Raw genomic sequence first — 72089 nt, forward strand, 5'->3', positions numbered from 1 at the left:
ATTTGTATGACTTAGATGATTGGATAAGCTATTGTTGTTGATTGATCTATGAGGTAACTGTATTGTTTGTGTTTGGCTATCCGGTGTGCGTTCCTACACCGTGAGCCAGAGTGAGATGTTTCTCACTCCTTTCTTTTGTATTGTTTCCCTTGTTTGATATACAGGAGACCATCAACAGCATGAGGCTGAGGATGTGGACGATGGAGCTGAGGCTTCTATGTGGGATTTTGCTCTGATAGGACATGTGACATCGGGACATAGATAGAATTAGAATATGACATTGTTTATGATTTATTAAAGTATATATTTTGGAAAATTCAATTTTTATTCTTTGTAATTTTATTTGCTATTTGGATTAAGGACATGAATGTGAATTCTCTACTCACATGATTATTGGAATTGTCGTTTCAATTTTAAATATTTTTTTTATCCAATAAGATATTTCTTTTTATTATTATATATATATATATGTTGGGGTAGAGGGTGTCACGTGTCCTATATTCAAGTCCTCCGGGTCAAACAAAATTTGAGGCTCTAATGATCACTAAATACCTCCAACTTAGAATCATATAGATAGTGTCTCCAAATCTTAGTGTAAATATCACGATTGCTTACTCAATGTCATGGGTAAGGTAATTCCTTTCATAAATTTTCAATTGCTTAGAAACATAAGTTATTACCCTTCCTCCTTGCATCTACACTACCTCCAAATTCATCTTAGAAGCATCACGGTATACCACATAAGACTTACTAAAATCCGGTAACATTATCCAATCTTTCCTTAAAGGTTTGAAACATACTCTCACATTTATTATCCCATACAAAGGCAAGTCTTTCCTAGTCAATCTAGTCAAATAGTAAGCAACCTAGAGAAGTAAGCGACGAAATGCTTTGGGGAGTTGAAAATAAGCATAGGTTCGGGGATCCTCGATATAGGTTAACCTTTTGAACTACTATTGAATTCATGGGTAGGCAAAAGACAACTTAGTGAACTGAAACATCTTAGTAGCTAGAAGAAAAGAAAGCAAAAGCAATTCCTATAGTGGCGACGAGAGAAACGAGAGCAGCCTAAACCGTGAACGGCTATCTTAAAAATTTACTCAATAAATTTCCTATAAACTATCTCAATAAAACTTCTAACCTCACAAATTGACTTTTGATATCTCCCACTTAAGCACAACTTCTACCATAGGTAGATCTATGTTATATCCGCGCAAGAAATTACAAGGCCTAAATCTATCTTGGATATATCTTCAAAATTAACTCTAATATGATGATCTCACATCTTAAGGTCAATCTCACTAAACACACAACCATTCACTAATTAATCCATAAGGTCATCTATCCTCATATCCACATACATGGATATCATATTAGAATACCTATTTAAACCTTCATATATACATCCTTCCCAATCATATATATAAATCTATCACTATTTCACACCATATAACATGTGCATGAACTTAACTTTACGACATAGCATCATAAAACCTTGAATAACCTTACAATCCACATGACAACACCTCAGAACATCATAACAAAATCATTTTTATCCTTGCATTGCCTAGTAACTCAAAAACATCATGATAGCATACATATCTCATCAATAACTGTCAAGGAAAATGATACCTAGAGAGTTACACTTGTCCAACGATCTCAATCCTATCTTAAAAGAAAGATAAAAGAATAAGCTATAACTCTTAGGAAGACATGAGATTCTGAATAGATCCTCTTCTCAGCTAACAATTCAAAATCACAACAGATATATTTAACGCTTATAACTAGCCTCTGATTACCAAAACAACTATAACTGGAGTTCTAAACCTTTATTTTACCTCATTCCAGTGCCATTGAAAAGATCACATCCAAGACTACAACTTCCATGAAGACCACAAAATCCAAATCTATCAATACGGTACTCCTACTAGCATAACAAAACTACAGTGAAAACATCTCCTACACTAGACAACAATAGTGCACTAACATCCCACAGAATACCTCAACCCTTCCAAACTTACTTCTTTCTACCTTAAACTCATATCCAAGCTTCCAACTACAATCCCTAAACGAAAATAATTCACCTATTCCACAAAAGACTTAGAGCTGAAATCAAATCCTCATGCAACCTAACCCCTAACAAGATTAATATGCAAGCATCAAAACTTAAGGAAATCACCAACACTTTGACCTTTCATCAAGAACACTCAAAGTTCTAATGCTCGACACATAACCTCTTGGATTCAATCATTACCACTATAACTTTCAGAAACGCCACCAATCGTAAACTCTTAATATATTCGATAAGTCAATTTCTTACCCACATCCAAGCTTCCACTAGTTCTAGTTGGTTAGCAAGATACTTCGTCTACTACCACTACTTGCACCTATGCTCGCAACACGAGCGATGCCACCCAACCACTACTTCTTACATAAGCAAGAAGTATCAAAATAATTAAGCAATCATGAGATTAAGAAAGAGCAATCAAAAATAGCATCATCAAGTTATATCATGTCTAACAGACAAATCCTGAGAACACAATGCACACAAACAAATAACAATAACATAATCAATCATCACATTAGCACATCAATAAGCTTCACACTCAATGCATTCCATCATTCATCTATCGAACAAGCCTAGTAGACTCACAACTCACGGCCGATTGGATCGACCTGCTCTGATACCACTAAATGTGACACCCTTACTACCCCAACACATATATTGTAATAATGAAAACTTAACAAAAACAATTTTCAATTTCGGTAAAAGGGTTCACATGAGAATCTTCAAAATTGTTCTTCAATAACCACAAAGATAAAATTGAAACGTGAGAGTTTACAAATGATTTTCAAAAATAATATTTACAATTCTAATTCCATATAACAATCTATGTCCTAAAGAAAATCCTCTGCCCCGATGTCACAATATCAGAGCATAACCACAACTCAACCGTTAGCATTCTAGATGTCACTCGTAGCCGGATCTTCCTCACCTAAAATATCCACAAATCGCACGGTGAGAAAAGAAAACATCTATGAATATAGCACATAAGAAAACACAACATATTATCTCATTATAACTTAATATTCATAAATATTTCAACATATCCTATTTCAATCAATCATACATCGTCATCACGTCATAATTCTCAATCACACCAATCATCACAAATCTTGCACTTCACACTATGCCAAGGTCACGCTACCCATTTAACAATCTCAGGCCGTGCTCACCCCTGATATAACACTGTGCCAAGGTCACGTTATCCCTTATCCCAGGGCCGTGCTCACCCTTGACATGTTAACCAAGGTCACGATACCCACGTAACAATCCAGAGCCGTGCTCACCCCTGATATAACACTGTGCCAAGGTCACGTTATCCCTATTCTAGGGTCGTGCTCACCCCTGACATGTTAACCAAGGTCAAGATACTCATGTAACAATCCAGAGCCGTGCTCACCCCTGATATAACACTATGCCAAGGTCACGTTATCCCTAACCTAGGGCCGTGCTCACCCCTGACATGTTAACCAAGGTCATGATACTCATGTAACAATCTCGGGCCGTGCTCACCCCTGGTCATAGGTGTGAAGAACCACAATCACATCTCATTCACATTCACATCCACATCCACATCCACATCCACATCCACATCCACATCCACATCCACATCTCAATTCCACAATACACACACAATCCACACAAAATGGTGATTCACACACCCCTCAAGTAATTCATCATTTATATCATCAAATAATATAACAATAACATTCATAAACTAATATAACAAACAACAGAATTATCAATTTAATATAATTTTAACGTAAACAGTAAAATCCCCAATTGTTCCAAAACCTAACTCACAGGCACTTTTCTACAATTTTGTTCTCTCTCTTAGATCATCATTCTTACAAATTATTAGCATATCTATAATCCTCAACACATATAGAATCTAATGGGATCCTCAATTTCTCAAACAGAAATCATCCAATTTTTCACAACCTAACTTACAGGCACTTTTCTATAATTTCGTTCTCTCTCCCAGAGCATCATTTTTACAAGTTAAACATATATTCGTAATCCTAAATATATATAGAATCACATAAGATAATTAATTCTCCAAACAGAAATAATTATAAAATTATTCATAACCCTAAGGGATCTTCCTCTACCCAATTCCCTCATATAACTCTACATATAAATAATCTCCTTTTCCCCCGTACCTGGATAAATAGGAACTCGGGCAGAACTTCCTCCTCTTTTTCCTTAAACAAGGATCGGAACTAAATCTGGGACAGAACCTCATCCTCTGAGTTCCTCTTGGTCTTCAGAGAGAAGAAGAGGAACGAAAGAGAGAACAGAAGAGAAGAGAGAGTGAGAATGAGATGTGTGTAGAAATGAGAGGATTTGAAGCCTATTTATAGGATTTTTCGCCCACCTACCACTACGGCCCGTTCCAAAATCGGAACGGCCCGTTCTGGGCCCTTAAACCTACGCAAAATTTTGAACTGGAACGGCCCGTTCCAAAACCAGAACGGCCCGTTCCCAATCCCAGCAGAACGGCCCGTTCTCCCTCCGGAACGACCCGTTCTCCAAACCAGAACGGCCCGTTCTCCCTCTGGAACGGCCCGTTCTCCAAACCGGAATGGCCCGTTCTCCCTCTAGAACGGCCCGTTCTGATTCTCAAATTTTGGGCCTTTAACTTATTCCAGAACGGCCCATTTCACTTTTGAAACGCCCCGTTCTCCCTCCAGAACGGCCCGTTCTGATTCTCAAATTTTGGGCCTTTAACTTATTCCAGAACGGCCCATTTCACTTTTGAAACGCCCCGTTCTGGGCAACGAATTGGGCCTACGGCCCATTGAAAATTGGGCTGTTACAGATCACATTAATGAGTTGTATTCCAATGAATATGAGTTTAATGATTCTTATACCCAATGGTTTTCTGAGGGGTACTTGTATAAAGAAGGAAGAATATGTATACCCCAAGGTTCTATTAGAAAACTCCTTGTAAAGGAAAGTCATGAGGGTGGTCTCATGGGGCACTTTGGAGTTGAAAACACTCTAAGTTTTCTAAAAGAAAAATTCTTTTGGCCCCACATGAGAAGGGATGTTGAGAGGTTTTTCTCTAGATGTATAACTTGCTTGCAAGCAAAGTCTAAAGTAATGCCTCATGGATCCTATACACCCTTTCCTGTTGCTAACTCTCCATGGGTTGAGATATCAGTATGGATTTTATATTGGGCTTGCCCAAGACCTAGAGAGGCATGGATTCTATCTTTGTGATAGTGGACAGATTTAGTAAAATGACTCATTTGATACCCTGTCACAAGATAGATGATGCAAGCAACATAGCAAGACTCTTCTTTAAGGAAGTGGTTAGACTTCATGTTCTACCCAAGATAATTGTGTCAGATAAGGACAATAAGTTCCTTAGCCATTTTTGGAAAACTCTTTGGAGTAGGCTAGGAACTAAACTAATTTTCTCAACTACTTGCCATCCTCAAACTAATGGCCAAACAGAAGTAGTTAATAGATCCCTATCTACCATGTTAAGGGCAGTCCTTAAGGGTAACCACAAGTCTTGGGATGAGTACTTGCCCCACAATGAATTTGACTATAATAGGGTAGTCCATAAGACTACCAAAATCTCACCTTTTGAGGTTGTTTATGGTTTTAACCCTCACACTCCTTTGGACCTAAAACCCCTACCTGATTCTTCTCATTATTTTCATAAAGAAGGGGTATCTAAGGCTGATTTTATGAAGAAATTACATGAGAAGGTTAAAACTCATATTCAACAACAAAATGAGAGAACTGCTTTAGAAAGAAGCAAGGGCAAAAAAGACCTCATTTTTTAGGAAAGAGATTGGGTTTGGCTTCATTTGAGAAAGGAAAGGTTTCCTTCTCAAAGAAAGTCTAAACTCAATCCAAGAGGAGATGGTCCTTTTCAAGTCCTTCAGAGGATAAATGATAATGCTTATAGGTTAGATCTCCCTAGTGATTATGAAGTAAGTAACACTTTTAATGTTAGTGATCTTATTCCCTTTGCAGGTTATGATGATGAGGAGGTCGAACCTACAGATTTGAGGACAAATCCTTCTTAAGAGGGAGGAGATGATGGACCATGGGCCAAAGGCCCAATCACTAGAGCTATTGCTAGGAGAATACAAGAAGGATTGGACAACTTGAAGACCAATGGGCTTTCCAAGCCCAATGTATTATTTATATGGACCAACCTATCATGAAGAGAAGCCATGGCTCTATTGTATATAAACTTGTACATAGTTTCCTTGTATAGGCTTATTTTTTGCCTTTGTATTTGTGAGACACTTTATTTCATTTTATAGATCATTGTATATTATTTCTAGGGTAGGTTACTTGGAGACTTTGACTCCATTTAACCTAATTTTGAAGTACACTCTTATTTTTTTATTTTTTCAATAGTAGAAGTGGGGTGGCAATTAACAATGTTTGAGGGTGTAACTAGTAATTAGGCCAGAATTGGGCCTAGGAAAAAATTTACATATTGGACTCATTTTGCTCCTAATTTTTCATGGATTTGATTTAGCTAGGTCTCATCAATTTTGGATGGACCTAACTAAACCAAACCAAACATTTTTGAAATAATCAAAGTGAGCAAAATGGACCCAAGGCCGCCTAGCTTGCCTAGTTCTTCTTCCTTGGCCGAATTACTTCTCATGTCTTGAAGCCTTGAGAAGCTTGTTCTACAAGCTTCTCCTTAGCTGGCTTCCCAAGCAAGCTAAGTGAGAAGCTTGCTCCACAAGCCTCTTAACTAGCTTGGACGGTCAAGCAACCCAACTATGGTTCCTAGTGAACCATGGTTAAGGTTAGCTTGCTCCCTAAGCTACCTACTTCTATAAAATCTTAAAACCTTCCATTATAATCACTTTTGAACATTTATGAGATTAATTTCAGAAATTTCTCTCTTCCTCAAGAGTCAAAATCGTAGAGAATTCTCTTTCTGTCTAGGAACTTCACAAAGGAATTTCTCCTTTTTGCTTGGTTCCTCAAGTTTCTCTCCTTCTAGAGAAATCGAACCTCTTTAGGTTGCATCTTCAAGCTTTTGAAGCTTGAATCTCCTTCAATCCTCCATGGACGTGAAGAACCTCAAGAGAAGAAGGGACTTGGATGGTTCAACTTGAAGAAACAACAATCATCTTCAAGAGGTTCCATCATTTAGACTTCCAGTTTGAAAATCTCATCAATTAAGGAATGCCCGAAAACTAGACTAATCTCTAATTAACAGTTTTGAAAAGAGTTCGATGGAGTCACCATTGATGTTTTACTCAAAGCATTGAAAAAAAAGAAAATATATTTAAAAATACCCTAAAATAGCCTTCACAACCAAAATTGGGTTCGGGATTAGTTACGTGTAGGGAAGGTATTAGGCACCCTACAACGCCCTAAATCGGTATCCTATAATGAAACTAGCGCGATATAAAATAATAGTTTAGATATTTGTTTTCCTTTATGAATGGTTATTTACATATTTAAATTTAAATTATGCGATTGACCCTAAGACGTCTACATGGTTACTTTTATTATAGCAATATTTATAATAAAAGAAGTAGGAGAAGGAGAAGCAAATTGATGTGAATACCTTTAGAGTGAGCTTTTATAAATAATTCAAATGTAGGGATCTTGAGGCACTTTTTGGCTACCTTTCACACTACAGAATACCTAACTGATCTCAAGAAATACAAAGAGAGGGAGAAAGAGAAAATCTCAAGCTTAGTGAAACTTTTCAAGGCTATTTTTCGGTCCCCCTAAGCAGTGTTCGGCTTTGGTATTTATAGACGTCATACCTGACCAAAATGGCCCGTTTTGGTTTTGGAACGGCCTGTTCTAGATCAGTTTGTTAAGGCAAAAATTTGAATCTAGAATGACCCGTTCTAGAATCAAAATGGCTTGTTCTAGATTTGAATTTTACCTTTAACGACTTGTGTCGAAATGCCCCGTTCCGGACTAGGAATGGCCCGTTTCAACCTAGGGTTTCTAGGCTTTTTTAGGAGTTTGGAACAACCCATTCTAGATTGGGAACGGCTCGTTCCGGGCTCCTACTTCACCCTTATTGGACTTTGGGCCTGTTGATGTCATATCATTTTGTTCTAATGTCATACTCGGGCCTTCGGGGACTCCTTTGTCTCATGCTAAAGTCCATTTCTTTGTTTGTGGGTCCTGGATGAAATTAGGTGTCTATAATTCTCAAAACAATTCCAAAGTTCCTTTAATCCCTAATGTTATGGGACATCATGATTTTTCACTTTATGGCTTGTAATGAGCTAAAAATCAAGGAAAGGTTTTAAAGGCTCAAAGGGGGAAACAAGGGAAAAATATGTAAGGTAGGTGATGAGTCATTATTTTCCCTTATTTATTTATCTTTCTATACTTATTTTAATTGTTGATTTGGGCTTAATCGCTTATTAATTGTACAATTTTACTATTTGGGCTTCATTGGGCCAGTAATTTGAATTTTAATTAATTCCGATTCAATTGGTTTAAATTTTGTTTATCAATTATTTTTAGGTTAATTGTGGAGCATTTTTGGGCTTTGATATTATTTTTGGACTTCAAGAGATAAATGTCACGTCAGCACCACTTCACCACATCAGCACCTCATCAACATTTTGTTTTATTTTATTTTTCATTTATTTCATTGTAAATTCAGGTCAGACTTGGATTGGAGGGCCGTTTTGACTTTTCTAGGGTTTGTAGGACCTAGAGTAGGGACCATGTAGCCACCATCTGATGTGACCATGTTTTGAGAGCTGATTCCCTGTATTTTTACGTTTTGCTTCTTCTCCATTTACGTTTTTCTTCCACTTCTTCATGGTTGTATCTGAACTGCATATTTTACATTTGAATGAAGACAGACATTTCATTTTCTTCTCTTCTACCTTGTTGTATCTGCATTTTCGTTTTAATGGAAGGCTAAAACCCTTGGGGTTGGCTCCTCGAGCAAATTGTAATCTCCATTTAAGGTCTTATTCGTATATGCATTTCTGTTACGCTTTCTTCTTCTTCATTGAACCTCTGCATTGAAACGCTTTCAGCACCTGTTCATGCTTAATGAATCTGGGTTACTGCATATATAAGGTCACAGTTTGCTTAATCTTGTAGGGAGGTTTAATATTGTATACGTTTGCTTAATTCGTGTAGGGAAATCTTGAGTTAATGTTCGCTTAGTTGGTTAACTCGGATGGAACAAGGATTAATTTGTGAATAGAGAAATCTTTTGAGAACCAGGGATAAGAGAGTTACAATCTTAACAAGAATCTAATCTATTTTTCTTGTTGTGCTACTTTGCATTTTATTATGTTTCAACCATGATTTTGAACAAAACTCCCCCCTTCATGTTTGAACCTTTGACAGAGACAAATGGTCCTTGGGAGACGACCTAGGAAAGCTTCCTAGTATTACATTTAACTAATTTTATTTGACCGGGTACGGCCTCGATCAGTATGCTATTTGGCTAGTAGCTTAAGAAAAAAGGCATAAATCATATCAATAATGCATGTGAACAAGAAGCTTCAAAAAGAGTCAAGGTAAAATGTAGAGTAATCTAACAACATGAGTGAAATCACACAAGAAAGAAAATGGGATGGAATAAGATGTTCCAACCAAAATAGACTCAAAAATCTCACAAGGTTAATATTTTATCATCAAAGAATCAAGCTCTAATTTTTCAAGCAACTTACATACTAAAAATGTAAAAATGACTCGTCAAATATTGCAACCTATCAACTAAAAAGGATGAAACAACTTTCACTACTCATACATGTAGAAATCAAAAAGAAAGTAAGAAATTTATGTAAGTACAAACTTTTTATTTATCAAACAAAATCAAATAACAATTAAAACAACAAAATCAGTAAAACAAAAATAGAAACATAATGAAAAAATCATAAACGAAAAAATATAGTAGAAATAGTGAACAGAAAACATACAATATACAAATACAAAAAAAAATAAAACAATAAAGGAAAAGTAGAAACATAAAATAGAAACAACAAACAAAAATAAAAACTCCAAAGAAGAATAGTAAAAATAGAAAATCAAAATACAAAAAATAATAGTTTCTTTTTAACTTCTTGCAAACACCCCCTCCACACATTTAAATGTCACATTGTCCTCAATGAAACAAATAATGCAAACAATAAAGACAATTGCAAAGAATACAAAAGGGGTATAACTCCCTCAAGGTCCAAGAGTTGGTTCTTCTAATGAAATGTCCTCCACATCTTTCTCCTCCAACTTTGGACTTTGTTGGAATTCCTTGAGTTGATGCCCATTCACTTTGAAGGTTATGTTGGTAACTTCTTTTTTAATTTCAACTACACCATGGGTAAACACATTAGTAATAACAAAGAGACCATCCCATCTAGATCTAAGTTTACCGACTATGAGCTTAAAGCGAGAATTGAACAAAAGCACTTGTTCGCCCACTTTGAACTCCTTCCTCAAAATATGATTATTATGAAAGCATTTGACTTTTTCCTTGTAGATATTGGAGTTCTCATAGGCCTCCAAGCGAAGCTCTCCAAGTTGTTGCAATTGAAGCTTCCTTTGCATGCCCACTTGGTCAAATGCTAAGTTACAATTCTTCACCACTCAATATGCTCATGCTCAACCTCAACAAGCAGATGACATGCTTTACCAAACACAATCCTATAAGGAGACATCTCAATTAGTGTCTGGTAAGCTGTCCTATGCGCCCAAAAAGCATCCTCCAAAAGCTTACTCCAATCCTTCCTGTTAGGGTGCACTATCTTCTGCAAAATTTGCTTGATCTCTCAATTAAAAACTTTGGCTTGCCCATTAGTTTGGGGATGATAAGCTATAGACACTTTATGCACAACCCCATACTTATGAAGCAAAGCCTACATGCTTCTATTGTAGAAATGGCTCCCCTTATCATTGATGATGGCTTTAGGCACACCAAACCTGCGAAAACTATCTGATCTAATAAAATCCAAAACAACTTTAGAATCATTAGTTTCGGTGGCCTTAGCCTCCACCCACTTTGAAACATAATCAACAACTAGTAAAATGTATGTGTAACCAAAAGATGCAAGAAATGAACCCATAACATCATCAATACCCCAAACATAAAAACCTCACAAAAAATGATAGGATGTTGGGGCATCTCATGCTTATGTGTAATGGCCATCCTATTTTCTCACACTACTCACAGGTGCTAAGATATGATATACATCTCTAAAAATGGTGGGCTAGTAAAACCCACTCTCCAACACCTTCCTAGTTGTCCTGTAAGAACCATAGTGTCCTTCAACTAGTGAAGCATGGCAAAACTGAAGCACATACTAGATCTCATGATCTTGAATACACTTGTGGATCACCTGGTCATTACAAAATCTCCACAAATAAGGGTCATCCCAAACATAATATTTAGCCTTTCTTTTTAGTTTGGTTATCTGTGATCTAGATGCATTTGGAGGGAAAACATTTGCAACCAAATAATTAGCAATGTCAACAAACCAAGGAACAATATCATGTAACTACATCAACTACTCCTCAAGAAAATCATCTCTAATAGGAAGGGGATAAACGTTCCCCCTCAATCCTACTCAAGTGGTTTGCTACCAACTTCACTGCACCACTCCTGTCTTTGATCTCAATATCAAACTCCTGAAGGAGAAACATTCACCTGATAGTTAGGGTTTAGCATCGGGTTTCTTCAATAGGAATCTCAAAGTTGTATGGTCAGAAAATACAATAATCCTATAGCCAGCAAATATGAACAAAATTTATCTAAAGCAAATACAATAGCTAGAAGTTATTTCTCAATGGTAGTGTAATTAACTTGAGTTGCATCCAATGTGTGAAAGGCATAAGCTATAATATGAGAAAGCCTCCCAACCCACACTAAGCTAAAACAACTCCAAGAGAAAAGTTGGATGCGTCACACATGAGCTCAAAAGGAAACTCCCAATCAGGCGACTGTATAATAGGAGTGGTGGTAAGCCACCTCTTCAGCTCCAGAAAGGCTAGTTGACTAGGTTGATCAAATACAAACCCCACATCTTTTTGTATAAGCTTGGACAATGGCAGTGTAATCTTGCTAAAGTCATGGATGAACCTCCTATAAAAACCTGCATGTCCAAGAAAAGAATGTACTTCCCGCATAGAAATGGGGTAAGGTAGAGAAGCAATGATATCAATCTTAGCCTTATCAACCTCAATGCCCTAACTCGAGACTAGGTGACCCAAAACTATACCATGTTTAACCATAAAAGGACATTTCTCAAAATTCAACACAAGGTTAGTTTGGATGCACCTATCTAACACTCTAGATAGATTCTTTAGGCATGCATCAAATGAAGAACCATAAATAGTAAAATCATCCATCAACACCTCCATGCAATTCTCCAACAGATCGAAAAATATACTCACCATACGCCTTTGAAAGGTGCTTGGAGCGTTGCATAAATCAAATGGCATCCTAGTGTAAGCAAATATGCCAAATGGATAGGTGAATGTGGTCTTATGCTGGTCCTCTAGTGCAATATGAATCTGCATGTACCCAAAAAATCCCCAGCAACGGTGCCATTTTAACAGCATTGTCGAGTCACTATCAAACAAAATTAGGTTTCTCAAAAAATTTGTAATATAGAGAACTAACCTAGGTCATCTCTCAAGGACACAAGTTCATTCTATTTTTTATTTTTATCATGCAATTGAGTTAGGTTTGGGGGAATTTTGTTTCAAACAAATTGTAAACAACAATATAGAAAAGAGAAGATAGAATCTCAACACTAAATTTCAGTATTATCAAATACCAGTTTAAGGTTTCAATTCCTATGGTGTAATTTTCATGGTTCACAATAAATAAGAATTCCCAATCAACCTAATTCAATTCAAAATTAATCAATACAGAAATCTAAATCTAGATTATGAATTCCATTAAAACCATAACTGCAATCGCACATTCAAAGTTCTAACAAAATTCAAGAACAATAATCGATTGAATTAGGAGATTTAGGTTATTTCTAACCCAAAATTACATAATCTCATTTTTTATTAGGATTCTAAAAAAAATTCAATATCATGAAAAACAAAATTATCCTAAATAGAAAAGAGAAGAGGAAGTGAGATTTCGTTCGGTAAAAATTAGGAACTCAAATTTACCATAGTTCTTGAAATCCTAAACCAATTGATGGATTAGCATTGCCTCATAATCATGTTACTTCAGTCAATTAAATTAGAAAAAAGAGAAAATCTTGTGAGAGAGAAGAGAAGATAAATTTTGTGAGAAAGAAGGGAAGAGAGTTGAGAGAAAATGAGAGAAACGTTTTGAGTAAGAAATCTCAAATCTGAAAAATGAGGGAAAAAACTAAATATAAAGAGTCATTACATGTACTTAAAGACAAAGTAATGGGCCTAATTAAGGGTCCAGCCCTCTAATTACACTCCTAAAGCCTAATTAAGTACAACTAAATAGTTTCAAGACAAGCTGAAAATTTTAGTGCAGCGCTGCAAGCTTAAGGCGTGATTTTGGGCTTGAAAATGTCCGAACTGGGTTTTTCTCCCAATAAAGAAGTTGTAGATCTCCCTCTTATCTTTCTAGGGACACTAAGTTTGCCTAATTCTGAGTTGTATGGCTCCAGATATGGCCTACACAAGAAACAATGTCAAAATAGGAAATTATTACCAGAATTTAGTAAAATTTACAGCTAAATCCTAAATGACTCACTAACACAAATCTAAACTAATACATGAATATATGACACTAAAAGAAGTCAAACAAAAAAGCATATAAAGAAAGATGTATTAAAATATGACTATCAAATACCTCTACACTTAATCCATTGCACACCGAAGCAAACTCAAAAACTTACATACAACTCAAAAGGAAAAACAAAAAAAAAAGTCTTTACAAAAATTTTAAAACTTTCTAATGAATTTCCAATGCATAGAAAAGAGAAAGACAACAAACATTCCTAGAATCAAGGCAACAAACAATCTATGAGACATAAATGATATTAAAATTTCAATAAGGTTGATTGGGGACTAGAAGTAGGTCATAAGTGGATGTGACTAGACAAATATAAATTGATTATGCATTTTTTTCCTCTCTCTCTATACTTGATTTTACATTCTTGCAATTAAGTTTCTATGTTTGTTGTTATATGTTGTGAGACATAAACATTGCATGCAAAATTGAGTGATTTTGCATTGAATTTGAACTTAATATCCTATATACATCTATAAATCAAAGTACTTCTTTGGAAGGATTAATAAAAGTTTTTCAAAATCAAGAAAGCTGTGCAACAATTTTTTAAGCTACCAATTCACCCCACTTTTGGTTAGGTCATCTTTTCTAACAATAGTATCGTGAAAGAAGAGTGAAAAGAACCCCTATCGTGGAACTCGACTACATCTTATGCCATGAATCAAAGTAAGATGTTTCTCACTTCCTTTATTTGTGTTTGTTCTTATTATATGTTGTTGTAGGTGATTTAAATCATGAGGTTGATAATGTTGGGAATGAGGCATAATCCTTGCAATTGAGTTTATGTTTTATAGGATGTGACATCATAACTTAGTTAGGAGTTATCTTTTTTTTTTTTCATGTTTTGAGACAATTGTTAATTTTCTTGAAATAGATTTCGTTGAGATTTCAGTTGGTTTTATTTTATTAAAAAAGTGATACCTTCTATATTAAACACATTATACTTTATTTATGAAAGACTTTTCTATTCAATTTTATTTATTCGTATATTATGATAAAGAGATAAAGAGTGACACAAATATAAATATAAATTTGTAAAAATCAACCCCTTTATATAAAAAAACGAACAACTATAATAATTTTTAGGACTTCTTATTCTGATAGATGATTTTCAATGATTCTTTTAATTTCATATCTAATTTGATTTTTATTTATTATAATTATTTATAAATTAAATATTAATATTTTAAAAATAAATAAAAATATTATATTACATTATTAATTATTTATCATAAATTTAAAAATAATTTTATATGTAAAAAATGTACTTATTCAAATTTAAAATATAATTTATATATTTAAATATAAAATTTATTTATAAACATAATTTATTTTATATTTTAATTATATATAATAAATATTTAATCTGTAATTTTCTAAAACTAAAATATAATATTTTAACTTATTGATCAAAGTTTTTGCAACTCTCAATCTCATTTTTCTTCATTGATTTGAATAGGCAGACTTATTGTGAAAAATACTTGTGGTTTAGTGTTTTTTTTATTAATATTGTTTTTTTTTTTGGTGATTTTAAGATTTGTACCACATAATATATACAATGCTGTTCCTTCTCTATATTAAGAAACATAATTAATTAATATATATATTTTTTCTTTCTATTTCTTGTTATCATAATATGTTATTATTTTTTAAGATTTATAAAATTAATTAATATGTTTATAAAATTGAAACCTAATTTTGTTTATGGATCATGCTTAGATTCATCATAGAATTGTAATTACATTCACATTATTGAATAGACATATGTTTAGAGACATGTTTGCATTCATATTGTAATTACATTTAGGATCATTATGAATCATGCTTAGATTCATCATAGAATTGTATTTAAGATCATGAAAAATTCGGGCACACTAGAATTTAGAGTCACCATTCACATTGTACATACATTATGGCCACATTAAAAGGACTATGCTCAAATTCATTGTGCAATTGTAATTAGCATCATCAAAAACTCGAGCACTGTTACATTTAGAATCACGAAAGCAAAGTCGGACAGTGCATTCCGTCCCACTTTTACAATATGAAATGCTTTAAGGGTCAACCATTAAAGCACATGCTTAGATTCATTATTACATTCATATTATAATTGCTTTTAAGGCAATCAAGGCCTATATTAGCATTCATAATACATTATATAAATAATAATTGATTACAAAAGCAATACGATAATTTTAATAGAATACACAAAATAGAAAAATAAAAATCAACAAACACCAAATTTTAACGTGGGAAAACCCTCAATATGAGGTAAAAACCCACGGGACCTAGTCCAGTAAAAAATTTCACTAATAATAATCAATAAGTACACAAGTCTTCCTAGACCCTAAACCCTAAACCAGGGATAACAAAAAATAGCTTCTCACCAATATGGTGGATAACAATACAAGAAATGTGTATCTAGCCAAACAATAGAGACTAAAATAAACAAAAATTGGTAGCAAATATTTCTTCTCCAAATTGGTTGCTTTACTTCTTTCTTCTCACAAAGTTCTTCTTCTCTCTGCAGACGCTTTGATTTTTCCTTCTTCTAAAAGGTTGATATCACATTACAAAGACTAATCACACCTAATACTAATACAATTAACATACAACCAACATATTGAACTGTATTTATTTATTTATTATTATTATAAGTCATCGAGTCCAAATAAATTGGTGAACAATTTCACAATCATAATGAATCAAAAGGTGCAATTAGAATCTTGAAGAGCCACGCATTCCATCGGGATTAAAATTATGAAATGAAGTACTGATCTTGCAACCAAATTCACTTCAGAGTCACAACGTTAGGCTAGGGTCACCAAAGGTCATGCTGAGTGCATAAAGAAAAAGTAGCAAGCAAAGGCCAACCATCGGCTTCAATCATGGGCCTTAATGATGGCCTCAGTTTCAGACTTGGCATCTCTGGATGACACTCTTTTTGGGGGTGCTAGGTACAAGGTGTCCTTCTTCACCCTCTTGCTTGAGTCTGCTGCTTTTTCCAATTAAAGATGCACCATCTTTTATTTTAACCTCCTCTTTGACAATAGAATCATAGATTTAATCTTTGAAGCAGAGTGATGCGCTTCATTGGCAGCTCCAAGACCCACTCTTGCTACTCATAACATCCAGCACAAGAGAGTCAAGAATCAAGAATAACAATCAGTACAAAATCTTTAAGACCCAAAACTCACAGTGCAATCAATCGGACATAAAAATGCAAACAAAGAGAGGGAAGGTTCTATAAAACACTTTTACAGCAATCGTATGTGGTGGCCATCTTTTTCAGCAAACAACAACTCTCCTTTCCCCTTTCTTGTTCTCGTGCCATTTCTTCCCAGCGTGTTAGAGTGTCACATTACTCCATTCCCTTGCTCTTTATTTATAATTCTTGGATAGGGCCGGCCTGGGCCTTCTTTCCAGGTGCAAGGGTCCATCACCAGGCCCATTTTTCTTAAAACTATATAATTATAATTTTTATATTATTATTTTTATTATTAATTTTTTAGTATTACATTTGTAAAAAGCTAAAAATATGTTTTTATCTTTCTAAAAATTTATAAGTTTGGTTCTAAATTTATAGTTTTTTATTTATTTTTGTTTTTTTTAATTTGAACATATATTACTTTTGACCTTTAAAATTATTTTATAATACATTATAATAAATGATTGTAAAACAAAATTAAATAAAAAATGTAACATGTCTATTTTAGATTTGTTAACATTATTATTTATTTATATAATAAAATATGTTATTTCTTATTAAAGGTCTCGTACATTGATTTATGAATTTTTTTGAAAATTTTAATTAAGTCCCTAAAGTTAAAAAAATTATATTCTCTCTCTATCTCTCTCTTTTTATAACTTAATTCTTAAGGTTTTAATTCTTAAGGTTAGAGATTTGTTGACATTTCATGAAATATGACATTTTTACTTACACAATCATCTTAAATTATTATTTTATGTATAATTATACATGTCAAGTAGATTTTTAATCTATTTATAAAAAATTTCATAATCTCCTTAATTATAAGAATTTTAAAGTAGTAGAAAATTTTCATTAATAAAAATTAAAAACTAATACACATGAGTAATGACATTAAATAATAATATAATATTATATCAAAATAAATATTAGAATCATAAACGAATCTCTAATTGTGTGAGACCCCATTCCGCTCTTTTTCCCCAACTCTTTTCTCCCTCACTCAAGAACTCTCATTTCCTTTTCTCTCTTTTCCTTGTGGTTGATTTCTCTCCTTGTGGTGGTTGTGGTGAACTTAGTTGCTGAGTAGGTGTTGAGAAGCTTGCGGACGCACGGATTTCTTCTTCCTTCTCTGTTCACCATCTCTTTCAAGCTTCTTCTTCCTTGTCTCTTCCCGGAGCTCGGATTTCTTGCACCAAGGTAAGGGAAGCTAGGTTTTTCGCTGTTTTTGGATGAAAATGAGTTCTAGAAGCTCATTAGTGTTAGAAAAGAATGGCCCAATCCAAGAGGGGGGGTGAATTGGATTCAATGACCCTTTAAAAATTTATCAGAGTTTTTGGATCGTAAATTCAATCAAAACTTTTCTATGACAGAATTTTCAAATGAAGCACTCTTAAAGACTTGTTACAATGATATGAATGCAATGTGCAACTTGATTACAAGACAATGAGGTTCAAATATAATATCCAATTATAGATTTAAACCATCAAAATTCACATACACATGTTAATCAAGTTTTATCTTCTTTAAAGCACAAACAAGAAATTACAAAATAAGAGATAAGGTTGAAGAAGATTGCACAAGTCTTTTATACTGGTTCAGCCACTCCACATGTGACCTACATTCAGTCCTTAATCACCACCTGATTAAGATTTGATCCACTATCTTTTAGCAAGAAGGTTTACAAGCACACACACATGCATATACTTCACTACAAAAAGATAACCACTTTCTTGACCCCAAGAAAGTAACCCTTGTAGAACCCACTACAAGAAACTTCACCACTTGAAAAACCCTTCTCAAGATTTTTCACAAAGATTCACAAAGAATAAAATGAAACGAATTCACCTGGAATTCTTGAACAAATCTTTGTCTTTCTCTTTCAAGAGTATGATGATGATGATGATTTCCTCACAAGCTTTTCACAAACGTTTTTCTCTTGGATTTCACAAAGAAAACTCTCCAAGATGTCACACAGACTCTCTAAAACGTTTTTACCAGTTGATTATCAGTTTTTACTCAATGTTCTTAAGTTTCAAAAGAGTTCAAACTATTTATAAAAATTCAAACCCAGATAATCGATTATTTTAAAGAATAATCGATTATTTTGTTCTTCAGATTTCTGGAAATCAATCAAGAACAATTTAATCGATTATTTAGCTGGATAATCGATTATTCCAGAGAGTTGTTCCTGAAATAATCGATTATTTTGGCAAATAATCGATTATTACAGCAAGGCATTCCACTTAGCCCACTTGCTGAAATAATCGATTATATTTAACAATAATCGATTATTTTGAGTCAGTTCTTAAAACTTCATTTTAAGTCTCAAAATAATTTTCCAATGTTTAACTCATCATCATCTACTCCCTACTTGATTCTAGACAAGATTTGCTCAATGCACAAAGCACACACAGACACAAATATAACAATTCATTTATAACAATTTGCTTCCTAAGCTCTATTACATAGCTATACTTCAAGGTATTTTTCTTGACTCTTCCTTGACTTTGTTTTTGTGTTCAATGTTGTTGTTGTACACTTGTTGTCTCCAAGTTGTTGTGATCATCAAAACTCTTAAAGTCTTCAGCTCCCCTAAGCTCAACAATTAGCTGTTGGTGTTGGCTAATTTTGGCTGAGTTTGGTGAAAAATGAAGTTTTGGGGGTTTTGGAGTTTTTGAAGAAATTGGGGATTTATTTGATTTGTTGTTGCATGTGTAAAAAGGTGGTGTTTTTGAGCTTTTGGTTGAAAATGTAGTACTTTGGATGGATTGCATGTGGGTTTTCTGGCTGCTTTTGCAGGATTTGAAGAGATTTCCGAAAGTTTGAGGGTTGCTGCTGGGTGTCACGTCGGGCGTAGTTTTTCGCGCCGGGCGCGTGACCATCAGAGACTCCATTTGGGCAAGCATGCGGGACGCAATGATGAATGCGCTGGGCGAGTTTGAGAATGTGAGTCTCTGGATGGTCCACGCCGGGCGTGGCGGGACAGCGCTGCGCGCGATATCAGTAGGTGATTTATGTTGTGTGGTTCTGGTTTGGCGCCGAGCTTGATTTTGTCTTGCCGGGCGTGGAGGCTCCTTGGGAGTCTCTGCTAGAGGTGGCGCCGAGCGCAATCTCTATTGCGCCTAGCATGAGACCCTGGGAGGGTCTCTGCTTACCTTGCGCCGAGCGCAGGTTTGCACGCCGGGCTTATGAGACCTTGTGAGGTCTCTGCTTCCTATCACGTCGGGCGCAATAGGAATTGCGTCGGGCACATTGGAACCCTGATGCTCTCTGGTTGTGCTACGCCGGGTGCCGGGCGCAGGTATGATGGTTACTTATATGTTGTTATATGTTGTTATATGCTAGAAAATGCTGATTAATGTTGATATATGTTGTGCTGAGATGTAAGTATAGCCGTGCTGATTTGGTGTTCACGTTGAATCAGAATGTTGAGCTGTATTAGATGTATATTGATGAGTTGTGTTGTGCTCTAAGTTGTTTAGCCGTGTTGTAAGCTGTTATTGTTGTATGTTGTAAGTTGTGCTGTGTTGTATGCTGATATAAACTGTTGTAGGCCGTAAGACTGAGCTGTTGTAGGCCGTAAGACTGAGCTGTTGTAGGCTGAAAGGCTGAGCTGTTGTAGGCCGTAAGGCTGAGCTGTTGTAGGCCGAAAGGCTAAGTTGTTGTAGGCCGTAAGGCTGAGCTGTTGTAGGAGATCTCTGAATTGATATGCGTGACGACGCATTGTATGTTTTACTGCTGTTTACTGCTGTTATTGCTGAATGATGTGAGATGTGTGCTGTTATATATATTAAGCTGATGTTGTTAAGATGATTGATGTGCTGATAGTTGTAGCTATTCATATTACTTAAATATGTTTTATATGTTGATTCTTTTCACTAGCTTACCCTTTGTTGTTTTCATGGTGTTTGGACTGCAATGATCATACGTTGTATGGGAGCAGAGCAGGGATAGGTTGGTGGCTGGTGGTAAGTCTGCAGCTGGCAGACAAAGCTGACCCTTTTTGGATGCTCTGTTGATTTAGCTACTTGATATAATAGCGTTTGATGTATTTTATACACTTTGAATTCTAGTCAGACTTGGATCTTGTATATATGTATATTCTAGACACTATATGTATATATATTGGTTCCTTTCTGTCTGGTGTTCAAGTGTGCTGTGCAGTGTGTAGTGACCAGCCGGGTCGTTACAAATTGTAAGGACTAAATTATACTTACGATTAAATTATAAAAAGATGAAAGATTAAATTATAATTTTTTTTAGTTATAGACCTAATTTAAGAATTTTAAAAAAATTAATAAATCATATATTTAATCTTAATTAAATCATGTATTTTTTTTTAATATTTTAATTGATTACATTTCAAATAGTTTATATATAGAGGTCCATACTTATTATTTCATCCAAGATCCATAAAAGAACAAGATCCTTTAAAATAATATTTATTATTATAAAAATTTATTTATTATTTTAACTTGGTTAATTATACTAGTCCTTTTATTTATTTTTATGATTTAATTTGATTTCACTATTTTTAAATGTTTCAATTTGTTTCTCTAATTTTTACAAAATGTTTAATATTATCTTTTTATCCAAATTGATACTAATGACATTAATAAAATCAAACAAAAAAATAATATTAAATATTTTAAAAAATCAGATAACTAAATTGATTTATTTAAAAATAGTATAACTAAATTGAACATTTCAAAAATAGAGAGACTAAATTGAAAAAAAAAAATTACCTATCATTTTTTGGCCAAGATAAATTTGAATTGTCTTTTACCTATTTAATAATTTTTTTTATTAGATAACTCGATTTATTATCATTTATGATCTTGTCAAGATAAATAAAAATGAATGAGTTTATCTAGATAAAAAATATTAGACAATTATTTATTCAATTTGATATCACTATTTTAAAAAATTAGTATTATTACAAATATTTTGAATTTTGAATTAACTAATATTTTAGCCTATATAGCACATAAATTAAATATTTGTTATATATAATTATAATTCATTATAAATTTATACAAATAAATATTATATTTGAATATATAAATTATATTTAAATTTATATAAAAAATATTTTAAATATATAAATTATATTTTAAATTTAATATAAATAATTAATATTGTAAAAAATATTTTAAATTATTGATAATTTAATTTGAAAACTATTAAATTTAATTTAAAAATAAATATAATCAATAAAAATTAAATTAGCTATTAAATTAAAAAAATTATAAAAAATATTATACTGAATTAAAAAGGATTTAAAAATCCAATTGTTAAAAAAAATTCCCTAAAAACTATCGAACATAGAAGGTAGTGCTTCATATTTAATACATAATAGTAAGTATATTTATTTTCTTTCTTTGTCATCATATTTCTTGTCATCATATTTGCCACTGTTTTTCAAGATTTAGAAAATTAATTACTATTAATTTTTAACTATGTATAATTTTTAATCAATATATTTATTATCTTTTTATTTCTTGTCATTATATGTTATTGCTTTTCAAGATTTAGAAACTTATTTAATATTTTAGTATCTGTAATGTAAAACATAAATTTTATGTTATACTGTTAAAATTTATAATATATAATTATTTTAATTAATTAAATTATATTATAATTAAATTTATACTAAACAATTAAGATATTTGTAGGAGAAAAAGAAAAAATATTGAAAATTGAAACTTGACTGAATGAGTGAGTTTTTTTTAATATATTTTTTTATACGGAAAATGAGTGGTTTTTATTTATTTATTTATTTATTTTTGGATGAAGAGAATGAGTGGTTTTAAAAGTTATAAAAACCAAATTATACTGTATATGGAATACAAATTTAAAGATAAAATTGTCTAATAAAATATCAAAAATAAAAAAGAATTTACCAAATGAAGTATTTCCTTTACTTACCTATAAATAAATTTATCTATGTATAAAAATAAATGTTTGGGAATCACACTTTTTAACACGCTACATTTTAGGTAGAAAAAAACACTATTTTTGTCGAGATATGCTACATGTACTGAATTATCCTCCGAAAATGTAAAAAATCGTTAATATTAAATTAAATGATTGCTTTTATATTAAATAAATCAATCGACAGAAATTGAACTTTCTAACAGTCGGAAGATTTTTCGGTTCATGAGTTTCAAAATATACAACATTTTCCTTTTTTATTTTTTATTATTATTATTTTTAACATATTCATGATAAATAATATAACAATAAGGGTTATAATTAATAATTAATTATAATAATAAATAAATAATAATTAATCCTCTCAAGTAGCCCCACTCATGACCGGATACATCAGTCACAAACGGCGTGAGTCTTGCAATTACGAAAATACCCTCAGAACCTTCCCAATATTACGCTATAACCATTTCGTTGAAGAAAAATACAAATCAATTTCTCTCTCCCTCTTCGGGTTTCAATTCAGAGAAAGAGAGAAAACAGGTATGCACAGAACAGAGAGAGAGAGAGAGAGAAAACAACAACACTCAAATACGTTGAAATCCTAGGTTTTATTCCTCTCGACAAGGTTTCGAAGTAGATAGATAGAGACAAAAAAGAAGAGAAAATAAATTTTATTTCGTTTATTTTTTTTCTTCCCTTGGTTTGGTTCACTGGGCAGGGTTTGAATTAGGGTTTTGAGGGATTGGTTAATCTTGGTTTGTTTTGGAATTGAAGTTTGTGATTGTGTTTGGGGGTGGCTGGGGCACCTCGTGAATGGTGTTTTTTCGACGGATGGTTTTGAAATTTCGTGATGTGAGTGAAGTGGGTGTTTTCTAGGGTTTGTGTGTGTGTTGTTTCAATGGGGAGTATGGGTGACTCGGACAGAAAACGACGTCACTTTAGCTCCTTGTCCCCTACGCCTGCAGCTGCTACTACCAAGAAGCTACCCTTCTTGCCCGTTTCTGAAGACAAAAAGGTGCCACTTTTTCCCCCTTAATATCTGATGCTTGTGTTTCAAATTTCTAAGTTCTAATTTCTTATTTCTTATACGAAGCATTTCATAGGTTTTCTGTTTTTCCGGGGTTAGTTTTTGTCCGTGAGGTTTTAATTTCATATATTATGTATGATGGTTAACTAGAAACAAGGAAAATCTTTTCTGAAAGTTACTTGCATATTTCTGTTTTTTTTCTTCTTTTCTTTTTGGCTGCTCGTTCCTGTTTGTTTAACATGATAGCTATTTGTTAGTATTTTGCCCCTTTGATGGACTCAAATGGTTTTTTAGTCTAATTCTTTTGAGAAAACTGGTTTAACATAGTTTCATGCTGCGACTGAAATTATACAACATGTACATGTTTGTACCAAAAGTAAAGGCTTGATTTGAATATGTCACAGAATCTCTATTTTAATGGAGTGCAGTGCTGTCTATTGATCTATTTTGATGACCCACCTAGTGATGTAGTGTTTGGTTGATGTTGCTATTGCTCTGAAACGGGTTTTAAGCGAATGGACTATGTAATTTGTGTATTAGACCTATATCAATCGGTTCTGTTACTATTTTGTATAATTTGTATAATCTATGATAGTTTGTTAGTGTGAGTGCAGTAATGGAGATTATAACTCTATGGAACATTTTTTCAACTTTTTATATGCTTGATTGTTTCTCTAACTTTGGGTTGGATGAAAATTATTTGTTGTGTGATCTGTTACTCTTAATTTGGGAGGTAGTGCTTATACTAGTCTAGAAACTGCAAGTTCTTTTCCTAAATTCGTTTGATTCCTTGATTAGCAATGCACACTACTGAGTAATTAAAAAAGAGAAATTTATGTCTATGCAGGGAAATGCTGATTTAGTTTCATTTCTCCAAAAATTAATGCTTATACAATGATTTTGGATTCCAAATCCTGAATAGATGTTATTACCCTATTTTATCTCATGGGACTTTAATTGAATGGCAATATAGGTCATCTATCCAGTGCATCATATGTATTTCATTTACTGATCTACCACGTAGGAAAAACAGAGTTAATAAACAGTGTCATTGTTATTATTTAAACTCATGCATTCTCTTATTTTGCAGCTTGATATTGTTGTACTTCAGTATCAAAATCAAAAGCTTACACAAAAACTAGAAACTCAGAAGTTAGAGTATGCAGCTCTTGAGAATAGAGTTTCTCAACTGAAGGAGAGGCAAAAGTCATATGATTCCACTTTAGCAGTGGTCAGGAAGTCTTGGGAGCAGGTAATTGGGTCCCATTTCATTTTTGCTCATAATATTACTGTAATATTATATGATTACTGTAATTATTTTTCAATGATTGGTATCATGATGACATACTGTTATTGTTCATTGTGTGTGTAGCTGGTTAATGATTTGGAGTCATGTTCTGAATGTACGAGAGAGTCAAGCAGCAAATCAAATTCTAGATTTTCATCAACCATGGAAGGTGACATCATCATGCACGTTATTTATATTTTGTTCTCTTGTTGCAAGACTGATTTAATTTAATTCTTTGTTTGATTGCATGTATGAACACAAATCTAATATTTTTTGTTCAAATAACATCTAATCCATAATTTTTCTTGTTGGTGGGAAGGTTTTGGTTTATATATTTTGAGGGACATTTATTGCTTGCAACCTGCAAGTTCATTCTATGTATATCTCATAAGTCATAAGTTTTTAAATTAACTGATTAACAAAAGACCAAATGATTTTACAGAAACATTGCTGGCTGTGTTGGGTGTAGATACAAACATTACTTGTATACTTCTCTTTTGGGTTTTTTACTTTTGGTCCTTCATAGGTGTGTGACATACAAGTATTATTTTTTGTGCCAAATTGATGCGGATTAATGTCAAAAGGCATTAAAAAAATAAACTAAAATTTTGGAGTTTTTCTTTGTTCAAATGGGCCACATGCATCTCTTGTACGAAATAATTTTGGGTTAAGCATAACAATCAAATAGAGTGATCAATTGTATGCTAAGTTGCCAACTTTCCAGTAAAACCAACCACTTAAATGATCTCTAGTTGTGTCTATACTTTCTTCGGTTCATGTATCAATTAAGGCTGTGTGATTGATCATTCTTGCAAGAGCATTTGCCTTGTGCTTTTTGGATTAGCTTTCTTTGCTCTAAATTTCAGCCAAAACTTTTCTCAGAATTCTGGGGAAAAGAGGAAAAAGCTTTTGTAGGAGAAAGACTATCTAACCTGATAGCACATCTAATATAACTCTGTGAAATCTAATTCTAGCTCTTAGTGGTTTGTGTCTCTTAGAGATCCTATTGGAACCTTAATGAGGCCAATAACTTTAGTTATTTTTTTTAATGTTTAGAGGCCTGGAAGCTTCATTTTCAAAATTCGGTTTTTTCCCTCCTTATTTATGGGTTTGACTACAGGGAACATATTTTTTCTACTATTTAGGTAATTAGGTCTTATTGTGTCAATGTTTTATGTTTATATGTTGAATCTTTAATTTTACTGCATCATCCATGGTTTGGTACTATTAGTGGGGAACCTAATACCTTGTAGGATTAGAGCTCTACCACTGTCTTTCTTGTATAAATTTGGATGAGTCATAGATGTGTAGAAGTTTAAAGAGTGATAGATAATAAATTCTAATGATGAAACTGAACTTTTATTAAAAAGATTTGAAGAAATTACAAGTACAGAGAACTCCTATATATATATATATCTAGACACAGTTGGTTTGAAATCTTACTAATTTAACATATCACTAAATGATATGCCACTGACTCCTAGCAAACAGCTATTACAGATGCAAGATACTATTACATTTGCAACTTATACTCCACTATGATTTTAAGGGTAATGATCATATTATTGAATTTATACATGGAGATTGCTCTTAATTGTGCACTACAACCCAGCCCTATGCGTGACTTAAATTTCTTCAATTATTTTGTTTTCTGCAACTTGCAATAAGGCTTGATCTGTTTCCTTTTCTTTTGCTAGATTACTTTTTTAGTCTTTAATTGATGTACCCTGCAACACATGCCAATAAACTCATTTGTCAAACCATTGTTTGTCACACAACAGGCTATTGAATCGCTATCATAGTCACTGCTGCTTGCTTTGTAACCTATTTTTGTGCCAATCTCTGACCCATTTTTCTTGATTTACTGGTATTACTCCATCCTAAAAAAATTCTAGATTATGTGTTAATCCTCTGCTGATCTAAGTGTCAAGGTCATGTTTGGTGCAAAAAAAAAATTGTAATTCCATAGATTAAATTTATGAATTAATAAAGTGGAATGTGAATCCTATTCTGATTTCTAGATTGGCATTAAAAATAAAATGACATGGAAAGCAATTTGTAGTTTGGTGTGTGAGAATGGATACAAATATGCAATTTAGTATAGGATCTAATTGATGTAACTAAAATAAATGATTTTAATTAGGAAAATAAAATAAAAGCTTAACTATTTTTCTTCCATGTATAACATATATTTATTAATATATAACATATATATATATATATTATGAATATGCATTTTTTATAACAATGTTCAAGATTATAGAATGGTAATTAGTATCATTCTAGAAGTTTTGAAGGGCAGGTTAGGAAAAATATATGAATCTACATTCAAAATGTTTTGGAGGAATGTGTTCGTACTTATGAAAATAGGAATGCTAAACAGATGCACACACCGCATACACTTTACAAAATTGAATTTCCTAGGTCCTTTACTATGGTACTAATTATATGCTGCCACAATTCATGCACCTTTTTTTTTTATTGTTTTAATTGTATTCATTATTTAAACACAGGTAAAATAAATAAAAATATGAAATAATAAATGATTTTTTAATCTTGCATTGATCAGAAAATTTTATGATCAAGACTAATGTGATGAAAGGATGAAGATAGAAAATTGGAAAGAAAGCTTTCTTCAGTTTTATATGTTTTTTAAAGTTATTTATAATTTATAATTTAAAAAATATTTTAGTTAATATTTGTGTCCAAATACAATAAAAATTAATAAAAGTATAGAAAAAAATATAAAAATGTTTTACCTCTGATTAAGTGAAAAATTGAAAATTAATCTCATGTTAGATTGTGTTAAAGATAAAATTAATATAAAAATATAAAGATTAATTTGATTTTGTTTTCCATGATGAAAACTTTTGTAAACTAAAATATGGTATAAATATAATTTTTGGTCTCAAACTATGAATATTTGGGAATGAATTCATCTTCATTTTTTTTAGTCCATGAAAAATGTAAAATTTACTCATTTGTAGTCCTTACTTTGGTGTGGTACAAAACACTATTTTTGTAAGATGTATTGATTAAAACAGAAAAAAAATGAAAAGGGAATAATTATGATTTAATATTTTATATATTCAATAATGGCATACATATATGATATATCAAATGACATCATATTGAAACTTTGTGCCAAAGGTGAAATAAATTAAAATTTATTACCATTTGTTGATTGTTTGCTTGCTATGAAATCAACTACTCTCTGGGGAATCCTGACTAATGACAGAAGCAGGATGAGAGCCTGAAGTGAGTGAAGGTTGGAAACCAACTGTGCAGGTGGAAGGAAAATTGTGTTTTCTTAGAGTACCTTGCTGTGCTTATAAGGCTAATTCTCTCTATTGTGTTGACTTTCCTATTACATGTTAAAAAGGCTAGTAACTCGTTATGCTATGATGTCCTTGTCACTAACTTGTATTCTTTCTAGGTACAGGAAATTATTTAGCAGTGTGTTTATCTATACCATTTTACGAAGGGAATACCCCTTTGATAACTACTTTTGGTATTCAATTATAAATGGATCATCTTACCTGTTGATTATATTTTGTACAATTCCTTAAAATCACCTTTTCCTAAAGATCTCTTTTCGCTTTTATTATTTTATTCTAAACTTACTCCTAAGTGACTGCTCAATTTTTTTTTATTATTACGAAACTACTCATGAATAATTATTCATAAAAATAGTCATTTTTTCCTTTTACTATAGTGCAGGTATGGCATGCCATTGTCTTGCTAGTTTGTGTATGATTGTTTGCCACTGAAATATTTTCCAATTTTGTAGAGTTGTTTAAATTAATTGTTTTTTCATATTCTAAAATGCCCTATTAATGTTGAATCTAGGATTGTCATTGGTTAGCTCCTCTATTCTCTTTACGGTGACAATATTTTTGGAAAATCTTTAAATTCCATAGTGTTAGTAATCAGTTGGTTTACTAGTAATTGTATTCCATCCTGCAGCATTACATGTTTTCTGGTTGCTATGTGTGTATATTATAAATTAAGCTGTGAAGATAAAGTGATAAACCTAAGGTTTTGAGGATGAACTTTAAGGAAAATAGTTATTTCATTTTCCAAGGGAGAATCCCATTGGCCATTATTGCCACTTCTTGTTTACTATTTTTGGAATAACGTAAAGATTGCACTAAGTTGAGTTAAAGCGAATATATAGAGAAATTTTAAAATTTTTCCATTTATATATTTTCTCTTTGTTTATACCTTCATCCAAATTAGAAGAAATTTTAAATTTTCAAAGTTTTGACCTTTGATTCATTAATATTTTCTTTTCCTCAACCAAACTTACCATCTTATTAGACCAATAGTGTTCTAAAGTTTAAAAAAATATATCAAACTGAAAGTGTTGAATATTTGTTTCTTATTTTGAATTTCAAATGCTGCATATTAGCCATATTTTCTTAATCTGTTTGGAATGCTTACCTGGAACTAATGGCCTGAAATGATGTCTGGAATTTTCCTGCTACTGGTTTTTTATGTAATTAACTTTTAAAACCTGCATTAATGTGTCTATTTTTCTTCAAGACTTCTTTGATGTTTGAATTATTTTCGCTGAATGATGTGCTACCTGTGTTTCTGGGGATTGCAAAATCTGTCTTTACATTTCTTGATTATTTGATATTATGTAAGAAACTTTATTAGTCTGAACTTTGGGAAAATGTTTTAGCTAATGAGAGGATTCTTCGATCTGTTTGCCAGATGGTAGTCCATCTACTGTTCAGGATGTGTTTCTTGGCCGGCTAATGCAAACTGGTGCAACTGAATGTGCCTCCACATGTAACTATGCAAACCAGATGGAAGAGCAAACGGAAATTAGTACTGAAAAAGCTAAAAGCGTTTTAAAAAATATAGTCATATCTGTTAATAACCTTTGGGTTCTGATGGATGGATTGCGTACTGCATTACTGAAAAAGCTTCCTGGAGATGGTAAGATTTGAGTGCTTGTTTAATCTGATAGTTGAATGTTATGCTCATTCTTTCAGAGAAGTCTTTCTGCTTTATTGGTTACACTGTTTGTTTATAGTTTTGTGTAGGCAGACATTGTCCTCTGATCTTGAGGTGAAAGTTAAAAACTTGAGATTGGAATTCAGTGAACTTCATTTGAAGCACAAGTCTTTAGCAAGTGAGTTCCAAATTCAGAGAGATCTTGATGCCAAAAATAAAGCTGACCTTGAAAGATTAAAAGGTAAATTATCTCTGCTGTGTTCTTATGCATTTTATCCCTACTCCGTACCATGGAATCTTGAAGTTTCTTATTTCAACTATGAAAATTATGTTTAAAGCATATAGAAATTTCAATGCTCGTAAAGTATTGAGTATTATTTTTTTGTTATTTGATAGAAAGGAGGAAAAATACAATGCGGATGATGATATATCATTTGAAATAGAATAAATAAAAAATATTATGAGTGAAAAAAAAAAGATTTAAATTCTCAATAATACTTCTGCTTGCTTGTCTTTTAACAATGGAAATCAGTTTTTTCTAAATCATGAGAAAGATCGGAAAATTGCATAATCTTGTGTTTTTTGGAAAGCCTCCTGTTCTGCATCAGAATTAGGATCAGGATTTGGTGGGGTCGAGTGGGACAGTAAGATTGTAGGATCATGGGATCTGCCCTTTGTCCAATCCTGCTTTGTTGTTATTGGGAAAAACCCAAGTCCCACATCGACTAGAGATTAGGCAATTGAATAGTATATAAGTGGAAAGCAACCCTTACCTTACAAGCCGGTTTTGTAGGGTTGAGTTAGGCTTAATCCACTATTCTAACATGGTATCAGAGCCATTTAGATCCACTTTAAAAATGGACCACCCACCATTGATGCATGCCTCATAGGCGTGAGGGGGTGTATTGGGAAAAACCTAAGTCCCGCCAATCCTAGATCATTAAAAAGGGCCACCCACCATTTATCCACGTACCAAGCCCAATAGTGCTGGACGTGAGGGGGTGTATTGGGAAAAACCCAAGTCCCACATCGACTAGAGATTAGGCAATTGAATAGTATATAAGTGGAAAGTAACCCTTACCTTACAAGCCGGTTTTGTAGGGTTGAGTTAGGCTTAATCCACTATTCTAACAGTTGTTTTACCTGGGTCATGGCTGAGTTTTCGACCCACTTCTCTAAAAAAAAACCACTTATCTTGACCTAATTTAATTTAATCTCTTCTGCTTCCTTATTCCCTTGCTTGTGTGCATTTCTCTGCCTCTTCATACTCTCCATCGCCCTCATTCCATGATCTGTTCCCATTGTTTTTGTGTTGAGTTGACCAGTCTTGTGGCTGGTCTCTATTCTCTATTATGGACTTGAGGACTTTGGTTCTTGAAGAGTTGCTGACTGGTTTGGTCTCTACTCTCTCTTTCTCTGCTCTTTGTTCTGGTCTCTGGTCTTTGGTTCATCTATTTTTGTTCTGGATATGTGGTCTTGGCCTCTATTTTTGTGTTTGTGTTCTTCATTTTCGCTTTTGAGCTCTCTGGTTTATGGAGATGACGTAGTCCCTTCTTCGATGTAAACAGAACAGATTCTGATGGATGTGAACACAGTAGAGACTGGAGACTACAGAATGGTATGCCAGAGTTACATACATTGTGGGTTGGCTGGAAAATTGATTGGAGTGCCATGAGTTGGCTGGAAATGCATCTGAGAGCTCTGGGTCAAATGGTTTGTGCCAAAGAGAGATGAGACCAATTAGAGTTTTATCCTTCCAAAGGAGTGACTGGGGAAAATAGCGTGTGTTTTGATGAAATAAAAGGGGAAAAATCGAAGATTGCCCCACTTAAACAGCTCCGAATGACATTGTTTGAGGGCCCAAAAAGGTTTTTTTGTCTCTTATGCAATAGTTGCTGTTGGCTGTGTTTCACACCATGGTAGTAAGTATCGGATGTATCGCGATTCGTATCGTATGATACGAGTCCAAGGTTCCGCGATTCGAATCGCAAGTCGTCTCGTTTTGGATCAAGAATCGCATGTGAATCGTGCGTATCATGGCATGAATTGGAAAAATTGCAATTTTGAACTAAATTGCACGATTTTGAAACAGCTGGTCGCGCCTCGAAACCGGGTCGGATCACGCGAGACCCGATTCTAGAAACCCTAAAAAAATAGTTTTTTAGGAAAAAAAAAAGCAGAAAAGAGAGGGAAAGTGTCGATCTGTCTTCTCTGACGAATCTCCGTCGATTTGTCTTCTCCGGTCGATCTGTCTTCTCTGACAGCGGCTCTGTCTTCACCGACGGTGGCTATGTCTTCTCCGGCATCTGCAGTCCTGTTTTTTTCTAAGAGGGAAGGCAGCGGTGATGGCTTGAGTCTCACCATTAGAAGGGTTGCAGGATAAATAATTAGGGTTAGAAAAGTTGGGCTGGGCCAAGTTTTATTTTATCTTTTGATTTGGTTAAGGGGCCTTTTACTTCACTATTCTTTTTAGAAAGTAACTTCTCTTTATTATTAATTATTATTATTATTATTATGATTTAGATAATATTTTAAGTAATAAAAAATTTAGTATAACACCTTAAATATTTTGTTTTCTTTATTTTTTTTATTTTGTTTAACTACTATAAGTTTTTATTATTGAAAATATTTAATGTATAAATTAAGTTATGTTTTTATTTTTATATGTATATTATTATTTATATGTATTATAAATTATTTAATATTTATATAAATATATGTAAAAATAAATAAATAAGAATATATTTATATATTATTAACTATATATTAATGTGCTTTACCAAAAAAAAAAACTATATATTAATGTATGATTTCATTTTTCATGTTTGTTTATGATAAAATGTGCCTTGAGTACTTAAATAAATTATATATATATATATATATATATATATATATATATATACATTATGTTTTTATTGATCACGAATCTTACGATTCGATTCACGATTCAAAATAAAGGCTTTCCAATACACTATTTGTATCCCGATTCAACTACCATGTTTCACACTGCTCAAGGCATGACAATGAGCTGTGACATGGCAAGCTTCCATGGATCAGCCCATTTCTATGACCAAGGTTGTTAAACTCGATATCCTAGCTAGGAAGTGGGTGAAAACTTGTAACTTGGGGATTGTAACTCGAGTGTTTGAAACCAGGTCAGAAGGATCTGAGCTGACCTGGTTTTTTCTCCCATGAATATTGCCTGGGATCAATGATCATACTATGATCCCAGCTTCCGGTGATCTCCTTTTCAGCATGGTGAATGTGGCCTTGACTTTTATAGTCGTGTGATTTCACAAGTTGTGGGGCAGCTTGCTGTAGTGGCCAAAGTCGCTGAAAACCACAACCAAATGTAGTTTCAGGTTAATGTTTGGGTCATTTAAATGAAAAAAAAATACCCTTGAAAGTTGTAACCAATGTCGTTTCAGGTTTTTTTTTGAGGGGAGGGGGGGGGGGGGTTGTGGGTGGGTGGGTGGCTGGTGGCTGGGGACAACTTGTAAAATCAAATGCTGTTAAGTTTTACCCTTTCTGCCCGTTTATCTCTTCGCATTTTAGGGACAGACAAAGTGAGGGCTGATGGGATGTGAGAAAGAGGCTGGGTTTTTTGGGTCAAAGTGGGCATTGGGCCTGCTCCAAAATTGGTCAACTCTACCCTAAACAGTCCTACAATTGGGAAGATTTCTTTTCTCTCTCTTTTAGTTTTTTATTTTAAATATTAATCATATGCTTTCATTATTACAAGACTATAGGGTAACCTAATATTTAAGAACGTTAACAAAATATTTGAAAATATTAATACATAATTATACAATGTATAGTATTAAATAATGGAGACAAATATATAACTTTTTTTAAATATATATAAACAACTAGATTACCCTATAGTTATAATAATGAAGTACATGACTAATATAAAATAAAAAATAATTTAGTAATAAAATATAATTAGTATTATAATATATTTTTAAAAATCTGTAGAAAGAGTATAAAATATTATCAAATAAATACATATAGAAAAATACAGAAAAACAATGTGTGTGCACACGGGGTTGTGTACCAAAATGGCACTCATCCTGCTTCGGTGATTTTGGGGGTGGCTGCTCTGTCCCACTACCTGCTTACTTTACTTCAATGTCTTGACTTTTTTCCTCGTAAATCCATTGATACACATACACTATCTCTGTCTCACCAATTTATCCCTCATCCACCATTCCTCTTTTTTCTTTTTCTGCACCTCATTCCTATTCTCAGGCCCCACCATCTTTTTATTAGTCGAAATGGGAATTGGATAGTCAATGCAAATTCTAGTGTTTGATTCTATATGGGAATGTTTAAATTTGTGGATTTTTACTCTTCAAGGAATTGGAAGTAAATCAAAATTCATGGTAAAATAGTTATAGAATTAAACACGAGGTTGGTGTTAATAAAATTGCTCCCTGGAGAAATTGTAGTTCTGTTTCACTCAAGTTCCTCAAACCTGACCTAGGTCTGAACAGAACCCCAGTCAGCCATGTGTGGATATCCTAGATGAAAGCTGAATCTCATTTTCGGTTGCAGATCCCTTGTTTATAAACTCTTCCCCAGCTTTACAAGAATTATCATTTTGAGTCATTAATGGTTGTCAGAATACATGATCTATGTTGTGGTTAACTGCCAAGCTCATGGACCATGTAACAGGTTATGTCTGGCTGAATTAGATACCTGACTTTTAGCTAATAGGTTGGATATCCTGGTGAGCGAACATATTCCACATGATTCATTTTGCTATTTGATTACAACTTAAAGGCAAAAATGTTGGTATAAAAGGTCACAATTTGATTTGTGCATGTATTTTTCTTATGTTCTCTATTTAAGTTGTTTTGTACTTACTGCTGCATAAATTTATATTTTATATTGATTTTATACTATTGATATAATATATTGCTTTTGGTATTTTCTCAACTATGCAGTTCTTATTTAGTTAGGTTGATCTACTTTTCTGTTTGTTCTCTTCATCCTTCAAGACTAGTTTATAAATATTTTTGCCTTATTTTGTAGAAATCTATGGAAATGTGTATAGTTTTATAGTTTTGTACAGGACTTACACTTTTAACATTTAAATTCCATTTCTCTATCTCCAAAGGGCTGAGGAAAAGAGATAATAAAATAGCTCTGCTCCTACTAGTCATCTATTTTATGCTTTGATGGTTGGCATATAATATGTGATTTATTTGTCTGAATGTCATTGATTTACTTAGGGGAACTGGCAAGCACTGTTGAAGAGCTGGAAGAAAGCAATCACAAACTGGCAACTCTTAAGGCAGAGAGAGATGCTGCAAAAGGGGCGGTTCTCCCAGTCTTGAATGTTGGAAGTACTCACATTCCTAATGATAAAATCAGAGATAAGCAAAAGGATTTGCAAGATATGGAATCTACTTTGAAGGAGCTATTGGTATTGTTCTTGGAGTCTTCGATTTAGTCTTAGAATTCATAGGTCATTGTAACTTAATTGTTGAGTTTCTCAGGAACAAGGTTCAACTCGATTAATTGAACTGAAAAGTCTTCACGAGGAAAGAATACGAATATTACAGCAGTTATGTGATCTACAGGTTTGTTTTCCTCCGAACATTGTACTCTAATATTTTAATTAGTATATATATATATATATAGTTAATCACCTATACACTGCTAGTGTAAAGTTTTTTACACTGGCAGTCAACCAGAGTCGTTAATAGTGTCTTTTTTATTTTAATTTAATTAAATGAGCAGATGAAAAGACACTATTAACGGCTCTGATTGACTGTCAGTGTAAAAAAACTTTACACTGACAGTGTATAGGTGATTAACTCATATATATATAGGAGAGATCTACTTACTCCGAGAGTAAGTCTACCTAGCTTTACTCCACTCAATAACTCATTCGACATCAAATTCAACGATCCAACTGTCGGATTAAAAGTTTTTAATGCATAGATTAAGTTTATAAATTTTTAAAAAATTTGAAAATTATTTGATACTCCATTTCATTAATTCAAATCAATGTATAAAATTATTTTATGATTATCCGTCAATTTGAATAAATAAAACGAAGCATAAAATAATTTTTCAATTTTTCTTAAAATTTTTAGAATTGATTTATGCATTAAGAACTTTTAATTTAGTAGTTGGGTCGTTAAAATTTAATGTAGAACTTGAGTTATTGAGTGGAATAAGTCTATGTAAACTTATTTTTGGAGTAAGTAGATCTCTCCTCTCTCTCTCTCTCACACACACACACACACACATATATATACACACACATATATATATATATATATATATATATATATATATATATATTCTACAATGCATGCGCGTGTGTTTTCTTTCCTTGGTTATTAATTTTGATTTTGAATGATTGCATCAGAACACTTTGAAGAATCTGAAGTGTATTACTTCTTCCCATGCTTTTCAATTGGTTAAAGATCAGATGGATAAATCGAAATCAGAAGTTCTGGAGTATCAGGCCTTATATGAGAAACTACAGGTTGTAACCGGTCGGTAGTTTCATTTATGCCTTTTGATTGTTGTACTTTTTGCTAGGATATATTTCTGATGATGAACCCCTGCCTCCAAACCAAATTTTTCTATATTCAATATAGGTTGAGAAGGATAATCTTGTCTGGAGGGAGAGGGAGTGGTACATTAAAAATGATTTAGCAGATATTTTTCAAAGGTCTGCAGCAGTTTCAGATTTTAGAGTGGCTGATATACGCACTGAGATACAGAAAAAGATAGAGGAAAGAAATATGATTGAAAATAAGCTGAAAGAGGAAGCAAGAGAACCGGGTTTGGATTCCCCCTCCCCCTTTTTGTGCAAAGCATGCTATCTTATTGCTCTTGGTTTTAAATTGATGCCTTTGCTTTGGCTTCAGGAAGGAAACAAATCATTGCTGAATTTAAATCTCTGGTTTCTTCATTTCCTGAAGAAATGGGGTCTATGCAAAGTCAAATAAGAAAATATAAAGAATCAGCTTCGGATATTCATTCTCTGCGTGCAGATGTGCAGTCTGTTTCTAGTATTCTTGACAGGAAGGTTGGTGTTTTTTTTTTTTTTTTTTTTTTTTTTGCATGAACCAAATATTTTGGTAGCATAAATTCACAGGTTCTAAAAGGGTTTTGTTCTTAAATAACAGGTAAAAGAATGTGATGCATTTTCTGTCAGGTCTGCTGGTCAACTTGCTGAGATAAAGAGGCTGCTTGGTGTGGTATGTTGTATTCAACTCAAAAACTTAAGCTGTGCTGCACTTATGTTGTTACTTGAGTTTGTCTCATTTAATTTGTGGTGTATCATAAAACATTACATGATATTCTCTGCAATATTGATGGTTTAATTTACTTGGATAATATATAGGGATTATTAATTTTAATTATTATGCAAGATGTATCTTAAATTGTCAGTTCTGACTTGGGAAGAATACATTTTATGAAATTAATAATGCATGCAAAGTCATATAAATTCTATGAAGGCAGATACAGTTGATTTTCTAATCCTCCATTCCCTTTCATGCTAAACTTTCATTTGCTTTTGATGCAGCTTCAAGATTTGAGAGAGAGTGAGCAGGACTTGAAGTTGATATTGGAAATGTTTAGACGTGAGTCCATTGATTCAAGGTTCGAATTTCAATTATGATCTTATTCTGAATCCTTCTGGTTTACGCATTTTTTCTAATTTGGTTTTAACATTGCAATGAACCTTCAGGACAAATGTTTAGGAACAAATGAATTGTGGAAATAAGTTAAATTTTCATTGTTAGACACAAGAAGAAATGAATTGTTAAATGTGGACTGTGGTTATCAAACTCACGATTTAACTCATAGAACCATACGAGTTTACGTGCCCAGAGACTTCCACTGAGTCAAATCACGTGCAAAATCGCTTTTGTCTAGGCTCATTCGAACTCATGCAAGCTCACTTGGTAATCATACAAGCTCACAATTGTAGGAGCAATTTTGCGAGACCTAAATTTTGGCCAAAAGCAACACCTAGTTTCTTTGTTTTGAGGCTCATATAAAATAGAAAACTTGGGGCTCGATTTGTGTGTTCTTTCTTCACATTTTTTTCCTCCAAATTACAAGCCATTCTTGTTGCCTAACTCCATTCTCAAAGGCCCTGCAGCACCCAGGTTGTGGTTGTCTCTTTGCAGGACCCATTGTCTTGACATATTTTGTCGAAGATGAACACCCCATTTGCTATTGTTGAAGTCACACACATTCTCTACAGGCTCCACTCAAGTTGAAAACAATCACCCATTGTTAAAGAGTGAAGATGGGGTCCATTCAAGTTCATTGATCTCTCTTTTTTTTTAATCTTTAAATTCTTTAATTATTTTAGGCATTTAGCTTTTCTTTTTAAAATTGTGATTTTATAATATTTCGGCTGTGTTGGTTATTATAATATAGTATGACAAAATGGCTGATATGTTTTATGGCTGATTTTGTGATTTTATATTATATATAAGCACTGGACCAATAATATCAGTATATGTAGTACTAGTATCAGTGGTTCTAGAACTGGTATTATCACTTTATTATTATATTTTTCTATTTTTATTACAATGGGATTGGAATGTTTGTATTATAAGTTTTATTTTATTTATCTTCAATTGTCAACAACATTTTAAAAACAAAAAAAAAAACAAACTGAAACTGAAAACTAAACTAAAAATGAAAAACCACCTCAAACGGGCCTTAGCCAGTCAATTCTGCTGGTTCTGGGTGTTAATGTGCAGCTATTGAAAGTATTAGACTCCTCCTCTGACCAATATGGACAATAAAATGGCCTAAAAGATATGGGCACCAATGCTGGATGGCCAATATTAGTGCCATGATTTCCTTCTCATAGACTGTTCTGTTTAAGAATGAGTCTGTCTGATAGAAATTTGTTTAAGAAGGACACTTGTCTTGTGAGTGTACTGCTCCAATACCTTTGCTCGATGCATCACATTCTATTGAGAATGGAGGTGAAAAGTCTAGCATTGCATTGTTTGCTTGATACTAGTCTTGCAACAAGCTGATTCTCATTTTTGATTAGGGGAAATATTCAACAAGCTCGCATTGTCACCAGTCACTTCATAACCTGGGAATAACCGGCTGATACTTTTACTTGGCCACATAATGGGAGCAGAGTTATGAGTTGAGGAAACTTTAGTCTTTATATTTTTGTTATATATGTGTGTATTACTTGTACTACGTTGTTCTGAAACTCCATTAGTTCTATACTTGCACCCAATTGATACATAATTTTCTAAACTGACTTCTTTCAAATGAAATTCTTTTAATAAATCTTGAGATACCAAAACTATGAAAAATAAAAGACATATAAGCATTGAGTATGGTTGACATTATAGTTGAACTAATTGCATGATGAAGTTGTGTCACATCTAGTTCTTGTTTGCAATGCTAGGTTGCTCACCACATCAAACAGAAATTGTGGAATACTAGGGTTTTAAATAGTGTGCGACAGCGGTGCAGAGTGGCCCCTTCCCACTACAAGACTGCTATAGCAGGCTAGTTTAGTGTAGTGGCTGCAGCAGACTAAATAGCTGGCTGAATAGCAGCTGTATCGGGTGCTTTGTGTTGATTCCAATAAACTCTATGAACAAAAACATTAAGGGGGCGTTTGGCAGACGACAAATTTTTTCATGCTCGAGAATCATGATTCATGGGAATCATCATTCCTGGGAATCATGATTCTTAGGAATGATGAAAATCTGTTTGGTTGGTCGTAAATATTACTGGGAATGTTTATAAATGTTACCTGAGTATCAAGAATGGTTTTTGTATAGGTTTCTCACGAAAATATTCCTATGGGAAGGTGGGAAACCAACTTTCCAGAGGTAAAAATTAAGTTTTGGTTATAAATATTTTTGGATATGTTTATAAATGTTATCTGTGAATCAAGGTTTTTTTACTGTATTAAATAAGCAAATAAATGTAACATGACATTTTTATCACATTAAAACTTTATTTTTACCTTAGGAAAGTTAGTTTCCCACCTCCCCTGTAGGAATGTTTTCTTGGGAAACCTATGAAAAAACCATTCTCAGGAAATAATATTTTCTAGGAATGCTATTTTTTAAATAATAAACCAAATGTGAGTAATTAAACATTCCCAATGTTAGATTCTCAATAAAGTAAAGACTTTCCTTATACCAAAGAAAACACCCTCTAATGCTTTTTTGGAGAGCTACTATAGGGGTTTTAATTTCCAAAAATGAACTCAGTAGATGTGATAAATGAAAATGATAAGAGACATGTATAATTGTGAATGTCATTAACTTTGAGCAATTTTTATCTAGGACATTGATGATTCCTATCTAGGACACATGTACTTGACTTTTTTGTTCAAGACAGCTGTAACTTTTTCTTGTTAATTATGAATGTCATTAACTTTGAGCAGTTTTTATAATTTTTTTTGATAATTTATATGTAATAAAGTATGCATTATATAAATTATATAAAAAAATTAAAAATACTGGCTATCCCACTTTTGGGGTTGGCTGTAATGTGCCTTAGTCTGGAATTTAAAACTAGTGGAACACTAACAGAAATGTGTCTGCAGGGATGTCATGGAAGCACGAGAAGCAGAATACAGAGCTTGGGCACATGTCCAGAGTTTGAAATCATCTCTTGATGAGCACACCTTAGAACTTCGAGTTAAGACGGCCAATGAAGCAGAGGCCAGATCTCAACAAAGACTAGCTGCTGCTGAAGCTGAGATAGCAGACATGAGGCAGAAATTGGAAGATTCTAAAAGGTTAACCTCTAACTTGATGCTACTAATTGAGTGTGGTTTAATCTAATATGCATCTTACACGTGCTTACCTTAAGAGGTATTATCCATTCTATTCTGCCAATTTGCCATTGATTGCATTGATAAAGTTTCATGAATGGTGAGGTGTTCCCTTTTTGGTTGCTTGGTTTTGTTTATGAAGAATAAAGGTGTTTGACCAAAGCAATCATTGGTCTTTATTTTTTCCTCCCTCTATAGCATGTTTTATCAGCTTCTTTTTCTTTCTCTAATAATTATTATTTTTTTATCGAGTTTTTGTTTGATAAACATTAACTTGTTTTTTCTTGTTCCTTTTTTATATAAGCTTCTCTGTACATTCCTCTGAGCTTCCAACTATTGAAACCAAATTACTTTGTCATTATATTTTATAAATACTTTTGTCAACTTTTGCTTTTGTTAACTCTCCTGATATTTTAATATGAGAAAAATATAGTTGTTTTTATTTTGTTGATGTTTACCTGCTGAGGTGTGTGTCCTTGAAATTTGAAACTTGATGCTTTTGTTTTTCTTTTTGTTTTTGTTATTTGATGATATTGCTTATTCTTTTTGTCGGTAAAGTGGAAGTTGATACATGTTTTATATGAAAGCAGCTGAAAGGATCTCATGAAACCATGTTTCAGTCCTTCATCTGTTTGCAACTGTATGCCCTCAACTCCGTGCTGTATTATTTTATTGAAAAGTTAACACAATTTGTCCCTATTGTTTCCTATTTCAGGCAAATGTGTGATCTGTCTGATGTCTTGAAATCTAAGAACAAACAAAATGAGAACTATTTATCTGAAATAGAGGTTGGATTTCTTATCTTCATGGGGTGGTATTCTTTGCAGCATGACATTTTTTACTGATTATTCAGCCTATAATTGTTTCTAATTTTTACAATGTTAATTTTGATCTGTTGATGTTGGCATGATTTTTCTGCAGAGTATTGGACAAGCATATGATGACATGCAAACTCAAAATCAACATCTGTTGCAGCAGATTACCGAAAGAGATGATTACAATATTAAGGTAATTTGTCTTGAAATTGGTTGCAACTTTTTAATTTACTTTGAAAGTGATGTTAATTTATTTCAAAAGTCTTCGCCATCTACATATAAACAAGACCCTCTCTATTTTGCAAAGCATACATTCTTGGATGGGCATTGGTTTGGTTTAGCAGAACGTAGAGCTAATATGATAATTTTGTTCTATTCTAGTTGTTTTGCAACTGTCATTTGTGTCGTCTTTCTTTAGTCCATTTTTTTTATTCTTAGCTTTTGATACTCATTCTGTAATTTTTGAGCTCTCATGGGATTGTGTCTGACTGTGGAATCAAAGAAATATGGATTGCTTATAGTTAGCATAAATTACTGGCTTTGAAATCTGTACATGTCAACTTTGAAATTAATTTTGTCACTTACAGAATAAATTGAAGTGTGTCACAAGAAGAAAGAAAGTTGGGAGGGGGGGGGTGTTGAATTGTGACCTGGTGAATATTTAAAACATGGTAACTCAACTTCTGAGTAATTTTTAAAGTCTTATTGCTTAGAATCCTTCTATCACTTCAAAAGATTTCCCAAGTCTTCCGAATGACTTCTGAAGAATACCTTAAAATCATTCTGAAGATTTTTCATGATTTCATCCATGTAATCAATTTCATTTTTGCTGCTAGTATAATGATCAATAGAATTTTCAATATAGTTGGTTACTAATCTAACCAGTATAAAAATCTCATTCACAGGGGTTTTGGATCTAATACAAAGAACTTAAATATCTTGTTTGCCGAAATTTCTGTTATACATTGAGAATTTATTATTATTGAAGACTGTATATGTTTATACATTATATAGTGATATTTGTTATTTTCTTGGATTTTTATTAATATATGTCACATTGGTGCAGCTTGTATTGGAGGGTGTGAGGGCAAGACAGAAGCAAGATTCTCTGCTCATAGAAAAGCGTGTAATTGAACAAGAGATCCAGCAAGCAAACATATCCCTGAATTTATATGATATGAAAGCTTTAAGAATTGAAGACCAGGTAGCTGGGTCTTGCTTTATATCATACTTCAGATGTGACTTTGAACTTTTACTTATCCTTACTTGGTATGCAGTTGAAGTTTTGTTCAGATCAGTTTCAAAGACTTGCAGAGGATAAACTTCAAAGTTCTGTCACTTTGGAAAATACACAAAGAAGGCTGTCTGATGTTAGAAGACAATCTCAACAGGTTAGGGATACAGTGGTGGAATTGCAATCTAAAATTGGTAGTAATCGAGTGACACGTATGGAGTTACAAGTAGAACTTGAGAAAGAAAGGTATTTAATCTGTAATGTATACATTTTTTTTCTTCAAATGTTTTTGGTACACAGTTGTGAACCTTTTGTCTTTAAATTACTAGGTTTGCCAAGAAGAGAGCAGAGGAGGATCTGGAGGTTGCTAGGAGAAAGTTCTCACACCTAAAAGAACAGAATGAGGGCTCTTCAATTACTGAAAAGCTTCAACAGGAACTTGAAGAGTACAGGGAAATTATCAAGTGCAGTATCTGCCAAGACAGGGCAAAAGAGGTATTTTTTAAATGTACTGTAAGCGATTGGATGTGGGTTAGAAAATGTTAAAACGATGCAATTGAATGCTGCTGGAGGGTATTAGTTTGAAGTGTGGGTCAGTTGGCAAAGTTACTTCCATGTTGGTGGACTTTACCTGTGGTGCAAGGGTCTGAAACACATTGGAAGCACCTTGTTCTAGCTGATTCTAGAGTGGGCGTTAGCATCACATTTAATGACGGCCCTTTAATCTTTTTGAAACAGTGAATATAGGTTCCGTTTGTTTAAACTTAAAAAAAAAAAAAGCATTTCTAAAAGTGTTTTTAGAAAGGCAATTCTTTTTAAAAGTGTTCTGTCATGCTGGAGTGGACCCTTCACGTCTCAATTTGGGAAACATTAGGCCTGAATAACATTTTGCGACGTAGTCAAAATTTAGATTCTAGTTAGACTTGGGATTTCCGATTAGAGGAAGAATGCACATTAAATATATAGATGGGCTATTGGTTGAATGTTTTCTTATCAAATGAATTAGGGGATGGATACGATTTTTTTATTGCTTTTTTAATGAAAATCATAAATGGTTTAATGGTTTATTTTTGGCACTCATTATATCTCACTTCAAATTTTAGTCAATGCATTTGTTTGACACCCTAGAGGTAAACAAACATATGAGCCACGAGCTAATATGTTCTAATTTTCCCGATATCTTTTTCATTGATGCCTTGCTGCAGCCTGCACTGGTCACTATTGGATATATTGTGAGATGTGCTCTATTGGGGGTGTGCGAATGTTTTTCACCTGCAAATTTGTTTACAAATGAAAATTTAAAAAGAAACCAAATCTGACTCTTTTGGCATGAAAAGCTTATGTATCTTGTTTTTTGTCAGGTGGTAATTACAAAATGCTACCACTTGTTCTGCTATTCATGTATCCAGAAAGTTGCTGGGAGTAGGCATCGCAAATGTCCACAGTGTGCTACTAGCTTTGGGGCTAATGATGTTAAGTCTGTTTATTTGTAACTAGAAACTTGGGTCTCTCCCACATGTTGAGAAGAGGCCGGTGTTCTAAAAAAAGATCTGGTGTATGGATACCTACATGGTTCAATTATATGCTTAGTGCCAACTGTCGAGATAAGGAACATTGGCAGCGATCAATGAATGCCTGTCTCCATTTGGATCAAAAACGATTATTTTTGCTGGTACTTAATCTTAGTACTACGCATTTTTGAATCTGGGATGATGTTTAGTTTAACATTTTGAAAAGAAAGAACTTGAAGCCATAGGAAACGTGATATTTGTTCTTTGCAGATTTATCATAGTACATCTTCCAATGCTATTTGGAGAGGTCATGAAGGATTGTCTTTGACCGGGCAAATAATTTTCAAATTATTCTAAAGCCTGAATTGGCCATCATGGAAAATTTCCTTGGAAGTTGACCCTAAAGGTGGCAACGACAATGTCTTGCATCTGTATCTGTTTTCTGCTGAAATGACAGAAGTACAATTTTTGGTTTCAGGGGATTGTATATATGTTAGATTTTGAAGTGGTCGTTCAATTTTGTTCATAAACAGCATGTAATTTGTGTAATCGTAGATGATATGCCGAGATACCATTGTAATTGATGTTGTGAAAAGTCATGAAAGCTCGATTTTATCATTTATTCAATTTATTTGTGTTGCCTATGATATTTTTAAACCGTCGTCTTGTCTGACACTAAAATTACGTCGGAGAAACGTATTCTCAGTGCAAAACACCTCACTGTTGATGTGGTTATCTTTGAAATTCATATCAACATGTTTTTAATGAAACCTGGCTATTTTATGAAGTGCAGGTGTTTGTTGCATTTTAATGTGTTATTTTATGTTAAAGATGTACTTTATCTAGTTGCAAGTATACTTGTGCATCTTAGAGGTAAGCTTTCTATCTATGATCGTGTGAAATTGTTTATTATTTGTTTGAATTATTTTGAACACATTTGTTATAAAAAATATGCAACTCACTATATGTGGGGTCTAGGCCAACCTCTATTAACAACTCTTTTGCTATATCAATAAGTGAGACAATTCACTCCTTATCTAGAGAAGCAAACTCCAAAGCAAGGTTGTAAGAAAACATAGTCCCGTCCTCAATATACCTTCCAGGGTTCATAAGCCTGCTGACATAGTTTTAAGACGGCACATCAAACGAGTAATTAGGTTTAATCTGTTGGACTCTTTTTAAAAGGAAAAACATTGAGTTTATGAGGAGGAAAATCAATAGCTTTATGGTATGTTTGGATGAGGAATTTATATAGGGTAATTCATTTATTTGAAGAATTTCAAATTCTTTGAGATGAAATGCTTTGTTTGGATGAGGAATTTACGAAGAATTTGAAATCCAAGCATTTGTGAAATTTCTTAAAATAGTAGAATTTTAAATTTTTCCAAAAATGGGAGAATTTGAAATTCTTCATATTTGTTTTTCTTATTTCACCTATATATTTTATCTTATCTCTTCATTCTTTTAATTATTGGATATTCAAAAATATTTTTAAAATTGTTAAACATTATCTAATATTAATTTTTAGAATTATTAAATATTGTCTAATATTAATTTTTAAAATTATTAAATATTTAAAAATGGATTAATATTTATTTTTATAAAATTTAATTTAAAAATCTTAACATATAAATATATTTTTAAAATCAATTTTTATTATGATGGAATAAAATTATCATATTCAACCTAACAATTTAAAATTTAAAAAATTTGAATTGACTCATCCAAACAAAATATTTCAAGAATGATAGAAATTGAAATCAAAGTAATTCAAATACCAAGAATTTAAAATTCCTTGAATTTGTAAAAGTCTTCATCCAAACACACTATTAGAGTGTATGTAGATGAGGAATTTAAATGGAATAATTAATTTGTTCGAAGAATTTTAAATTTTTTGAGGTGAAATACTTTGTTTAGATGGAAAAAATTTATAAAAAATTTAAAATCTAAGTATTTTTTAAATTTCTTGAAAAAATTTGAAATTTCTTTTTATTTTTTTTTTATTTCACTTATATATTTTATTTTATATCTTATTTTTTTTGTTTTTAATTATTAAATATTTAAAAATATTTTTAAAATTATTAAATATTATCTAATATTAATTTTTTAATTTATTAAATATTTAAATTTTGATTAATATTTATTTTTATAAAATTTAATTTAAACATATCAATATACAAATATATTTTTAAAATTAATTTTATCATAGGAGAATTAAAATCATCATATCCAAACTAACAATTTAAAATTTAAGAAATTTGAATTGACTTATCCAAATAAAATATTTTAAGAATGATAGAAATTGAAATAAAAATAACTCAAATATCAAGAATTTCAAATTTTTTGAATTTGTAAAATTTTTTATCGAAACACACCATTAGAAAACAAGTTTTAATTCGTTACACCTTATTTTTTGAGTCTTTTTTATTATAAAATTCCATTTCAGCCCATTAAGTTCCAAAGAGTTTTAGTCAATTATTATTTTATTTTTGAAAACCACCGAAGAAATGATGAGAGATAACTCAAGTTATTGGACCCACAAAAAAAAAGAGGAAAAACTCATGTTATTTTCTATCATCCAAGCAACCCAAAACGACCTAACCCGACATGGGTTCCAGCATTGGAGATGACCTAAAGGAGAAATACTAAAATGGGATTTAATAATTATCTTTTAACTCATAATTTGTTAGTGACTTCTTTCTAAAATTTCGAAAAACAGTTCACCTTTTTATAATAAATCTAAACATATCTGCTTTGAAAAATCACCATACTTTTAATAAACTAAATTACATGTCGTATTATAGTTTTTGCCATCCTATATTGAAATATATAATTTAGTCTACTTTATTTAATATTGTTAAAATGAGAGATGCACATATTACAATGTTTTTTTAATGATAAAATATAAAATAAATTATACATTCTTTTTCTAATAAATGTAAGTATTATAGTATTCATCATCTCTTATGTATATAATTTAGAATACTTATTATTTGATCTTAAAATATAATTTAAATTAAAATATATATTAAAATATTTTAAATTTACTAAATTATCATTCACTCGGTAATTTTTTTAACATATGTAAGTATATTTAAAATAATTGTTAAAAATAGCAATTTTGAGATAAATTATATATATATATATATATATATATATATATATATATATATATATATTAAAAATTGTACGTCTAATATATATCACGTTTATTAAATTCAATAAATATATTAATTAATTAATACTAATAAGAACAATACAAATTTACTTAAATATTTATAAAATAACTATATTAATAACATTAGTTAAATGCTACTTTAATACTTGTGTTTTTATTTTATTTTATTTATATATACATATATTATAGTAAAATATGTTATATTATATATGTTTAGGGAGGAAAACTTCTATTTAAATTCATGGAGGAAGAATGATATAATACTTGTATCTTTGAGGAGCAATGATGTAAAGGATGCTTGAGAATAGTTTTTTTTATTTATATTTTTTTAATAGAAAGCTAATGAAATTTTAACAAATTTTTTTGAAAGGGAAGTGTCAAATATTTGAATCCTTTCGAAAAGGTAAATATATATTTTTTAACATAAGAGAGGAGATTAATGTAATATCTCATAGTAGTGGAGTGTATAATTTACTCTTTCAAATATAATCACTTTCTTTATTTATATTTAATTTAATTTATGATCTTTTTTATTACATAACTATAACCAATAAATAAAATTAAAATTCAAAACTTTAATTATCATATGAAAATAAGAAAATGAAATTTAAAATGTAATTTTCTACTATTGTGAAAATTTATATAATGTTATACATGATTTACAAACAATATTATAATCATAAAATTAAATTAATTAAAAATATGAATATTAATATACAAATACACATTTTTTATCAGCAAAATAATATTAACATTATTAAGCAAGAGGATAAGAATACAAGGTGTACCTGTCTGGAGGGTACACAAGTGAGTTTGGAACCAAATTAAGTCCTAGTTCGATTGAAGACATCAATGAGTGGGGTACCTGCAAAAGTACTCCAACCCTCAAGTCAGGATGGGCACAAGGATCCAAGTGAGTAATAAATGAACAATGATTTTATCTCGATTTGTGTAAGTATTTATACTGACTGTATTGGGCCTGGATTTGGTGGGCTTTATTCCTTGATTATTGATTAAGTAATTAACACTCTAATCTCATCTTACTCCTTTTATTGGTCATATAAGCTAACAGGTCTTGTGAACTCTTCGGTAACTTTGGCCTCTTTGACGATTGAAGATACTGAGGCAATATTCGCTATTTATGTGAGTTGATGAAGGTGTCTTTGGCATGTTTGTTGACCGAGGTTGTCTAAACAATATTCATTATTCAGTAAATTGATAAGTTGACTTCGATACCTTCAACAACTGAAACTGTCGAAGTATCCTTTGAAGATTAAGTGGTCAAGGGTTATGATCATGAGTACTTTTGTAACACCCTGTTTTAAAAAAAAAAAGTTATTATTATTATTATATGATATTTGGTCAAAATTATTTTTATTATAATAGGGAAATATATTGTACGTTTTCAATGATTATTTTTTTATATTTTAGATAATTATTTTGTACGTATTAAATAAGTATTTTTATTAGCATTTTAAATAATTATTTATATATTTTAAGGGATAATTTAGGAGTCGAGATGAGATACAACCTTCTATATTTTTACAATTAGATTAATTATATATTTTATTATAAAATTTAAAATATTAATTTTATAAGATATTTTGATATCAAAATTATATTATTATATTTTGGGTCAGAAATATTTTAATATTATTATTGTTAGGGAAAAATTATTTTGTATTATATATTTATTTATTTTATTTATTTTACTATTTTGGGGGAAAACAAAAGCAGGTCGAGAAAAGGAGCGAGTTGGATTGACTCGAACCAGTGGATTATTTTAAGAAAGGGGTCAAGCAGAATTAACCCTATTTGCTTCATTTTGCATTCTAAAGGGTTAGGAGAGAAAGAGAAGAGAAGAAGAGAGCTTTTAGAAGGAGTACTTAGATCAATCCCAAATGGCATCAAAATTTTTCCTATTAACGCAACCAAGTAAGGGGGAAGAAGGGGACTTTCGTATGTGTAGTTAGAGAAGGGAATGGGTAGAGGAAGAGATCCCTAGAATTATTAGGAATTTTACATCTATTTTTGTTTGTATGTTTGATAATTCTAAAAATTTCTATATGGATTTCTGGTTATATTTTTGGTATTGATTGTGTAAATGGATGTCCTAAATGTGAGATTGAATTATTTTAAATGTGCTATGAGTCAAGGTTCATGAGGGATTGAGATTTTGTCAATTGGTATGTTATTTTGTGAAATTGATGATTCAATTAGGTTTTATATTTGTGGCATTACAAGAGAGAATGGGTAGTGGGAGAAATATTAAGATTAACACTTTAATACGTTATACCAATCCATTCTATTAATATTTTTATCTAATCCATTTAGTAAAATATCTTTTGGTTATCTTCTTAATCGTTTTCTGTTTTTAAGCTAATTCTAGCTTTTGTATTTAAACAATAAGGATTGTACATTGTGAGCAGGTTGATCAATAATAATCTAAAATTTTCCTCTTCATGATTTCTGTGAATTCAAAATGTTGATATGCTGATATTGAAATTTTCCCTTTCATGATTTTTGCTGATATGCTAATATGGTATCATCGTCCTCAAGAGCCATAACTTCCACATTCCTTCAAATTCGTTGAAACTTTTCTTTTTCATCTATTTTTTTACCAACCATGGCAGAATCCAATAAAAATTCTGACCAAAACCAACTTTCTGATCATCTTATCAACCCAAGCAATCCGTACTTTCTTCATCCTGGAGAAAATCCAGCTCTTGTTCTCGTTACACCATTACTTTCTGATACTAATTATCAACAATGGAAACATGATATGCTCGTGGCTTTGGAAACAAAGAACAAAGAACACTTTGTTCTTGGCAAGATTCCATGTCCAGATTCAAAAGATCCTTTGCATGAGGCATGGCGTCGCTGCAACAAGATGGTAATGTTGTGGTTAACGTGCTCTATGACCTCTGATATAAAGCAATATGTCATGTGGATGGATACCGCTGCTGAAATTTGGAAAGATCTTTGCGATCGTTTCACCCATCGTGACAAATTCAGAATTGCTGATCTTCAAGAGGAGGTACAACAACTCAAACAAGATGATCTCACTGTGTCTCATTACTATACTCGTTTACGAATTCTTTGGAAGGAATTATCCATGTATCGTACGATTTTGGTGTGTAAGTGTTCTATTACAGGCTCTTGTGGTCTTATTGCCAAGATTCAAAACGAACGTGATGATGATTGTCTTATCAAATTTCTACGAGGTCTTAATGATGAATTTGCTCAAGTCAGATCTCAAGTGATGTTAATGGAACCTATGCCTGATATGGTTCACACTTTTTCCTTGGTACTTCAACAAGAACGTGAATTTGGTGGATCAAATTCTCAGGAGTCTATAACTTTAGCAACAATTAATTCTGATTCAACCAAGACCACTTTCCCAAATAGAGGTAGCTTCACTAATACTCGTGGTGGTGGAAGATTTGGCAGAGCTAATGGTAGAGGAAATAGTAAAACCACAAAATTCTGCACTAATTCTAGAAAAATCAATCACAACATAGATGCATGTTTTCAAATATATGGATTTCCTCCTGGCTACAAAAACAACAAGCTTCCTTCTAATTCCACAAAACCTTCTGCTAACAATGCTGAAACTGGATCCACAAGTGTTCAAGATACTTCTGTACCGGAGGAGACTAAATCTCAGAATAAATTCTATTTCTCTCGGGATGAATATCAGGCTCATTTAGCTATTCTTCAACAACCCCTAACCAATAATTCTTTTGTAAACAATGCTTATCAAAGTACCGATAATCATCCAGGTATTCCTTCCTTTCAACCTAGATGGATATTGGATAGTGGTGCCACTGACCATATTTGCCCCTCTAAAGCTAGTTTTAATACTCTTACACCTATTAAACCTATATCCATTAGACTACCTAATAATCAATACTCTGTTGCTAGCTTTACAAGCACCATTTATCTTAATAACTTGGTTCTCCATAAAGTTTTATATGTACCTGACTTCACAGTACATTTGATTTCAATTCCAAAACTTATTGCCAACAATGATTGCATTGTGGTATTTTGTCAAGACAATTGTATTATTGTGCAGATACCTACCTTCTAGAGGATTGGAGTAGCTAAGAAGAATCATAGATTGTTTCAGCTCTTGGAACAAAATGAGTTGTCCACTTCTTCTGTTGGAATAGTATATTGTAATTCTGTTTCATATAATTCTAATAATAAACACATTACTGATATTGGTTCTGTATGGCACAATAAATTGGGTCACCCCTCTAATAAAATTCTTCAAATCATTTCTTCTCATTATACTGATATTCCTTTTCATAAAATTGATGCTTGTGACACTTGTTCTTTTGCTAAGAATTTTTTTTTATCTTTTCCTATAAGTATGACCAAATCTAAACATTTTTTTGAACTTATTCAGGTTGATATCTGGGGTCCCTTAAATGTTCAATCTATTGAAGGTTACAAATATTTTTTAACTATAGTAGATGATTATAGTCGTTTCACATGGATTTATCTTATGAAAAATAAAACTGTTTAGGAGTATTTTACAAAACTTTATCATTTTCACTGAAAATCAGTTTTCATGCAAATTAAAGAAGCTTAGATATGACAATGGAAAAGAATTTATTCTTAAAGATTTTTTTAATACTAAAGGAATTCTTCATGAAACAAGTTGTGTTGAGACCCCTCAACAAAATGGAATTGTTGAGAGGAAGCATCAACATATCTTGAATGTCTGTAGATCACTTCTCTTTCAGTCCAAAACTCCTAAGTCATTCTGGTCATTTTCCATGAAACATGTTGTGCATATTATAAATATATTACCAACTCATTTCCTTAAAAACAAATCTCCATTTGAAATGATCTTTAATCAAAAGCCAAATTTGCATGATTTAAAAACATTTGGTTGTCTTGCTTATGTTTCTACTTTATCTGGAGGAAGAAACAAGTTAGCACCTAGAGCACACACATGCATTTTCCTTGGTTTTAAAACTGGAACTAAAGGGTTTGTTCTTTTTAATTTTCACTCAAAATATATCTTAGTGTCTAGACATGATATTTTTCATCAAACAATTTTTCCATACATCAATGCTTTTGATGATCAATCTAATTCTAATATTGTACCTATCAGTAATGATAATATTTTTCAGCCATATGATTTTTTTCCTATCCTATAGTGATCATTTAACTAATAATTCCAACTGTATTGAAAATGATCATAACAATTTTGAAAATCATACTTAAGACCCTTCTATTGAGGTGTCTCAATCTATTTCAATAGAAACTGGAAAAATTCAACCTATTACTACACGTGTCTCTTTGAGATCTAAATCTAGACCCGGATACTTAGATCAATATCACTGTTACAATACTGTTTCTTCTGATTCTAATTCCAATTCTCTTTATCCTATGCATTTATATATGTCATATTCAAAATTTTCTACTGATCATACCTTCTTTTGTAATTCCATATCTGCACATATTGAGCCTACAAGTTTCAAAGAAGCTAGCACAAAAGACTGTTGTAAACAAGCTATGATTGTTGAACTTGATGCCTTAGAAAGAAACAGAACTTGGTCTTTGGTGACTCTTCCTCTAGGAAAGAAGTTAATTGGATGTAAATGGGTTTACAGAACTAAGAATAAAGCAAATGGTACTGTGGAACGATAGCCAAAGGTTTTACACAAACTGAGGGAATTGACTATTTTGAAACTTTCTCACTTGTTGCTAAGATTACTTCAATAAGGTTTTTACTTGCTCTTGCTTCATCTTATAATTAGTTCATACATTAATTAAATATAGATAATGCATTTCTGCATGGGGACTTAGACGAGGAAGTATACATGAGACCCCCTCAAGGTTTAAGATTACCTTCATCCAAACTAGTTTGCAAACTAGAAAAATCCCTTTATGGCCTTAAACAGGCTAGTCGAAATTGGAACCAAAAACTCACCTCAGAACTTACCTTAATGGGTTACAAGCAGAGTTTTGTAGATCATTCATTATTTGTAAACTTTACAGGGTCTTCTATTAGTATACTTTTAATCTATGTTGATGACATAGTCCTCAGTGGCAATGATATGACAGAAATTAAGAAAGTCAAGGCTCATCTTCATAACAAATTTCATATCAATGATCTTGGTTCTTTAAAGTTCTTCCTAGGTCTTGAAGTTATTAGATCTAAGATAAGGATTCTTTTAAATCAAAGAAAATACTGTTTAGAATTAATTGATGAAACATATCTCCTTGGATGTAAACCTGCTCCAACTCCTACATATCCAACCATGACGTTACATGCTAATCATGGTGATTTGTTACATGATCCCACTATTTTTAGAAGATTAATTGGTAGGCTTCTATATTTGACAAATACTCGGTCAGACATAAGTTTTTCTGTCCAACAATTGAGTCAATTTGTTTCTAAGCCTAGAGAGCCTCATATGCAGGCTGCTCTAAGAATTGTTAGGTATCTTAAAGGTGCTCCTGGTCTCAGTTTGTTCTATTCCTCCACTAATCCATTGAAAATTCAAGCCTTTTCCGATTCAGATTGGGCCACATGTGCTACTACCCAAAGATCTGTTACGTGTTATTGTGTTTTTGTAGGCAACTCTCTAATTTCATGGAAATCCAAGAAATAATCCACTGTTTCCAGATCATCATCCGAAGCTGAATATAGAGCATTGACTTCTCTTACATGTGAGTTGCAGTGGCTTAAATACTTGTGTGATATATAGTATGCATATCAAAATTCCAACTCCATTTGCAACCTTTTTTGATAGTCAATCAACTATACAAATTTCCAAAAATCCAACATTTCATGAAAGGAAAAAACACATTGAAGTGGATTGTCACCTAATTCGCATCAAAATTCAAGAGGGTCATTTGCATTTGATTCATGTTCTGTCTGCAAATCAATTGGCTGATGCTTTTACAAAAGCATTATTTCCTAAACCATTTCATATTGCTATCTCCAAGTTGGGTTTATTAAACATTTATCACCCAACTTGAGAAGGGGTATTAGGATTAACACTTTAATCCGTTATTCCAACGCATTCTGTTAATATTTTTATCTAATCAATTTAGTAAAATATCTTTTGGTTATCTTCTTAACCTTTTTCTGTTTTTAAGCTAATTCTAGCTTTTGTATTTAAACAATAAGGATTGTACACTGTGAGCAGGTTGATCAATAATAATCTGAAATTTTCTTCTTCATGATTTTTGTGAATTCAAAATGCTGATATGCTGATATTGAAATTTTCTCTTTCATGATTTCTACTGATATGCTAATAAGAAACCCCTAAAATTCTTAAGATTGTCCATTTTTTGACCTTGAAATTGATGATTCAATCGAGTTTTATATTGATTTATGAATGTGTTTGTTATATTGTGTTGGTAAAATTGATGATCTAGATGATAATTAAATTCATTGGGATGTGCTCTATAAGTTAGGGTTCTTGTAGATTGATGAGAACCCTTAATTATATGAATTAATGAGAAATTGAGAGATTTTACTTATGAATGCATGTTAGTATTTTTGTAATATATTTCTGTGTGATCACTAGTACAAAAATTAGTTTCACTATCAGGGTTTAAAGATCGGTTATTAGAGAGCCGATCTTAAAAATGGAGCGGTGACATTTTTGTAAATAAGGTTATAACTTTTAAGATTGGTCACTAAAGACTCGATCTTAAAAGTGACGCAGTGACATTTTTGTCAACTTTTAAGATTAGTCATATTTTAGCCGATCATAAAAATACTTTTAAAATCAGCTAAAATGTGACCGATTTGGAAAATTATAATCTTATTTACAAAATTGTCACTAAATCACTTTTAAGATCAGTTCTCTAGTGCCTGCTCATAAAAGTTCATTCTAAATTTGGAAGAGAACTCAATGAGGAAAATATTTAAGGCAATATTGGAGTGAACCTCACGTTCACATTTCATAATAGCTTTTGCTGCTACTAAGCTCCCTCATAACCGTTGTTGTTGAAAGCTCACTACCACGACCATCCCTTGCCAGTTAGCACCGACAGACAAAAGCAGCCCTCGTCGACGCCGATTGTTAGCGACGGGGTTTCCAAGCTGCAGGGGTCGTCAGTGGCAGGATTTCCAAAAACACGTTTTGCGTCGGGAAGCATTGCGTATCTAGATTTCGCTTGCGGTGAAGGAGGGGCTGATTTGTAGAAAATAAGAGACGAGGTAATACTAATATTTTGTGAACGTAGCAACTCACTGTAATTTTTATTGAATAAGAGATGACCTTTAAATAGCCATTGTACAACGTACCGAATTAACAAGAAGATAATAAAATATCTTATCAAAACAAATCTTATCAAAAACTATCTTATCTAAACTGAAACAAATAAAACAGATAAACTAACTCGGATATCTCTAAAATTTAAGATTATCTAACAAAACTCCCCCATAAGCTTAAATTTTTTTTTTCATTTCGATGCCTCTTCCACCAGAGCGCGATACTCCTCCGCGTACCATGGCCCCGCGAGCCACACGACGTCCAGCACCCCCGGCGCCACGGTGGCTGATGCCTCTTTTGGGACACAAAAGTACCTGTTGTTCTTTGATCCACCTCTAAACCCAGAAAATACTTTATGATGCCCAAATCGGTCATCTCAAACTCCCTCTTCATCACTTCTTTAAACTCCTCAACTAGCTCAGCTTTGCTTCCCATCTCACTCTTCTCAATTGATCCGATCTCCTCATCCATTTCTTTCTTCCATCTCTCATCAAGTACTGCCTCTTCAAGTTTTATGTCTTTTGTTCTTGTCAATAGACATACTACATGTAACTCGTTAGTGGAGTTGTAGATGTCTTGCAAGCTCCGAGTTCTAAGCTGCTCAGGTTCATCATCTTCCTCAGAATGTTCATTGGTCTTATCCGAGCTTCTCCCTATCATCTCCGAGCTCTCCCTCTCAGAGTTCGTGCTCCCCGAAGTCTTTTCAGAGTTACTCCAGCTCCACTCACTTTCCTCATCTACCTGGACATCTCGACTTACCAGAATTTTACCTGTAACAGGGTTGTACAATTTGTAGGCTTTTGCCTTTTCATCATACCCAATTAAAATATACTTCTTGCTCCTATCATCAAGCTTCGTTCTGAGCTGAGCTGGAACATGACCGTAAGCAAGGCTTCCGAAGATCTTGAAGTGACGTATACTCGGTTTTTGTCCACTCCATGCTTCTTGAGGTGTCACATCATCCAATTTTGAATGTGGGCACCTGTTCTGTATATATATAGCACACTGCACTGCCTCTGCCCAAAACTTCTCAGGCATATTCTCCCCTTTAAGCATAGCTCAGACCATATCAAGAATAGTCTGATTCTTTCTTTCAGCTACTCCATTTTGTTGTGGTGAATATGGAGCTGTGAGAAAACGTTTTATACCTTGCTCTTCACAGTATTCCATAAACTCTGCCGATGTGAATTCTCCACCTCTGTCCGACCTCAAAGCTTTAATTTGCTTCTTAGTCTCTTTCTCCACCATGACTTTAAACTTTTTAAAAGCTTCAAATGCCTTTGATTTTTCTTGCAAGAAATATACCCAGGTCTTTCGAGAGAAATCATCTATGAAAGAGATGAAATATTTCTTACCACTGAAGGATGCAGGAGAGATTGGTCCACACAAGTCAGTGTGTATCAGGCCAAGTTGCTCCTTTACTTTGTACTCGGACGAGTTCGGAAAACTTGTTCTTGTATGCTTTCCGAGTACACACGCTTCACAAAACTTCTTGTCAAACTCAACACCACGTAGTCCGTGCACCAACTCCTTCCTTGATAGCTCGGCCAAACCTCCAAAGTTTAAATGCCCAAGACAAAAATGCCACGTCATGGCTTCATCCTTCACGTCCAGCTTCAAGCACTTATTTTGAAGGATGTTCAGCTCCAGTTTATACATCTGATTCTTTTTCATCTCCACTCGGGCTATTAAACGATCATGCTTGTCCTTCAAATAAAGCACTCGATCCTTCTTCAGAACCGAGTTGCCTTTTTCCATCATCTGCCCCATGCTTAAGATGTTACTCTTAAGCTCGGGAACGTAGTAGACATTCCTTATTTCTCCAACTCGTCCATCCTTCTGCATATGCCTGATGGTTCCACGCCCTTTTACCGCCACCTTGGAATCATCCCCAAATGACACGAATCCAGCCTTCACCTTGATGAGTTCGTTGAAGAAACTTTCTTCTCCACACATATGATTGCTCGCTCCAGTGTCCAAATACCAGACCGAGTTGTTTAAGCAACTCGAATCAAGCTCGGCTTCTGACTTCTCATCTGAGCTTGGAAGCTCAACTACTGATCTCTCCATGCAACTCAAGTTTAGCTGAACCTCGGAGGCACAACTCGGACATAGCTTGGTCTCCGAGCTCTACGTCATCATCAAAATTCCTACTTCCTCGTCCTCTTCTTCTGTGAGAAGATTCTTCTCTTTCTCTTCACTTCGGCTTTTGGCTCGGTAATACTTTTCTATGTGACCATATTTGCCACAGTTGTAGCAATTTGTCGATCTGCATTCCTTTGCGTAGTGGCCGAGTTTGCCACACTTATAACATTCCACCTCCGACCTTGGCTGACTTCCTTGGCTACGATCACCTCGTCCTTGTCCACCTCCATGATCACCTCGTCCTCTACCTTGTCCTTGATCACCTTCATGATCACCTCGTCCTTTACCTCGTCCTCCATGATCACCTCGTCCTTGTCCACTTGATCTTAGGCCTTGGGTGTTCCGAGTTCCATTCAAATCAAGTTGCGCCTGTAATGCTTGATCAAGAGTGTCCTTCATCTTCCTCCTCCTTTGTTCGTGGGCATTGAGTGACCCAACGAGCTCTTCCACTGAGAGAAGTGACAAGTCCTTTGACTCCTCAATTACGCATGCAATGCTCTCGAAATCATCTGTTAATGATCTCAAGATTTTCTCCACAATTCTACATGCTGGCATTGGCTCCCCATTCCTTCCGAGTTGGTTAGCCAACTTCTCCACCCGAGTTATGTACTCGGATACTCGCTCCTTATCCTCCATCTTCAAACACTCAAACTCTCCTCGAAGAGTTTGAAGTCGGATCTGTCTAACACGGTGGTTACCTCTGTGCGCAACCTCCAAGATCTCCCATGCTTCCTTTGAAGACGCAGCGTTTGAAATATTCTCGAAGCCTGATTCATCCACGACATTGTACAAAAAATACAAAGCCAATTTGTCCTTTACTCGTGTCTTTTCCAATGTGGCAATCTGAGCCACAGATTGCTCTTCGTTCTCCTTGGGTTCTTGGAACCCCTTCTCCACTATGTCCCATAGACTTTGGGAACCCAACAGGGTCTTCATCAGTAAACACCAATTATCATAATTGTTTTTCTTTGACAGTTGTGGTACGGTCATTCCATTAACAACCTTCGCCATTACTCTCTCTTTCCTTTTTCAAAAAAACACACACAGGCGCACACTGTTTTCCTCTCACACTCGGAACTCAGAGCATAAAGCTCTGATACCAATTTGTAGAAAATAAGAGACGAGGTAATACTAATATTTTGTGAACGTAGCAACTCACTGTAATTTTTATTGAATAAGAGATGACCTTTAAATAGCCATTGTACAACGTACCGAATTAACAAGAAGATAATAAAATATCTTATCAAAACAAATCTTATCAAAAACTATCTTATCTAAACTGAAACAAATAAAACAGATAAACTAACTCGGATATCTCTAAAATTTAAGATTATCTAACATGATTGTTGTCCGATTCAGCATCGTGCAACGTCCGATTGTGATAAGGTGAGGGAGGCGGATATCGTTCGTGTTCAATGTTATTACCATCATGCAAATAAGTGGTCTTTCTGGAAATGTTAAACAAAGGTTTTTCCTTTGCATCTCGATCACTTTTACTTTTTCGTTATTTTGTAATCCCCAGGGTATGATACCTTATATAGCTTCACAGTTACAAGCCATTTTCTCATTACTTTGGGTCTCTCATTTTCTATTTTATTGGCATTACTATAGTGGGATTTCAAAGAAATGGGCTTCATTTTTTAAGCTTCCATTACCTGCAGGAGTCTCACTGCCGTTAGCGCCTTTTTTAAGTACTCCTTGAGCTAGTCCCTCATTGTTTTCGTGCATTAAGCTCAGGAATAAGTTTATTTGCTAATATGATGGCCGGTCATAGTTCAGTAAAGATTTTAAGTGGGTCCACTTGGACTATGCTATGTATGAGCAAGCGCCCAGGAGCTACTTCGAGGGTACTCATACATTGTCAAGCAGGAGCTTAGTGAGTATTTTATAAAACCCTTTTTTAATTTGTTTTTATTTTAGTAGGTTTTGATTGTGTACTTTAGAATAGAGGAACGTTGTCGTTCTAACTTGAGCGAGTAAGGACTTGTTCTGGTTCACAACAGGACAGTGGACCTAAAAATGCATAATTTTATTGGGCAAAGTGTTGGTCTAGGAAAAAGAATGAATATCCCTGAAAAAGTTTATAACAAAACTCCTTTTGTTAAAGTTTAAAATTTAAATCCACGAGCAACATGATAGTAAGGCAGAAACTAGTAAAAGATGGGGTTATAATCGGGCTTAAAAACAAGGGAAAGTGGAACACTTTCTATATTCAATATTTTTGAGATTGATTAAATTGGGCTTATCTTAATTAGGGGAAGGCTACCATCTAGATCATAATGACCCAATTGCAGACATAATAAAAAGGACATCCTCATTTTTAACGTTTTCTAAATTTTCCTTAATAGATATTTATAGATTGATCACCATTGTCATTGGAAGACATAAACATTATTAAGGAACAATGAACTGCATTTTTCATTGAAATACTAACTAGTTAGGACTTATATTTTATAAAATATTTATTATGTACTAATTATGTATACATTTATGTATTGGATATGTTTCAAAAAAGTTCTCCTGTATTTTGCATATATTGCGGACCATTGAAAATATATCAACTGCCTGGTATTAATTTGTAGGTTTTATTCAGGAACCTTCTCAAAACAAGCTAATCATTTTTTAAAAAATTCAAAACTTTTAAGATCGGCTATTAGTAGGATCGATCTTAAAAGTCCTATTTCTAAGATCGACTATTGGTCTGACCGATTTTAAAAGTCCAACTTTTAAGACCAGCTATTGGTGTGATCGATCTTAAAAGTCCAGCTTTTAAGATGGGCTATTGGCGTGACCAATCTTAAAAGTCCAAATTTTAAGATCGGCTGACGACTGATCTTAAAAAGTTCAACTTTTAAGATCAGTTCCTTTAAGATCGGTTAAGAAATCGATATTAAAAGTAAAAAATGACCGAGCTTAAAAGTGTTTTTTTCACTAGTGGATAAACCAATTCAATTTCTGTTTCTTGGGTTAGAAAGTTGACACTTGGGGCTATAATTTAGACTCAAGAATCGTGTAAAAATGAGAAGAATTGATTGCGTTATGTGAGTTATAAGTTCAGTCTCCATTCTAGTGCGTGAAATATTAATTTTTATATTGCCAGCCATGCAGGGTGACCTTAATGCAATTTTTAGGCTTCTTGTTCTGCACAAGTTGTAGCTTTGGGTTTTAGCTTTCTAATGGATTTGGAATCACTCAAAAAGGATGTGTATAGCTCAAGTTATGGTCAACATAGTGAGTAGAGGTAAAGTTATCAAGATTTATGGTGCCTGGCACAAGTATTCTATTTTAGTTTGCATTTTGATGTTTTGGGACTCCGTTTTTGGAATGGTTGTGATACTTTATGATTTATTAGTGATGCTTTATAATACTTATGATATGATTGAATGAGTTTGATGTAGGATTGTGAAATATGGTATTATATTGATGTATTTTGATGATGGTTGTGAATCGTATGATGTTTTGTAATGACTATTGTATGAAGAGATATAAATGGCTGGATGGAATATAATTGAATATGAATTATAGAATTGATGTGTATGAGGATGTTGTGCATGATTTGTGTATGATCCATTGGTTTGTATGGGAATATTGGTGTGTGACACATTGAGTTAAATTGACAATGTTGTGTATGATGCCTCAGCATGGTCGTGCGCGTGACATGGTGCTGGACATGTGATGCATTGGCACGTGCATGTGTGTGATACGATGCTAGTTGTGTGATATCTTGGCATAGTCATGTGCGTGAGACGGTACGGGATGTGTGATGCATCGACATGGGTGTGTGCATGATACGGTGTTGGTTGTGTGATGTTTTCGCATGGGCATGTGCGTGACATAGTAATGGATGTGTGATGTATCGGTACGGGCGTGTGCGTGATATGATAATAGTAGTGGAATGCATCGACACAGTCGTATGTGTGACATAGTGTTGGACATATGATGCGTCGGCACGGGCGTGTGCGTGGTATAATGCTGGACATGACGTATATCTAATTTGTGATGTGGTAGTGGAATGGAATGATTCTAGAGTTGATGATATTAAGTATGTTTGGATGATAGCTATTGTCACTACAACAAAATAGACTTTTAGTGATAATTAATGACTTTTAGTGACAATAAAAATTGTTGCAAAATCTTTTACCAGCATTTCCACATTATCCATTATATGTAGTGTTGCTAAAACATTTACTGACAATTATCCAGCATGCTAGTAAAAATCCTTATAATGGTCGGGAAAAGTGTATAAGTTTTTGTGGCATTTTTCTACTGACATTTAATATTTTTTGCTATTGCCACTAAAAGTTTAAGAAATGATTCATAATACTCTTTAATTACTTTATTTCTAGTCAATGTGGGACTTGTAAGATGAGAGTTGTCCTCTACTTATATATTGTTTAATTTCCTTATTTTTTTTAATTGTCTTCTCTCTTAATTAATTATTATAGTCGATGTGAGATTTAGATTTTTTCCAATACACCCCCTCAATTTTAGCACTATTAAGTTTGGTAATGGTGAGTAATTTCATACCAATTTAGAATAGTAAGTTATAGGTCTAACTCAACCCTATAAAACAAACTTGTAAGGTGAGAGTTGTCATCCACTTATGTATTCTTTAATTATATTATCTCTAGTCGATGTAAGACTTAAGTTTTTCCTAATAAATAATTGCTGCTAATAGTAAATTTTGGTGTGATGTAAATACATTCTTAGTGGCCATTATATATTAGTCATTAATATTTTTATTAGATGATAAAATAGATGCAATTATTTTATTACCGTTAAATAATTGTCGATAATAATAAATTTTGTTGTAGTGTATATTTATATTTTGTTTTAAATTGAGATTGTTTTGGTGAAGATTTTCGATCGTGATTTTCATATGAATATCTTATTTTCTCACCGTACGTTTTGTGGTTGTTTTTAGGTGATGAAGATCTGAATATGAGTGACGTTCAAGGTGCCAATTGTTTAGTTAAGAGATTGCTATGATAATGTGACATTGGGGAAAAAGATTTTAGAATGTTAATTTTATTGTAATCGGATCTTATATTTATTTGTTAGTTAAATTTACGAACTTATATTTTCTAATTTTTGTTTTAATCTATTTGGATAGTTGAAATTATTTTGATATGTGAACCATTTTACCCGTGTTGAAGAAGTTATATATATGTTTTTTTTATATAATCTATTATATGTTGGAGTAGAATAAATGTCACATTTAATGGTATCAGAGTAGGTCGATTCATTTGACCATGAGTTATGAGTCTGCTATGCTTGTGTGTTGTTTGAAGGTGTGAATGAATTGTCGATTTGAATAGATTATTCTATTGATTCGATGTGTGACTATTTATTTTGAGCATCAGATTCTTGTGTTCCTTACTATTTTGAGGGGAGCAAAATTTTGAAGGATCTAGACTTTAGGTTCATGTGTTGATTTTGGAGGTTTTGAAGTGCCCAAAGGTCAGTTTCTGTATTGTATATGACTATTTTATGGAATTTAAGGTCTAATTGGTATTACGAATTTCAAAGGAGCTGGTTTTATTCAAGAATTTATGGGTGTTTTGCTATCATATGTATGTAGTTTTGGGTTTGGATTGTATGTGGTTTTCATTTAAGCTTTTGAGTCTTTTGTGATACATATGTGAGTTGTTTTGGTTTAGGAATGTAGTGGTAAGCTTGCATATAAGTTTGGGGTGGAAAGGAGTGAGTTGAAAGTGGTTTAAGGCATTTTTGTGGCCTAGGACGTTAGTACACTCTTTTGCTATCTTGTGTAGGGGATGTTTTCACTGTAGTTTTTTTTTCGTGCCAAAACAAGTGCTTTATTGACAGAATTAGCTTTTGTTATATAAAAGGTGTAGCCTTGGATGTTATCTTTGCAATGTCACTGGAATGATGTAAAACGGAGGTCTAGAACCCCATCTATGACTGTTTTAGTGATCAACAGAGGTCGAGCTGTTAACGTTTATTATATCAGTTTCAATTTTGGAAAGTTTTATATAAGTATATGATATTTTTAGAATTTCATGTCTTCATAAGAGTTGTAGCTTATCCTCTTAGCTTTCTTTTGAGATAGGTTTGAGCGTTTTTGGATGAGTAAAACTCTATATGTACTGTTTTCTTTGACAGTTGTTGAAGGGGGATGTATGCTATTATGATGTTTTTGAGTTGTTATACAATGCAATGATAAAAACTGATTTTGTTATGATGTTCTAAGGTGTTATCATGTGGGTTGTAAATTTTTTTAAGGTTGAATGGTGCTATGTGGTAAAGTTTGTTAAGTCAGACGAAGCAACTCTCAGTAAGGTTTTGAATGAGACAAATATAATGCGTATTGTTATTTCTAACAAGTGTGTTAGTGTTTCAGATAAAGACATAAGTACAGGCAAACTGAAGAATAAAGAATATACATGTATTACCGTCTACACCAGAACTAAGAGATATGAGTTAAGCACCGGATAGAGGCTGATCAAAAGAGGGAAATACATCAGACGAAGACACCCACAAATGTAGAACACAAATGAAATAAATAACAAGAGCACGAGCAACCAAGATGATGGGAAAAAGCTAACAAGATGACAGATGAGAAGATCAAACAGTCAAACAAAATCAAGCCCAACACAAGAAGAAAAATAATGAAGCCTCAGATAATACAAGACCATGGACGATGGACAAAACCAATTCAAAGCATCCTAGACGAAGTCAAGAGCTTGCACAACTAACCAGACGGAGACTCAAATGCACAGACAAAAACCAAGAAGGCTGAATTGTGTTTGAAGTCACAATGAGAAGAACTACCCAACATCCATACTCTCAAAAGAACACATGAATTCATCAAAATAGAAGAGTAGAGAAAAATGGACTAGCGCTTATCAACAAATCAAAGCTACGTGTGTCAGAGCAAGTACACCTACCAGTCAGCAAAGGACAACGCCTCTTTAGCTACAATACCGGGAAAGTACAAAGATATCTAGGTTATGATTAATGTTAGACATAAAAGCAAAGAAACGGTATAGAAGACTTCGTGAAATGCAGATTTGGCAAGCAAACATTTAATGCAAGATCAGATGCATTAGATGCAAGAATCCATGAAGCCTGTGCAAACTAAACAAGAGAATTAGATGATGGCTAGTCAAGCATCAAAACTAGGTCTGCTCACGGATAGAAGAACATTTGACAAACACCAGGTGAAGACTTCTACAAGAAAGAGACATTGGAGTATCAGAAGAAAAGCCAAAACGAGACCAAACCTAGAACAAGAAAAGCTCTGTTGAACATTAGATGAAGTCAGGTGGTCAACTCTGTTAAAAGAACAGTTAAGGCAAGAAACATCATGAGAACTAGACAATTCAAGCTAATTGAATAGATAAAGTACAATGTGTGCACCAGACGACTATGAGTCCAATATCAGACGAATGTGTGTCAAGAACAACCTCTAGTGCAACATGAAGAAATGGACCAAGCGTGAGATAAAGATAAGAAGAAAGTCAACTATGCATCAAACGAAGGATAGTGCAAATTGAAAGACACTCCAGACAGAAATAATGTCTGTCTATTCACATTGTTGACCAGATCAAAGAAAAATCAAAGCAGTAAACTCAGACCCTGAATTGAAGGTCAAGATTTAGATGCACAAGACCAACACACGAAGACAAAGACTGTCACGCAAGCAATTAAAGAATCAAGTCTCGAGGAACAAACCAAGACATCGTCTATAAACCACATGAAAGCTCTCAACAAAAATATGCGTGATCAAAGGTAGAGAAGGAAAAGAAGGAAAACACGCAAAAGCAAAAGCATGCATGTGTCAAAAAAAGTACATCACTTTTTCATATAAGAACAACACTCTACAACTATGAGACAGAAAAGGACAAAAAGGTTCCTAGGTCTTAGCTAAGGTTAGACATACCAGCTAACAAATGAAGGAAATTACACGCAATGTTCATGAACGGGAAGCAACATTTAATGCAAGAACCTGAGCATTAAATGTGAAGACCAAACTAGTCATGAGTGACTATATTTGCTTCAACGGACACTTGCAACAGGCAGATTTCCACGAGACCATATATATATCACTACTTCAAACCTTGAAAGGTTGGCTTTTCGAATACGAACAAAAAAGTGATATCAAGCCCATATAGCAACGAAGCCAGAGATAGAGCATATAGAATCAAATGTACCTTAGTGTGTTTCTCTCTGTAAACTAAGGAGTTCCAAGTGTAACTTAGGAACATGTACCTTAGGGAGTGTAACAAGTTTATGTATCCTCTACGTGAGAGTAAACCACACTCAATCGTTGCAAAAGCTAAGGATGCAAACCTTAGTGAGTGTATCAATGCGTGTATCGTATTTATGAGAGTAACCTAAACACTCAAACCAAACTTGCCTAGTTGATATTTGTAAAGCCTGAAGAGGATAAGGAAAGAATACTTGTAAAGCTTGAAGAGGCTGATTAAAGAATACTAGTGCTAGTGAGTGAAGCTGGAAGGCCAGGAGTGGTCGAGAATACTTGGACCAGGAGTGGTTCTGACTTGGGTGGTCCATAGTACTTACTCCTATCTAGAAGTGGCTGATAAGAATATACTAGCGCTGGTGAGTGAAGCTGGCGGGCCAGGAGTGGTCGAGAATACTTGGGGAACCATAAGTGGTTTAAGAATATTAGAGCTGGTGAGTGAAGCTAGCCAACCAAGAGTGGTTGTTAATACTCGTGACCAGGAGTGGCCGTGACCTGGGTGGTCTAGATTACTCAAGACCTGGAGAGGTCGAGAATACTTGGACCAGGAGTGGTTCTGACCTGGCTGGTCCAAAATACTCATTGCTAGCCTGAAGAGGCTGATAAAAAAATACTATCGTTGATGAGTGAAGTCATCGGGCCAGAAGTGGTCGATAATACTTATGTACTTAATTGCATATTTAGTGGAACCCTTCAGTTGAAGGAGACTAGACGTAGCTCGGTCTGAGTGAACCTGTATAAAATAACTTGCACTGGTAATTCATATTTCTCTTAGACGCATATCTTCATTACGGGTTAAACCTTTGAGAAAAACTTCGTCCACCTTGAATCTCTTATTGAAATCATTTTTCAGACGTAGACACAAACTTTGTTTAATATATGTATATTTAATACACTGAAGAGTTTTATCTACTGCTTATCTTTAAATGAAACTATCTTGAAAAAGAAAATGCAAGAACTTTAATCATAATTGTTATATGAAACATTTTCCTTCAGTATACGATAAATCCTTTAGACGGAATGACCTTGTGTTAAGAAAATTCTGCATAACCGTATGGTATCTAAAAGTGCATTGGACGAAGAATATTATTCTTGCGAAAATGGTTTAAACTTCCTTCTTACACACACACACATATTCAATCCCCCTTCTATGTGTTTCATGTCTAACTTTAAAGTTGGTTCGTATACATGTTATGGTGTAAAATAGTGATTGATTCATATATATGTTTGGGAAGGATGTATGTGAATGTTTAAACAGGTATTCTAACATGATTTAATATGCGTGTATATTGATTTGAGGATAAATGACCTTGTGGATTAATTAGTGAGTGCTTATGTGTTTAGCAAGACTGACCTTAGGTTGGAATATCATCGGATTAAAATGAAAGGTGAGGATATACCCAAGACAAATTTTAGGAGATGTGGGCATTATGAGTATCTAGTAATGCCTTTTGGTGTGACGAGTGCTCCAACGATTTTTATGGATTACATGAACCATATTTTTCATCCGTACTTGGATAAATTAGTAGTTGTCTTCATAAATGCCATACTAGTTTATTCCAAGACCAGAGAGGAGCATGAGGAACACTTGAAGATAGTACTTCAAACTCTTAGGGAGAGGAAACTTTATGCTATGTTTTCTAAGTTTGATTTTTGGTTAGATGAGGTGATTTTTCTAGGTCATGAAATTTCTAGTGGAGGTATAACAATAAATCCATCTAAAGTAGAAGTTGTACTCAAGTGGGAGATGCCTAAGTCAATTAATGAGGTTAGGAGTTGGGTTAGTTGGTTATTATAGGAGATTTATAGAGGGATTTTCTAAGATAGCATTACCTTTGTCTGGATTGACTAAGAAAGGAGTTTCCTTGTGTAGGATAGTAAATGTGATAGTAGGTTCCAAACTTTTAAGGAAAGATTGACCAGTGCACCGATGTTAGTATTGCTTAATCTTACTAAATCTTTTGGTGGTATATTGTGATGCTTCTAAGATGGGTTTGGGTAGAGTATTAATTCAAGAAGGAAATATTGTAGCTTATACTTCTAGGAAATTGAAAATCCATGAGAGAAATCACCTTACCCATGATCTTGAGTTAGCAGCGGTGGTGTTTACACTTAAGATTTGGAGACAATATTTGTATGGTTCTAAGTTTGAGGTGTTTAGTGATCATTGAAGTTAGATGAAAAACACATAGAAGGGGGGTTGAATATGTGTGTGTGCGTGAATAAAGGAATTTTAAAAACCATTTTCGTAAGAAGACTCTTTTTTGTCCAATAAAATAATATTGGTAAATGCTGAACTGGAACTCAGGATTGGTTTAACAAAATCATTTTGCGTTTGGGAGTTTCATCGTCTGCTTAGGGAAGATGCTTCTTAAATGAAAACCATTCTTTATGATAACAAACTGAACAAGTATGGTTTTCGGCTGAAGATAGTTTTAATATATGATAAGCATTAGACAAAGTTTTCAGTATATTAAATCATCCAAATGAAAGTGCGTTTGAAACATAAAAATAGTGCATACATTTTTATACTGGTTCGCTCAAACTGAGCTACGTCCAGTCTCCTTCAAGTGAAGGGTTCCACTAGATGTTCAATGAAGTACAAGTATTGTTAGTTCAACCTCTTCAGCCTCGCAGTGAGTATTATAAACCACCCAGGTCACGACCACTCCTGGTCCTAAGTATTATTAACCACTCCTGGTTCGTCAACTTCACTTGCTGACGCTAGTATTCTTTACTCAGCCACTTCTGGCTCTCACTGAGTATTATCGACCAACTCCTGGCCCGTCAACTTCACTCATCAACGCTAGTATTCTTTACTGATGGAACTAGGTAGGAAATATGAATGAATGATTCTCCCTAGCCTTGCTCCTCCCAAGATCTTCGTCCTTGATTGCAATTTTGGAGGAGAAATGAAGATAGATTCGGATTTGGAAGGATCCAAACCAAGGAAGGAAGCACTTTAGCCTAGGAGAGCAAAGGATTGCTCATGGGTCCACCTAGAAGTTCTAGGAATTCTTAAGGCTAAGCAAGGTTCCAAGGGAATTTTGAGAGAGAATTGGCTGAATGCAAAGTTCAGATTTCTCAAAGTATTCAAAATTGTTTACAAAGAGTGAAGGAACATGTATTTATAGAACCGGAAGCAAGCTAGGTGGCACCAACTTCACAAATCACATTTGGCGCCAAGAATTCAAATTTCAAATGAAAATTTGAATTCAAATCCATGGCCACCATGTGAAATTCCGTGACACTAGGGCTGCCATGCATCTAAATATCATTTAGGAGACATTTAAAGTGTATTTGGAGGTGAACATGTTCAGCCATGCTTGACTAGAAACATGTGATCCAAATGCATCTCAAATGACTACTAAATGAAACCTAGATTTTAGCTTCTTGGCCTATTTTAGTATTCCTTCAATATTCCTATTCTAAGGGTCTAAATACAATGGCCAACCAAATACAAATATTAGGAAATAATAAAAGAAAAAAAATGAGCCCAATATTGGGTACCAAAAACCCAAAGGTCCATGAAGCCCAAAAATAGGCCCAATAAGCCTATGGCCCAAAAATGCTAATCTATGTGGTCGAAAATACAAGACCAAAACATATGAAACCTATAATAATATAATATATACAACATAGAAGAAAGTAGATATCTCAAGGTGGGGCCCATGTGAGGATCAACTTGGGCCTTTCAAGCCCACTAGGCCCATTGGGCTCTGTTTGCCCCAAAATCTTCATGTCTAGTCCATTCCTCTTGAATCCTTCAAGGTCTCACCTCTTGCCCTCCTAGGAATGATTCCATCATTTACTCAGCCACTTTTGGCTCTCAATGAGTATTCTTTGAAAAGCCTTTCCAAGCTTTACAAGTATTTTTTGCCTAGCCTCTTCAGGCTTTACATGTGATGACTAAACAGGTTTGGTTTGAGTGTTTGGGTTACTCTCATAGAGAGGATACATATGTTTGTACACTCACTAAGGTATGCAACCTTAGTCTTACAATGATTGGGTGTATGGTTTACTCTCACGAGAGGATACATAAGTTGAATACACTCACTAAGGTTCATGTTTCTAGGATGCACACCTGGAACTCCTTAGTCTATAGAGATAATTATACTATGATACATTTGATTCTATATGCTCTATCTCTGGTTTCGTTGCTTTATGGGCTTGATATCACTTATGTTAAAATTTTGAAAGCCAACCTTTCAAGGTTTGAGATAGTGATATATATTGTCTTGTAGAATTTTCTTGTTGCAAGTGTCCGTTGTGTCGCCACCGGCCCGGAACGGGCTTTCGGCATTCGCGAAGGATGGTTGGACTCGTTTATTTGTTTGAAAAATGTGGATTGCTAGAATGACTTATTCTCAAACTGAGACCTCGTCAAACGAGCAATTTTATTAAAATGATTCACCAATCCATATTAATCCCAAGCGGGACCCTCCATGGATTAGTGGTTTTCGCAAAAGGAGGGTTCGTGGAGTCGCCACCAATGTTTTACTCAAAACATTGGAAAAAGGGATAAGGCAATTGATTTTATAAATCAACTTTGGCCATTACAACCAGAGTTGGGTAAGGGAGTCGGTTACGCGTGGGGAAGGTGTTAGCACCCCACAGCGCCCCTTTCGGGTTCCCTATGACAGATTATTTCTAAAATAACAGTGTAAAATTACTAAATTACCCCTATTTATTCTAATCGATTATAAATTAACTATCTACATGATGACAGTTTAAATATGCACACAGAAAGCAGTAAAAGGAAGGATTGAAGGGAAACCTCTTGAAGCGTGCTTTTATATTGCAAAGAACTGGGAAGCGTTTTGGCGTTCCCTCGCTCTACAAGCCCGCTCCTCGCTCTCCTAGAACAAAATTTTAACTAAGGGAATCAAAAAGATTTCCCCTCGACTAGGTTCGATCCTCAAGCAAAATGGCTCGGGGCTCAAGAACTTCGTCGGATCGACTCCCAGAGAGTTTTCTAGGGCAGAACACTGCTCAAAAACCCCAGAATACTCAAGGAGGGAGTCAAAACTGAGTGAAAAAGTGTGGTTAGACGTCCAAATGACGTCATATTTATAGGGAATAGGCGCAATACGGCCTACAGGGCCAATACGGCCGTATTGAAATTTTTGAACTTCAATACGGTCGTATTGGAGTTCAATACGGTCGTATTGAAAGTCAGAAATTTCAATACGCCCGTATTGGGTTCGCGGCGGTCGTATTGAAGTGTCAATACGGTCGTACTGACTTCAGTACGGCCGTATTGAAGCTTCAATACGGCCGTATTAAGTTCAGTACGGCCGTATTGGGCTTTTTCCCTCCACTTCCTTATTTTTAGCTATTCTAAGACCTCTAGACCTACAGAGAACCCTCCTAGGACTTTCCAGGAGTCCTTCTGGCTGATTATCCTTCAGTCTTCGAGAGTCTTCAAGCTTTTATTTCCGACCCGGACAATTTTAGGGGTCTACAGCTGCCCCCCCTTTACTTAGTCGGACGGCCTTTTGGTGTATCGGCTGACAAGTAAAGGAGTTGACCCAATTGTCCGGGTATTGTGCCGACCTTCTGACTTGTAGCGTCTTCCGGTGGAAAAATGTTGAGTAGCCTCTCCAGGTGGGTGCATACCTCGGCGCTTTTGACATCCTCGGTAGCTGAGTTTACCTTCTCCAAGGTCAACTTCACTCGACGCTCGAGCCGGAAGTTGGACATCAACG

At 33.6% G+C, this 72089-nt stretch overlaps 3 protein-coding genes and 1 long non-coding RNA gene across 5 annotated transcripts; 2 read left to right on the forward strand and 2 right to left on the reverse strand.

Moving 5' to 3' along the window:
* Positions 1-10225: 10225 nt before the first annotated feature.
* LOC109789107 (uncharacterized) lies at positions 10226-10600 on the reverse strand. Its single transcript, XM_020347979.1, has one exon. It carries the CDS (start codon positions 10598-10600, stop codon positions 10226-10228), a length of 375 nt encoding a protein of 124 aa, XP_020203568.1.
* A 5575-nt stretch (positions 10601-16175) lies between these two features.
* Positions 16176-17251, reverse strand: LOC145956806 (uncharacterized). Its single transcript, XR_014433073.1, has 2 exons — positions 16979-17251; positions 16176-16899 (listed from the first exon to the last, which is right to left on the reverse strand). It is a non-coding gene; the product is annotated as an uncharacterized LOC145956806 (long non-coding RNA).
* A 6172-nt stretch (positions 17252-23423) lies between these two features.
* HUB1 (histone mono-ubiquitination 1) lies at positions 23424-45206 on the forward strand. Of its 2 annotated transcripts, XR_014433074.1 has the most exons (20): positions 23424-23941; positions 25044-25205; positions 25326-25410; positions 29961-30188; positions 30286-30447; positions 35444-35637; positions 35711-35794; positions 36592-36711; positions 36827-37013; positions 37100-37260; positions 37361-37432; positions 37762-37838; positions 40789-40983; positions 41735-41807; positions 41941-42027; positions 42901-43038; positions 43112-43314; positions 43398-43563; positions 44430-44740; positions 44850-45206. XR_014433074.1 is itself a non-coding variant. In XM_083072509.1 (19 exons), exons 1-19 carry the CDS (start codon positions 23825-23827, stop codon positions 44559-44561), a joined length of 2643 nt encoding a protein of 880 aa, XP_082928635.1. In that variant the 5' UTR covers positions 23424-23824; the 3' UTR covers positions 44562-45206. The 2 variants fall into 2 exon arrangements, 1 of the variants encoding a protein (XP_082928635.1); XM_083072509.1 differs by having other exon boundaries at positions 44430-45206.
* Positions 45207-50383: 5177 nt separating this feature from the next.
* On the forward strand, positions 50384-54389 carry LOC109790981 (uncharacterized). Its single transcript, XM_020350230.2, has 4 exons — positions 50384-51799; positions 51848-51988; positions 52169-52208; positions 53554-54389. The coding sequence occupies exons 1-4, from the start codon at positions 50384-50386 to the stop codon at positions 54387-54389; spliced, it is 2433 nt and encodes an 810-aa protein (XP_020205819.2).
* Positions 54390-72089: the final 17700 nt, after the last annotated feature.

Source organism: Cajanus cajan, chromosome 4, assembly GCF_000230855.2.
Source record: "Cajanus cajan strain Asha chromosome 4, NIPB_CcT2T_4, whole genome shotgun sequence".
Taxonomy (NCBI): Eukaryota; Viridiplantae; Streptophyta; class Magnoliopsida; order Fabales; family Fabaceae; genus Cajanus; species Cajanus cajan.

Coding starts and splice junctions, on each gene's coding strand:
- LOC109789107 (XM_020347979.1), bottom strand. CDS start 10,600: ATGCAAAGGAAGCTTCAATTGCAACAACTTGGAGAGCTTCGCTTGGAG.
- HUB1 (XM_083072509.1), top strand. CDS start 23,825: ATGGGGAGTATGGGTGACTCGGACAGAAAACGACGTCACTTTAGCTCC. Junction 30,189..30,285: donor GAAAAAGCTTCCTGGAGATG/GTAAGATTTGAG, acceptor GTTTGTTTATAG/TTTTGTGTAGGCAGACATTG. Junction 35,638..35,710: donor CTACTTTGAAGGAGCTATTG/GTATTGTTCTTG, acceptor TGAGTTTCTCAG/GAACAAGGTTCAACTCGATT.
- LOC109790981 (XM_020350230.2), top strand. CDS start 50,384: ATGGCAGAATCCAATAAAAATTCTGACCAAAACCAACTTTCTGATCAT. Junction 51,800..51,847: donor CCAACAATGATTGCATTGTG/GTATTTTGTCAA, acceptor CCTACCTTCTAG/AGGATTGGAGTAGCTAAGAA. Junction 52,209..53,553: donor AAATGTTCAATCTATTGAAG/GTTACAAATATT, acceptor AATTAAATATAG/ATAATGCATTTCTGCATGGG.